Raw genomic sequence first — 72,089 nt, forward strand, 5'->3', positions numbered from 1 at the left:
TCAAATCAAATCATGTGGTGTGTCAGATCATGTCCAAAAATGTGAGTCAATAAAACTGCCTCAAATTGTCATCTGACCGATGTATGAGGTAGTTCATACCCTTTCTGTGGTCTTTGCTCCAGGATGTGAAAATGATAGTTTGAAGGTAGGTAGCAGTAAGGGTCTAAATAACTCTTCTGTCATAGTCAGATGATTTCATAGTGAGGTTTGGCCTTTGGTGACAGTTCTCTATTTCTCCTGGCTGTCAAAAAACATGAGGACAAGTTCAAGTTTTCGGTTTTAACTCATGAGGCCTCAAACGATTTGGAACTAGTATACATGCAGGCATACCTCTCTTCCCTTGCTGTGCTGTTCAAGCATTGCACTCAGCTGTTGATGGTTTCTTGACTGTGCCACAATCACAGTTAGTGGCAACCTGGGAAGGTTGTTATCTGTGGTGACCTGCTTCCAATGGAAGCTCCTCCCCTCCAAGCTCTGAAAAGTGCCAGTGCACATATTTTGATGTTTAAAAACATACCTGTGCACTCACACCGTTTTTGGTGTTAAATGTCAGGAATTAATGGTGCCATTTGGTTTATCAATTGCATTTTCTTCATATTGCTGTAATTTTACTTTTTATTGTTTTAACATTTGCACTTTTATACTGCCCTTGAGATGGATTGCAGAGGAGATATATAAAAACTGTTTATATATTTTAAAAATGTGCATTTTTGTTCACACTTTTTTGTGGGGGTTGGAGAACCGCATCACAACTTCGGAGAACTGCAAATTTCGAAGAATAGCTGGGATTTGGTTCACAAAGTGCAAATAAGGTATGTTCACACTGAAATGAAAATTGAACTGTATTTCTCCCCTCTCCTGTCACCCTATCCTGGTGCCACTTGGTGGTGGTGGAGACAGAGGATGGATGGAGGTGGCGGCATAGTGTAGACTTCATAGCCAGAGTGGCAATAGCAGTGTCCCTGCCCAAAGCCAATGGGCGGGGTGAGGGGCAGGAGAGCCATTTGGCTCAGGGTCTCAGGCTCACAGAGGGGCTCAAATTTGGACACTTTAAAATTCATTGGCATTCAATAAGTTTCAATAAGTTTGTTTTTGTGCACGTCAGATCCAATTGTGATACCCTCTCTTTGCTTAGAGTTGCAAATTTAAACAAATAAATCCAATTTAGTAAAAGACGTAACTTATTCATTAACTAATGAAGATTTCATCAAGGACTTAACATCAACTTGTCTGTGACATTGCATGAAAGCAAGATTTTCCCTAAATAATTTAGTGCATTTGCACAGGAAAAGGATATAAAAGCACTTGTTAATTAAAAAGGAAATCCAACTGCATTCCACTCTCCTCTTTTATATTGCCTTATTTTGTTTTCATATATTATCATTTTTTATGGCTGCACTTAACATGGCTAGAGGCCACAAAAATCAGAAGTGGCCTCTGAGAGAGCCTGCCCATGCCATAGCAGCATTTAGGCTCCCTGTTTCATTGCTGCCTATAAGGGAGTGAATGGCAAATCTAGTCATCATGTGTCCAGGCTTCTCAGAAGAGGATGTGACTTTCAGTTACTTGTGGTTTCCCAGCTTAACTGAAATGGTTTGGCATTGGCTTTGAAGGAGGGCACGTTCCAGCTCTACCTCCTTTAAAAAATGTTTATGATTGCAACATTTTACAGATCCGGAGCAGTTGTGAAAGCCACTTTATGAGCCTGTCATGCAAAATAATGTCAGTATGGAAATCGTTACCATTGGCTAAAGCAATTATGCTTTTTAAAATGTATTCAAAAGGGGAGGGGGGAATGAAAGTAAATAACAAGCTGCAGATGCCTTTGAATAAGAAAAATAAAGGCTTTTGTAGTCAATATTAAAGTGGTCTTTTACAGAAGTACAGGCACTGTGACCTTATGTAAAAGCAATACTGAATGTGCCTGGATGCCTCATTTTGTAAAGCAATTTCATAGCACTGGAATATCTCTATTCGACATAACATTCTCTTTTCTATGTGCCTTCCTATTCTTGTCTTCCTCAGTAATATGTGAACATGGGCTAAATGGTCTCATTTAGACACAAAACCAACTATGGTTTAGTATGCGAATACGCCTCAGGCTGATTTGTTTGCCCTCGTCTCCTCCAATGTGGCCATAAGGAACAATTATGATGTTTTCACTTCTGCTTTTAACAAACTGTACTTGAGGATTATGTCTGTATTGAGGGAAACTGTGGTTAGTCACAACCTGGGCTTTTTTTGCAGCTGGAATTCACTGGAACTCAGTTCTAGCACCTCTCAGGTGGGCACCATTGCCGTTATAAGAGAACAAGAGTTCATGGTGAGTTCTGGAACCTCTTTTTCTAGAAAAATAGCACTGATCATAACTATGGCTTACTGAAACACGCCAACTTCAAAAAGTGGTTTGAGAAGCTGCCTTGTTTCCATGAACCAGTTAAAATTAGCCTCAATTTGGGATTTGGATGTAATGTTGGTTTGTGGTTAACTAAAAGAAGAAGTGAAAGCTTTTGATCTTCTCTGGGCTATGCAAGAGGAGGAGAGGAGAATGCATGAGCCCAATACATGTTATTATCAGTTTAGCATTATATCCAAATATAACCTAAGTATTTCTAGTGCAGAATGGCATAGTCTGTGTTGCACACAACTGTCAGACTCAGGAGTTTATAATGAATTTCCTGTAATGAAACATCTGCAGCCTTGCTCTCCCATTTATGAAGAGGACAGTACAGTGGTACCTCTGGTTATAAACTTAATTTGTTCTGGAGGCCTGTTCTTAACCTGAAACCATTCTTAACCTGAGGTACCACTTCAAGTTATGGGGCCTCCTGCTGCTGCCGCACCGACGGCGCACAATTTCTGTTCTCATCCTGAGGTAAAGTTCTTAACCCGAGGTACTACTTCTGGGTTAGCAGAGTCTGTAACGAAAGTGTTTGTAACCCAAGGTGTTTGTAACCTGAGGTACCACTGTAATCTGTACAGGGATCTGTACAGGCTTAACACACCTGCTGCACAGTACAAATGGAATGAACACAGCAAGATAGCTCTATCTCTGCTTCACTTAGTCACTGTTGGATACAAATTTGCTCTAAGTAGGAAAGAGCTTAAGTCTTTTCACAATGGTTAGGATTGTGGTTAGAACATTCTCTGGATTATGAACATCAGAAAATATTTTCAGTCTACAAAGAATAAGAGACTAAGCTTGCAAACAAATATACAGCAAAAACTAATACCAATCTTAGCAACTTTATTTATGTATAAGAATCTTTCCACAAAGTTTGATTGTGTTATCTATGTTCAAATAAGATGTTGGACTTTTCAACCAGGTAGGAGGTTTGACCCATTTCCTTCTGTTTTCTTTCTGCCTCATCTGCAGAACAACTCATCAGTACAACAAGTTCAACTCTGGCATGTTTTGGATGATTTGCTGGTAGCTTCCCAACAGTGTTAGCTGTTGTTCAGGATATGCAGTTGTTTTGAAACCCTAAGGGAATTACAATGGTATAAATGATGGTGTAGAGAGAGTGAAGAGTTTTGGATTTGCTATCCCACTTTATCACTACCCAAAGGAGTCTCAAAGCAGCTAACATTCTCCTTTCCCTTCCTCCCCCACAACAAACACTCTGTGAGGTGAATGGGGCTGAGAGACTTCAGAGAAGCGTGACTAGCCCAAGGTCACCCAGCAGCTGCATGTGGAGGAGCGGAGATGCGAACCCAGTTCCCCAGATTACGAGTCTACCGCTCTTAACCACTACACCACACTGGCTCTGAAGTTCCAAAGGATGTTGCTTTTGGAAGAGTCATCATTCTAGATCATTTCAGTACTATGTAAACATGAATAGATGGGGCATGATTTCTTTCCCATGCCAGAGCAATGCCTGCACACAGAGGAGTCTCCAAGGGATTTAACAGATATCTAGCCCCCCCCCAACCCTCATCATGCATGCAAAGACAAGCAATTACAAGGGATTTGAGGTCTGTACATGCCACCTCTGCTCAGTGAAGGAACATGATTCAGATTCCTTGACTGAGCTGGGGCGAGAGAGGGAAAAGAGGAATGGATGGAAATACATGAGGCATTCAAGGACCTCCATAATGGTATGGCCATTGTACATGGTACAATGGTACAAAATATGTGATGGCCGTGCCACCAAGAAGACCAGTCAAAGCAGAGCAGCACAAAAGTATCATTAGTTGTGTGTGCACTGGATTTATCCCCATTTGGAATATTTAAATATTATATTTGCTATAAAAGGCCTGTGATAGCTTGATTTCAATCTGACCCAAACTCAAAAGGTTGTAGGTTTACTCGCTGAAAAACTCAAATAATCATGGAACGTGAAGTCTATTGCTTGTTATAAACCAAGCTTTAAATTAGATATTGCATAGAATACCATTATCATTATTAAAATCTTTATACCACCCTTCATCCAAAGATCACAGGGCAGTTCACAACATAAAAATACAGAAAGAGAACAGAAAATAAAAAATAAAACAAAAATAAAAATAAACCAATAACACCACTTTCCTCAGAGGCGGACTTGGGTAAGCGTTCGTAATTAGGCACCCAGTGTGGGGCCAAAATTTAGTGCCAGATGGATCTTCTCAATTTAGTGCCCCTTCATCCTGGCATCTGCACCACATTAAACCCAACATTGCTCCCACAAGCACTTTAAAAAGGCCATAGAATGTTAATCAGGTAAAGGCCTGGTTATAGAGAAACATTTTCACCTGGCACCTAAAGGATGTAATTTCTTGCTAAAGAGACATTGCTTTAGCTGTTTATCAGAGAGACAGAGAAAACAGATATATAGAGACTGTATTTTATGTAAAGTGATTAGATTTAGAAGTTGCTACTGGTAGGATAAATTGGAATTGTTAGGAAAGTTGCTTCTCTCAAATTTTGAAATTATTATAGAAAGGAATTGTTCCTCTTCACCAGGACAGGTCAGTTATCAGGGCCTGATTTGGTCCACAAAACTATTTTTGCTGGCACTCCAGTCCCCAACCAATTTTACTGGCAGAGGCTTTGGTAGCAGCATTGAATCAAGTACAGACCCTCCAAGTATCCCTGTTTTCCAGGGACATCCCTGATTTAGAGAAGCTGTCCTGGTTTCTGATTTGATCCTGGAACGTCCTGCTTTTCCTTAGGACGTCCCTATTTTCATTGGAGAAATATTAGAAGGTATGGTAAAAAGGTAAAGGGACCCCTGACCATTAGGTCCAGTCATGACCGACTCTGGGGTTGCGGCGCTCATCTCGCTTTATTGGCCGAGGGAGCTGGTGTACAGCTTCTGGGTCATGTGGCCAGCATGACTATGCCGCTTCTGGCGAACCAGAGCAGCGCACAGAAACGCCATTTACCTTCCTGCTGGAGCGGTACCTAATTATCTACTTGTACTTTGATGTGCTTTCGAACTGCTAGGTTGGCAGGAGCAGGGACTGAGCAATGGGAGCTCACCCCAACGTGGGGATTCAAACCGCTGACCTTCTGATTGGCAAGTCCTAGGCTCTGTGGTTTAACCCACAGTGCCACCCGCATCCGAAGGTATGGTAGCATGTCCTTATTTTCATTGGAGAAATGTTGGAGGGTATGGAGTTATCCGACCCCCAAGTCTTCTGAAGGCAATCCTGTAGAGGGATTTTTTTAAAAAAATGTTTAATACTTTATTATGTTTTTATATATGTTGGAAGCTGCCCAGAGTGACTGGGACAACCCAGTAAGATGTGTGGGGTATAAATAGTAAAATTATAATTATGGAATGGGATGTTGCTATTTTCATTGGAGAAATATTGGAGAGTATACAAGTACCTCCTCTTTCCTCTAAACTCTGTTAAACTGAGCTGATCGGAGTACTGCAGAAGCACAAAAGAGCTATTCGATCTGCTATGTTTAGCAAACACTATTCATCTTGCTTTGCCAATTCATCTGCAATTTAAAGTTGCTCACAAGACTGGATTTTTTTCTCTCTTGCTTGTGCTGCATTTTGCTTTCTGTCATGCATTGCTTGGTCATGAGGCCTCCCCCACGTATTACTTCTGTGTTCTTGAATTATATGATGATGGAGCATTGGTCCTGTTGTGATTTAGAATCAAGCATACTTTAGAAGACTGGCTGAATGCTTTTATTCTGAGCTTTCGAATAATGGTTGGACTTTAAGCACACGCTCATTACCAAAGTACACCTTGAGGACACCATGTCATACCAGCCATGCAGTTTGTGCAGATGCAAAAAATGAGCCATTAACTAACAATCCTAGGCATCTGGGAATTATGAGGAGGCTTCATCTGTATTATGGATCAGCTAATTACAAGATTCTGCAACAACTCTTTCTCCCCCCCCCCCCCCGTGTGTTTGTGTGTATATATACACACCCAGTTCACTAGGGTGACCACATCCATGTATCTGATGGAAGAGGGTTGTAGTCCATTGTCAGGGGTTCAGGGAGAGAGGCGCAGATGAGGGAGGAGACAGAGAGTGAGGGGGAAGGATTCCAGAGTGACGAGGAAGAGGATGACAATGACCCAAGATTGTCCATGAGTCCGTCCAGTGAATCGGAGGACTCCCAAAAGGGAGCCCCTCTGCTCAAGCCAAGGGGAGCTAGAGGGGGAAGCAGTCAGGAGCAGGGAAACGAAGGGGGAACCCCCAGTGGGAGTTGGAGATCGGGACCGGCTGCTCCGCTGGAACGGAGTGAGGGGGGTGGAGTGACCAGTGTGTCAGAAGGAGCAGAACAGGAAGCAGAGAGGGGAAGGAGATCAGGGCAAAACGTCCTGCCGGAAGGGGAGGAAAGTAGTATCGAGGGCAGTGTAACTGTCGAAGGGAAGGTCAGGAGCAACGTACGCGCGCCAAGTTCAAAATGGGAGGCGCGCGGAAATGAAGAGAGTCCTGGGGAGGAGCCTGGTCCCAAAGCCCGAAGGAGGGGGGAGGAGGCGCCAGAGGATTCAGCCTCTGGGGAGTCCCGAAGGGAGAGAACACAGGGGGGCAGAAAGACCCTGCGGAAAAGGAAAGAGAGGAAGAGGTGGACCAGTACAAGCCTCTTAAACTGGTGTAGAGGCGGGACTGACTCAGAGGGGACTTCAGCGGTCTAAGCGTAACAGACGTAGAGTCACGGAGCTTGGCTGTGAAGCTAAGAATGTTCTTCAATAAAAACTTTTGTACATAAGCCGGACTGGACTTTGGTCTCTTGTGAGCTGGGACCACGGGTGACTCTGACAGTAAGTCCCCTCTCTCAGAACGCAAAATTTTTTTTTGCAGAGCTCACGAACGGTAGCGGCCATGAGTGCGGAGGAGCAGCTAACAACGCTGCGCAACGCAGTGACAGAACTCACCGCTGCAGTCATTGCATCTCAGAAGAAGAGTGATGAAGCGGAGAAGCGCTGCCAGGACCTGCAAATAAGGTGGGAGCGTGCAAGCAAGGAAGGGTTCCCAGGGTCCAGATCGGAGGGAATTGGACTTGGAAGGCGGGGGGGCAGTCTAGTCACCCACTTCGATGGGAACCTAAAGCACTACCCAAGTTTCAGAGCAGACGTCTTGTATGCACTGCATTTGCTTCGTAATGACTTTAAAGATGAAGAGGAGAAAGTGGGGTTTATTGTGTCTCATTTGCATGGGGAGGCAAGAGCTTGGTTGCGCAATTTGTGGCGCGAAGACGGCCCTGCCTGCCGCGATTCTGAGGAATTTATTAAAGTGATGGATGCTTGTTTCCAGTCAACCATGGATCTTGATCTTGCGCGCAGGGAAATGCACGGGCTGCGGCAAGGCAGAGCCACTGTGCGTCAGTATCATTCACGATTTTTCGCCTTACTGACTGTATTAGGCTGGGAGAAGGACTGCAAACCAGTGAGAGATTTGTTCTGGGAGGGTCTCAGCGGCCCCATAAAAGACGAACTTGCCAGGGGAGACAGACCTCAGACCCTGGAGGACGTCGTGCAGAGGGCTCTTGCGATTGGGGTACGGCACGAAGAACGTCCTTGGCACAATGAGGAGGGACGTCAGGCGCGTGCACCGGCAAGGACGCCTCCTTTTCTCCCCAGAGACTTCAGTCAGGCACATCCCTCGCCTCTGGCGCGGCAGGGGGAGGAACCGATGGAAATTGGTGGTGCTAAGGCTCAAGCAACAGCCAGAGTCCCAGCATCCGGTGCAGTAAAGACGAAGCCTCCTAGAGGGAACAGGAAATGTTACATCTGTGACAGTGCACAGCACATGGCGAAAGAGTGCCCCCAAAGGCCCCAGAAGCACACTGCAGCCTTAGCAGCAGTGGCAGCAGAAGTGATGCAAGAAGAGCAACCTCAGGGAAACGACAGTGCCTGGCGGGAAGCAGAGCTGCTGGGGCTCAGCCAGGCGAATCTGTAGAGCAGTCCCCAGTGCCTTTGCAACGTACAGACCCTTTACCACCCAAGCCAACGGTGCAGCTCACTGCAACACTCCAGTTGCCGAACGGAACCACCCTGGAAGTCCCCATCACGATCGATTCTGGGAGCAACGCGGACTTTGTGGGGGTGCATTTCGTCAAGCAGCATCACATAGCGCTTCTGCCCGCGACAACGCCTCTAAACGTAGTCACGGTTGATGGCAGGAAATTGCTGGGAGGACAAGTTGTGCAACAGACGCCTCCCATGGAGATGCGGATTGGACATCATAGAGAAGTCATCAGCTTCAATGTCACCCGCCTATCAGACACGCCTATAGTACTAGGCATGAGTTGGCTGGAGAGACACAGTCCTGCGATAGCGTGGTACCAACGGCAGATCACCTTTTGCTCATCGTACTGTGCTCAACATTGTATCCAGTCCAGCCAGGAGGAGGGGGCGGAGCAGCAGCTGCAACTTGGCATGGCGCAGGCAGTTCCTCGCAAGTACGAGAGTTTCCTGGAGGTTTTCTGCGAGAAGGAAGCTGACCAGCTGCCGCCCCACAGACCTTACGATTGCGCGATCGACCTGTTGCCGGGGGCGCACCTGCCGACTGCGAAGCTGTATTCCATGTCTGAGGACGAGATGCAAGAACTCAGGGAGTTCATAGAGCATAATTTGAAGCGTGGATTCATCTGGGAGTCCAAAGCAGTGGGGGGCAGTCCTGTGTTTTTTGTAAAGAAGAAGGACACGCCCCAGAAAAGACTCATTGTGGATTACAGGGCCGTAAATTCCATGACCAAGCCCAAGGCCTTCCCCATGCCCAAGATTGATGACCTCCTAGCGACCGTGCGGAAGGGGAAGATCTTCACCAAGTTGGATCTGCGTGGAGCGTATAACCTCATCCGTATCCGGGAGGGCGATGAGTGGAAGACGGCCATGTTCACGCCTCTGGGCACGTATGAATACAGAGTTATGCCGTTTGGTCTCCAAAATGGATCTCACGTCTTCCAAGCCTTTATGCATCACGTGCTGGCGGGGCTCCTCTACAAGAAGTGTGTGTGTTTCCTCGACGACATCCTGATCTTTTCGGAATCGCAGGAAGCTCATGAAAGAGACGTGAAGGAGGTCCTGCAGAGACTGCGAGAACACAGGCTCTACGCCAAGTTAGAGAAATGCCAGTTTGATGTGACGGAGGTGGATTTCCTCGGCTACAAGCTGTCTGACAAGGGGCTGGCCATGGACAGCGTCAAGGTCCGCGCCGTGTTGGACTGGAAGAGCCCACGCAATCGGAAGGAGGTCCAGAGATTTGTCGGGTTCGCCAATTTCTACCGCAAATTCATCAGAGGTTTTGCAAAGGAGACGACAGCAATCACGGACACTCTCAGTTCCAAGAAGAAGAAGTTCGCTTGAACGGAACAGGCGGAGCGCTCTTTTAGGAAGCTTAAAAGCCTCTTCGCTTCCGAGGAGCAGCTGCTGCACGTGAATCCGGGCAGACCCATGCGAGTAGAGACCGACGCCTCAGACAGAGCGGTGGGAGCCGTGCTCCTGCAAGAAGATTCGCAAGGAAATTGGAGACCCGGTGCCTTTTACTCCCGAAAGCTCAGCAAGGCGGAGCAAAACTACACCATATGGGACAGGGAGCTGTTGGCCATTCACGCTGCCTTCAAAGCGTGGCGACACTTCCTCATAGGAGCCAAGCACACGGTGCAGGTCCGTACGGATCACAAGAACTTAGAGTATTGGCGCACGGCGAAGCTCCAGAGCCAAAGACACATGCGCTGGGCTGAATTCTTCGCGGATTTCGACTTCAGGATAGAATACATCCCGGGAGATTCCAACGTTATAGCCGACGCGCTCTCCAGGAAACCGCAATATCTCGAGGAAGCAGCGCCAGTGGCAGCCAAGCACATTTTCGCACCGCAGGCGTGGACGTGCGCTACCATCGCAGTCGACCTGGACGCGGTGCGACGTGCGTTGCAAGTGGATCGATTTGCACAATCCAAGATGGAGGCGCTGCGCAGGGGTTCGCAGAGGGACGATGAGTTCCAATTACGCGACGGGCTGTTAACTCACAAAGGTGCCCTCTACGTACCGGGCGAAGAGCTCCGCGCGAGGGTTCTGCAGCAGTTGCACGACGCCCCCAGTGCGGGCCACTTCGGCAAGGAGAAGACAATAGAACTGGTGGCCAGGGACTTTTGGTGGCCCCAGATGCGGGGAGAGATAGCGGATTACGTCGCCAGGTGTGACACTTGTCAGAGGTCCAAGCCAGTGCACCAGAAGCCAGCGGGGTTACTGGAACCGCTGGAGACGCCACAGCAACCGTGGGAGAGGGTGGCGCTGGACTTCGTCACTGACCTGCCCAGCTCCAGAGGCAAGACGGCGGTGCTGGTGGTGGTGGACCTGTTCACCAAGATGGCGCACTTCATTCCTTGTGCGAAGGTGGCGACGGCGGAACAGACCGCCAAACTCTTCATCGATCACGTGTTCAAGGTGCATGGACTGCCACAATCCATCCTGTCCGACAGGGGGCGCCAATTTGTTTCTACTTTTTGGCGGAAGCTTCTAGGTATCCTGCATGTCAAGATCAACCTAACGTCGGCAAGGCATCCGCAGACCAACGGCCAAGCAGAGAGAGTCAACGCGATCATGCAGCAGTACCTGAGATGTTACGCCAATCAGCGCCCGGCGGCGTGGGTGGACTACCTGCCGATGGCGGAGTTTGCCTACAACAACACGAAGCACGCGTCGACGGGGGTGACGCCGTTCTTCGCGAACAATGGTCGTCATCCCAGAACCTTCCCGGGGTTCGTAACACCGGGAGAGGGGGTGACGCAAGAAGCCGACCAGTTCGCAGCAGAACTGCAAGAGGTGCACGAGGAGCTGCGGAGACATTTGGAGCTAGCCAAACAAGCATATAAGGTGCAGGCAGACAAAAACAGGAGAGTGGGAGAGGACATCCAGGTGGGGGACTGGGTATGGTTAGCGGCCCAAGCGATGCCAGCCAGGTCGTTGGCTAAGAAGAAGCTGGGACACAGGTAGCTAGGGCCATACCAGGTGGAGGCTAGGATCAACCCTGTAGCTTTTCGACTGGCCCTCCCCGAAGGTTCCAGAGTGCACCCGGTCTTTCATAGGTCGGTGCTCACTCCCTACAAGACCCCGCACAGGTTTCAGGAGTCTGAAACAGTACTGCACGCACGCACTCAGTCACCCGAGAGGGAGGGAGCGCCCAGGGCCGAACCACTCAACGAGGTCACTGAGATCCTGGACTCGAGATGGGGGGTAGAGGGAGTTGAATACTTTCTAGCCAGAGAGGGTACCCCGGCCAGTGCCAATATTTGGGTGCCGGACTACGCTTTAGACGAACCTCTTCTGAAAGACGAGTTCCATGCACTTTTCCCGCATAGACCCATGCCAGCCGAGTACTTTGATGACTGGCTCTTTACGCCCACACTTTCAGACAGTACTTTCAGGGGCTTTTCTTCCGCCGAGGAGAGAACGCCAGACTCAAGCCCGCCCAGGGGATCGTGTTCGGGGGTAGACACTGAACCCTCTTACTGGTGGGACGAGCAACCAGAGGACGACTGGCGCAAGAAATGGCTGACGGGGCCTTGGCAGGCAGCACCAGACGAAGTAGCAATGGAAGAGGGAGCCGAGAACACCTTGGGTGAAGAACCTGCATTCGAACACACATACACCGAGCTGCTAGCAGAGGACATTGAAGCAAACGAACTGTATCCTGCATCTACCTCCGAGGAGCTGCGGCTCCCACGACCTGCCTCCGAGGGCCGGGAGGGGGGAAGGGGGGGCTTCGAGGGGGGGATGGATGTCAGGGGTTCAGGGAGAGAGGCGCAGATGAGGGAGGAGACAGAGAGTGAGGGGGAAGGATTCCAGAGTGACGAGGAAGAGGATGACAATGACCCAAGATTGTCCATGAGTCCGTCCAGTGAATCGGAGGACTCCCAAAAGGGAGCCCCTCTGGTCAAGCCAAGGGGAGCTAGAGGGGGAAGCAGTCAGGAGCAGGGAAACGAAGGGGGAACCCCCAGTGGGAGTTGGAGATCGGGACCGGCTGCTCCGCTGGAACGGAGTGAGGGGGGTGGAGTGACCAGTGTGTCAGAAGGAGCAGAACAGGAAGCAGAGAGGGGAAGGAGATCAGGGCAAAACGTCCTGCCGGAAGGGGAGGAAAGTAGTATCGAGGGCAGTGTAACTGTCGAAGGGAAGGTCAGGAGCAACGTACGCGCGCCAAGTTCAAAATGGGAGGCGCGCGGAAATGAAGAGAGTCCTGGGGAGGAGCCTGGTCCCAAAGCCCGAAGGAGGGGGGAGGAGGCGCCAGAGGATTCAGCCTCTGGGGAGTCCCGAAGGGAGAGAACACAGGGGGGCAGAAAGACCCTGCGGAAAAGGAAAGAGAGGAAGAGGTGGACCAGTACAAGCCTCTTAAACTGGTGTAGAGGCAGGACTGACTCAGAGGGGACTTCAGCGGTCTAAGCGTAACAGACGTAGAGTCACGGAGCTTGGCTGTGAAGCTAAGAATGTTCTTCAATAAAAACTTTTGTACATAAGCCGGACTGGACTTTGGTCTCTTGTGAGCTGGGACCACGGGTGACTCTGACATCCATGAACACTTACTCTACGTAATAAATTTGTAAGCTGCCATAAGACTCTTTGTCCTTCTTACAATGTATAGCCACCCCTGTAATTTGTCATCAAGATACAGTCCTTTACTAATCTGCTGGAAAAAAGAACCTCTGTTCTGAGAGACTTTACCGCTTCCAGTTTTAGCAAGGTAATCTATTTACTGAAGGTTCCCTGCAAGAAAAGAGAGAGGTAGGTATAGTTATTAAACAGCCTTGAAAAAGAGAACAGGAGAAACAGTCTGAATAACAGAACAAGCCATTTATATATCTGGACTTTCTCATTCTTTTTTTTTTATTAAAGGAGCCCAAACTTGATTTCAAACCACCTAGGAAATTCCCTTAATTTCTTCCTAATTTAAAGAGAAATCCACTTCCACATTAACCAGCTGCAGACAGCATTTGTTTTAAAGAAAACACTGCTCTGAAGCTAGTCTTGTCACCACCAGGAGGAACAATGCAGCCTAGAAGGTGGAAACTGCATAGCTGGTTTTTCAGTCAGTTTTTTCCTTCTCTCCTTCTGCTTTGTTTAATATCTAAGCTCCTGAAATACTCTGGAGCACCCCAGGAAAAGAGGCCTACTGAGGACTTTACTTATTAGTGAGAGTAGCCTGGGACATGTATGGAAACAGGCCTGTGATGCAACAGACGTGAAATAAAATGGTACTTGCAGCAGACCAGACATGTACTGTATCTATGCCTTCTTTGTCCCCTTAGGGGGCATTTGAAAGACGTGGAATGCCCATCTTTTGATGTACCCTGTTGCCATGGATGCAGCATGTTGAAATATGGATACCTGGTTGGGCAACATACACTCGCTCCACATTTGCTTCTGATGCATGGATTTGGGAGGTTTCTGTGTCATTTCAAAAACCTGCCCAAAACATTTTGAATGGAGACACTATGGGGTCAGAACAAACCTTGGTCTTGGTTCTCTTAGAATCTAAGTCGGTGGAGACTGTGGTGTCTTTTTGACATATGGTTTTATTTACATACACACACATGAAGGTTGAGTGTAAGATAGAATAAGCTCTTCAACAGATTCTGGTACTCTGGCGTTCCTTTGCTATAGGACTCTCACAGAGAGCAAAATTAGGCCTGTGTCTCCTAGCTCACAGAGAGCTAGGAGAGAGGTGGGAGCTGAGCCTGGGCTCCTAGATGACTGTCTCCTTCCAAAATCACCTGCCTGTTGAGAGAGATCTCTTTATTGAAGGAAGGTAGGGTTTCTGAGCATTCTACCAGGGCCATCAAGTTACTCTCCAGCAATTCTTCATCTCCCATTAACACTCCTGTCCAAACCTCAAACTTACAACCAAGAATCACAGGGCTGTGAGGGACCCTGCAAATGATACCTAGACTAACCCTCCCAATCCTAAACAAATTCCTTCCAGTAGCACCTTAAAGACCAACTAAGTCAGTTCTTGGTATGAGCTTTCGTGTGCATGCACACTTCTTCAGATACACAGAAGATAGAAAGTTCCTGGTCGCGGTTCTGTTGGTGTGTTAGTGAGGATCTGTTCTTGGATGTGTGGGGGTAGCTCCTTAACAATCTTGTTCAGTTCTTTTTTGTATTCTTGTGTGGGGTCTGAGTCCAATTTTATGTAAAAGGCGGTATTGGAAAGTTGTCTGTGAGCCTCCTGAATGTAGTCAGTTTTGTTCATGATGACGACAGCTCCACCTTTGTCCGCTTCTTTAATTATAATGTCTGGGTTGTTTCTGAGATTATCTATAGCTCTCCTTTCAGCATGGTTTAGATTTTGTTGTAAGCGATGGTGTTTTCTGGTCACATCTGTTTGGATTCTGTGGCGGAAGCAGTCAATGTACAAGTCCAGTGTGGTATTGCGTCCATCAGGAGGGGTCCATGTGGAGTCCCTTTTTGTGTAACACTTTTTCGGTGGTAGTTGGTGGTCAGTGTTCTGTTGGGAGGGTGGTTGTTGTTCTCCAGTGGGTTGGGAGGTGTTGTGTTGTGAAGTTGTTGCTTGTTCTGCTTTGTCTTGTTGTTGTGTGTGTTGAAAATACTCCTTCAGGCGTAAACAGCGGAAAAATGCTTCCAAGTCCCCGCAGAACTGGATCATGTGTGGGGATTTGGCAGGGCAGAATGACAGTCCACGTGAAAGGACTGATTCCTCAGCTGGGCTGAGTGCTTGCTGTGAGAGACTGACAATATTGTTGATCTTGTTTTGATTTGTAGCCTGTAGGATGTATCTGAAGAAGTGTGCATGCACACGAAAGCTCATACCAAGAACTGACTTAGTTGGTCTTCAAGGTGCTACTGGAAGGAATTTGTTTTGTTTTGACTATGGCAGACCAACACGGCTACCTATCTGTAACCTCCCAATCCTTTAACTTAATCATTGCACTGATTGATGTGGTTCTTTAAACAGCGCTAATTGTATAGTACAGGGCATTGGCATCACTTCTCATAATGGCAGGCTGGAAGTATTTTTAATAAAGTAATTCCCATGAGTTATGTTTTAATCAGTTTTGTTTTCAGCTCTCTTTTTTTCACTTTGTTATTTTCTAGATCATAAACCAGCTCCTAGTATTAAATAAATACAGTCAACTTAGTCACCTCTCTGTTCCTTTAAGTTCTCAGTGATGTACTCTCTCAGATGAATAGAGGCTTTCGTTACTGGACACATCAGAAAGGCAAATGTCTCAATTTGAAGTGGGGAATGAGGCCAACTAGTAATTTTACATGTGGTTAGTGCTCCCATTTTGCTCACAAAATAGTTGGATTGGTGGACTTGTGGCAACCCAGTCAGATGGGTGTGGTACAAATAATAAAAGGAGAAAATATGGAACATTGTCATATAGTGTGCTGGATGGATGGGGAAAAGGACAGGAGAAAGAATAGAGAAAATAAAGCAAAGAGCCCTAGAATGTAATGAAGGCTGTAACCCTAAATTTACCTACCAAGGAATACAATAGGACTTACCTAGAGATGCAGCGGGACCTATTTCTGAGTCCACTTGAACGGAATTGCATTGCATAACTGATTGGAGAGGTCCAAATTTAATAAACATTCTGGTGGTGGAATGCAATAGTTCCTGGCAGCCCACCTCTTGTGTTAACATGCTCAGGCTCAGCCATTGGCTTAAATGCTCTTTTATCTACTTCAGAAGGGAAACATCTTGAAAGTTTTCAGTATGCCAGAAGAGTATTTGATAATCTGGAGAAGCTTGTAAATGTTCACTATCCAGAAGGTACTTGGTAGGCATGAGGAAACAGAAACCGATAATTGTATGCCTTGTACAATATAACCTTTAAAAGCAAGTTAGCAGAATGAAATTACTGAGATAAAGTGACCACAGAGTTCAGTGGAAGAGCATTTGCCTCACATGTAGAAGGTCCTGGGTTCAATCCCTGGTGTCTCCAGATAAGTCTGATGAAAGCTCCTGTCTGAAACCTTGGCGCACTGCTGTCAATCAGAATAAGACAGTACTGAGCTAAGTGGACTGATGATCTGACTCTGTATAAGGCAGTTGCATATGTTTCTATTTGGAATTCAAAGCCACATTGCTATATACCAAACCTGCAGAAGGAAGAAAAGCATGCAAAATATAAAAAAACACATCTCCTCTGATAGATGTCTTTCATTATTCTATCTTGATCCAAGAGTCTTCTGTGTACGCCATACCTCACCCTGAAAGAACAACAGTACGCAAAACTTATACAAATACACCAATTTCTTGATAGCATATTTTGACAAATTGTTATTCAAGCGAGGTATAATAATTGGAGGGACTCTGGTAATTAATATGCAAATCAAGTGTGAAAATAGCAGAGATCACATTAACTGCAGGAAGGGTACAGAAATATATTCTGATAATGGTAGTTATGACTATTACTTGATAAGTATTAATTGCAGCAGCAATGCTTTTCATTTCTGTCATCAAGTTGTTATTTTTTCCACATCTGTCTTCAAATTAAGAGAGTATGTTATAGGATTGGGAAGTTAGTTTGTATGCCATATGTGGTCCCATACAAGCCTGTGGTTTTATAACTGCAAGGTGGGATTCTGCAGAAGGAGGAAGTGCTGAAGTGTCAAACCAGTCTCTTTGTTACATTAATGACCCTAAACAAAGCTGTTAAGCACCTCTTTGCTTGACAAGAGATTTGGTCAAGTATAGTTATGCTGCTATATAAATGATTAGCTAGTGATGCTTCCAGAAGAAGGGACCACACCTTCACCCCCCTACCTCCCTACTCTGGCCTCATTGGAGGAAATATCATCCTGGGTGTAGAACAAGGGTAGACTCTGGTCTGCAGGGTGATCTTTGCTTGCTAGGAGGCCAAAGTTGGCTTGTGAGGCAATTTCCCATGTCCCTATCAGTTGACATCACTGGAAACCAGCTGTTGGGCAAGGGCAAGGATCCTTCTGGGTGCTGCTTCACCTGTGTTCTCTGCAGTCAGCAGTACAGTGGTACCTCGGGTTAAGTGCTTAATTCTTTCTGGAGGTCCGTACTTAACCTGAAACGGTTCTTAACCTGAAGTACCACTTTAGCTAATGGGGCCTCCTGCTGCTGCTGCGCTGCTGGAGCACAATTTCTGTTCTCATCCTGAAGCAAAGTTCTTAACCCGAAGCATTATTTCTGGGTTAGCGGAGTCTGTAACCTGAAGCGTATGTAACTTGAAGCGTATGTAACCCGAGGTACCACTGTACTGTACCCTTTGCTCATCAGCTATCCCATTGATTTCAATAAGATACGGGGGGCCACCAGGTGGCGGGTTGGAAGATGGCCGACAATAACATCTCTCTGACCCATACGAGGTAATTAAGAGGCTGCTATGGGAAGTATGCAGTCTTCCTACCCCCCCAGGAGATGGGGGGGCTGCCTTGCCAGCGGTGTCCACAATGCACCCCCTGATCCGAGAGATGGGGGTGCCGGACACTTGGCACGAGCCCTCAATGATGTCAGATCTTCCTGACGCCGATTCCAATCAGCGCGTGCTGGTTAGCTTCAGCTCGGAATTATAATTGGAAACATACGATTGGAATGAAGCTGAAGCACATATATCAAGTAATGTTCGAGAGATAAGACTGCTGATTAATGGATCTCTGTGACCGGGAGTGACGGACGGATAAGTAAATCTTCTGATGAATCACCATTAAGAGACTGTATGTTTGGAATGAAGGGGGGGGGGTGGAGGAAAAAACCTTTTTTATTTGCACGATGTGATATTAATAACCCTCCACCCCAGATAGAAACAAGATCGTTGCGTTTTACTAATCACAAGCTGGAATTCAAGAACTGTGTGGGATGGATTATAGCCGGAGAGAGGATTGGTGAATGGTTAGAATGGAGGAAAATTTTATGACGCAGTTAAAAAATGGCGTCTCGCCAAGACAGGCTTGCTAGAGAAAGAAGGACAAGGGGAGGAGAATCAGGACCATTGGAATGAGAAGGAATGTTGGAATGCAATCTTAACCTGACAGAGCCTCCTGATTTACTTGGCAAGTCTGAGAAAAGTAAAGGACAGACCGAAGATTAATTTTTTTATGGAAGCATTGAACAGTGGCTGTCCCTGAGCGATATGATCTTTGGAGAGTACAAAACCCACACAGAGGATGCCTGTTTTCAATCTGCTTGTGAAAATTATCAGAGATCGTAAAGAAAGGAATATACGATAACAACAAGAAGATGAAGAAAGTAATAAAGGACTATCTGGATTGAACTGGATAGAACTGTTTAATTAAAGCAGCAATATAAGTGATGTTTGGACTCGTTCGGAGCTTTGGACTGGTTCGTAGCTTGATGTATGGGTACCCCCAACAAAATTTAAAATTCGGCTGTATAATTTGGAACTAATGTGATCTGGATAATCCAATGTGATTTGGATAATGTGATGTGATTAATAAAAATTATTATTATTTTTTTAAAAAAGATTTCAATAAGATACATTCATAAGTAACTACATACAGGGTTTCAGTTTTAGGTTGCAATCCTCAATGCTTTGTGGAATTGTGGAATGAATCCTTAGATTGCAGTCCTAGGCACGCTTACCAGGGAATAAATCCCACAGGCTTCTAAGTAAAGCTAGTATAGTTAAACACAAATGTAAATGAGGATTAAATTCAAATGTCATCCATAAAGACAAGTGATATGAAACATTCTTTTCATGTCAGATAATTTGTAATTCCAAAAGCATCTTTTTAATTATTCGGTTACATAGACCTTCCAGAGTGCAAAATTATAGGCACAGTTAAGACCCATTGGTGTCAACAGAAGAATGATTTCCATTGGAGACAAATCAAAGGGAACTGAGAGTGCTTTTGGCTGGAATAGGAGTTGCCATTTCTGCAATTGCCATGGCCAGACCATTGTAATTGTAGGCTGTTTATGATAAATGCAGATAATCATGGTTACAGCCATATAATAAATGACAGATAATTATGTAGTATAGAATTAGTGTTTAATAAAGGGAACTCCATGGTTTACACAAAAGGGTCAGTTAGGTTTATAGCAGAATACAGCTCAATATTCCTTGTGCAGCTGCGCAACTGTTCGGTGTTAGAAATAGGATCAATTATATTGGTTGCTTCCCAGCAGTTTTATAGAGACCAGACAGGCCAGCCACAATTGCAGAGCATGAGAGTTAGTAGCAATAAGGATATTTTTTAACTAACTCTAATAGCAGTACAGAGGGAATTTTCAGGGGTGTGTGGCTAGGACCCTTCCCACAGATTGATAACAATTGCTCCTGCTCCTTTAATTAAGTGTGCACTTCTGCTTGTGCAAGTTGGGCCAGCTGATTTTCTCTGATTGCCCCTATTTACTGCAACCCTCCATGCAACATCATTTTTCTGCTCTGGGTGGCCCTCTAGGTCCTGGGGCAGCTTATTAGCAAGTGAGGGGGCTGAAATGTGTAGGAGAAATAAGCAAAAGTGGATGCCTGACTTGTGTGAGGGAAGTTACAGATAGGTAGCCGTGTTGGTCTGCCATAGTCAAAACAAAACAAATTCCTTCCAGTAGCACCTTAAAGACCAACTAAGTCAGTTCTTGGTATGAGCTTTCGTGTGCATGCACACTTCTTCAGATACACTGAAACAGAAGTTTCCAGACCCTTCTATATAGTGAGAAGGTGGGGAGGGGTATTACTCAGAAGGGTGGTGGGAATGGGTGATTGGCAGATAGCTGTGATGAGCCTGTTGATGACTCTTAACGACTACAATAGGTCTTACAGGAAAAAGCAAGGGGTGAAAAGGTGAAAAATGGCTTTGTCATGTATAATGAGATAAGAATCCAAGGTCTTTGTTCAGACCAGGTTTCTCCATGGTTTTAAGTTTGGTGATAAGTTGTAATTCAGCAGCTTCTCTTTCCAGTCTATTTCTGAAATTCCTTTGTAGTAAAACAGCTACTTTGAGATCTTGTATAGAATGTCCTGGGAGATTGAAGTGTTCTCCTACTGGTTTCTCTGTCTTGTGATTCCTGATGTCCGATTTATGTCCGTTTATTCTTTGGCGTAAGGTCTGGCCTGTTTGTCCAATATAGAGAGCTGAAGGACACTGTTGGCATTTTATGGCATACACAATGTTGGACGATGAGCAATTAAATAGTCCCGAGATGGTATGTGTGATGTTGTTGGGGCCAGTAATGGTGTTGTCCGGGTGTATGTGGCAGCAAAGTTGGCATCTGGGTTTATTGCAGGCTCTGGTGCCAGTGTCCGTGTTAGGTCTGGTTGTAGTATTATTGTGGGTTAGGAGTTGTTTAAGACTGGGTGGCTGTCTGTAGGCAATGAAAGGTCTTCCTCCCAGAGCTTGAGAAAGAGAACTGTCATTGTCCAGGAGAGGTTGCAGATCTCTGATGATGCGTTGTACTGTTTTAACTTGGGAGCTGTATGTGATGACTAGAGGTGTTCTGTTCTTTTCTTTTTTGGGTCTGTCTTGCAGCAAGTTCTCTCTGGGTATCAGTCTGGCTCTGTTGATCTGTTGTCTAACTTCATCTGTTGGGTATTTTAGTTCTAAAAAGGTTTGCTGTAGATCTCTTAGGTGAGAGTCTCTGTCTGTAGAATTGGAACAGATGCGGCTGTAACGTAGTGCCTGGCTATATACAATGGACTGTTTGGTATGTTTGGGATGGTAGCTAGAGGCATGTAGATATGTTTGTCGGTCAGTTGGTTTACGGTATAAGGTGGTGTCTATGTGCCCATCCTGTATTTTTATAGTAGTGTCCAAAAAATGTATTTCTTGCATAGATTGATTCATTGTTAGGTTGATTGTGGGGTGAAAATCATTGAATTTCTGGTGGAAGGTGTTCAGGGTCTGTTGACCATGTGTCCAGATGATAAAAATATCGTCAATGTATCGCAGGTACAAGAGAGGTTTGAGTGGGTAGGAGTTTAGGAAACGTTGTTCTAAATCTGCCATGAAGATGTTGGCATACTGTGGCATACTGTGGGGCCATGCGGGTGCCCATTGCTGTGCCGCTGATCTGAAGGAACAGGTCATCACCGAATTTGAAGTTGTTGTGGGTAAGGACAAATTGGCAGAGTTTGGTGGCAAAGTCCGCTGTGGTTTTATCTGAAATGGTGTTCCTTATAGCTTGTAAACCATCGTTGTGTGGGATGTTGGTATACAGAGATTCCACATCCATAGTAGCTAGTATAGTATTGTTGGGAAGATTATTTAAAGATTGTATTTTCCTCAGAAAATCTGTGGTGTCACGTATTTGTGTGAGGGAAGTGATTTCTGCTATTGAAAAGCCACCATGGGATGAAATTCAGTATGAATATGTGGATAAATTGCAGTGGCCCCTCATTTTTTGAATGCTTTACCATCTGGGGTCCAGCAGACCCCATCACTACAGGCCTTTCAGAAGACTCTGAAGAGGCAGCTGTTTTCCTTGGCATTTTCTTGAGGTGTGCTTTTTGGATGGATGATTTTGGTGATACCTTGGTGTTGGATTTTAACAATTTCAGGCTACTTTTTGCTTTATTACTCATTGCTGGTTTTGTTTCTATGTTTTGTTGTATTCTATTTTATTCTGCAAGCTGCTTATGTGGGCTCCAACTCTTAAGAGTGGCCTAACTTAGAAAGAAAGGTAAAATGGTAAAATGGTAAAATGATTTTTCGTTTAAAGTTTTGTTGTTGTTGTTTGAAGCAACTGAACATAGCAACTCAAGACAAAAACAGCTCATTGAGAAAAGAAGCAGTGGAGCAGGACATTACATAAGTGAACAAAAAGTATGTTTAGCACAGATATAGTACAATCATGATAACCAAATCTCTTTTTACAGGGTAGCCAATGAGTTTTGTGTAAAGTGATTTATTTTACTTTGGGCAATGTAGATGTCTAGAACTTGAAAAGTCTATCTCACAAAGATAGATGTGAGATGCTGTAAAGACAAAGAGTCTGGATGTGACTGCAATTCCATACCCACTTAAGTGAGAATGAGTCCCAATGAACTTATTTTGACTTATTTATTGCATTTCTATCCGACTTTTTCTCCTAGTTGCTTAAGTGGTGCACATGGCTTTCCTCTTCCTTAGTTACCGTATTTTTTGCACCATAACACTCACTTTTTTCCTCCTAGAAAGTAAGGGGAAATGTCTGTGCGTGTTATGGAGCCAATGCCTGCGGGTGGCGGGGGGGATCTGCTGCAGTCGTGAGCAGAGGATCCATGGTTCGCCTTCCTTCCCTCCTCCGTGGTTACAAAGCATGGATCCACATGGATCCTCAGGATTTTTGCATTGGGCTACTCCAAACTCACTGTCAGATCACATGTCTGTGGCCACAGCATGAACCACAAAAATCATATATCAACTATTTCATTTAGAATATTTTTTTTCTTGTTTTCCTCCTCTAAAAACTATGTGCGTGTTATGGTCTGGTGCGTGTTATAGAGCGAAAAATACGGTAATCCCCATAACAGCCCCTGTGAAATATGTTAGGCAGAGAGATTGGCCCAAGGTCACCCAGCGAGCTTCATGCCCAAGTGAGGATTTGAACTCTGGTCTCCAAGATACTAGTCCAACACTCTTGCCATTACCCTGCACTGGTGCACCTACTTCTGAATAGATATGTGAGAAATTGCACAGTTTGTCTGAAAGACTAGGCTGCACATGTAGTTTGAGCCTCAGCTTTGTTCATCTTTAGGCTGTAACCAAAAAGCTCTCTCCACTCAGTGGTTGTTTGGTGTTGTCATGATTTAATAATTCACTGGGTTTTTAAAAATATTAAAGGTAAAGGTACCCCTGCCTGTACGGGCCAGTCGTGTCCGACTCTAGGGTTGCACGCTCATCTCGCTCAAGAGACTGGGAGCCAGCGCTGTCCGAAGACACTTCCGGGTCACGTGGCCAGCGTGACGAAGCTGCATCTGGCGAGCCAGCACCAGCGCAGCACACGGAAACACCGTTTACCTTCCCGCTAGAAAGCGGTCCCTATTTATCTACTTGCACTTAGGGGTGCTTTTGAACTGCTAGGTGGGCAGGAGCTGGGACCGAAGACGGGAGCTCACCCCACCGCGGGGATTCGAACCGCTGACCATACGATCAGCAAGTCCTAGGCACTGAGGTTTTACCCACAGCGCCATCCGTGTTCCTTTTAAAATATTATCTCTGCCCAATTGGGAATTCATCTCTGTGCTCTTTGTTATGTTCCATTTATTGCAAAAGTGTTTATTCTGTCATTGTAAGAGTATTTCAGTGAGGAGCACCATCTGCTTTCATGCTTTTTTCCTCAGTCAGATGCTTTAGCCTGTGTACCTCTCCTTTACAACCACTCCCAAGAACCTGCATGTGGAGATGTTGAATAAATTTACTGCCACAAATGCACCATATTATGCAAGGTATGTTTTATCAACAGTGCGATCATGCTTCTTTCTGTGCTGATCTACTGAAGCCTGGAGAAAAGAAGGCTACTGAGGAACCTACTCTAGATCGATTGATTATACATGGCATACAATGGTATATGTAGAGCCAATCAGGGAAGCTGATGTGACTCTGATGCTCCATTCTAGGGTCTCCACTCCTCATGCACAAGGAGTGAAGCTTCCAGGAGAATTCTTATTGAGGCATTAATTCAGTGGAGGGAAGATGTAGGACACTTTGTACCCCACAGGACAAACTGGCAGGGATTAAGACACTTCTCTAAATCAGAGGTCATCAAATTGGCACCCATGGGTGCAATGATACCCATAATCTTTTCCTCTGGCAGCAAGAAGCCTCAGAGGGCATCCTCTCACTGTCCCTTTGGTTATAAGGTGGTTATGGTGGCTTCCTATTTTTCCCTTGAAAAGCGCATAGGGCAGAAGGAGATAATGGAAGAGTGATACTCTTTCCAACCCCCTCTTCTGCTGTACATGCTTTTCCCAGGTTCAGGTTGATTTTTTGAATCCAGATTTTACAAAGATTCTTCCCATCCAGTGAACCTTATCTGCTAGTTCACTGTTCACTGTTATGGAACTAAAAGACCCTGTATATAACAACAATAGATATAAAGAAAAAGTAAAGCATACAAGATCAATTGTGCTTAAAGCACCCTTGAAGCAACTCAGTCATTTTGCCAGCGGACAAGTTCTGCGAGAAAAGACTAGAGACCCTGGATTTCCAGGGCATTTGATCTGATTCTAAACTAGGTTCAAGTAGGGCCAAAAGGATGGTGATTGCATAAATGTGTGTAAGTTGGTAAATGCATAGTGTTTTGAACCATTCAGCTTAGTTCTGTGCAGTCCAGACAGAAAGGCAGGTTGCTGATTACAGCACCATGGATAGCTCCAAGTGAGCCTTTCGCTCCATCAAGAGCTTTAGAGGAATTGAATTGAACTTTGCATTGGGAAAACATGTGCAAATAGACACATTCCCATCACCATCAAAATTTTATATACTTGTCAAGGGTAGAGATGTGTTGCATTTTCATCTCAGTAGGGACAATCTGCTTTGACCAGTCAAAAACCATTTATACTTCCCCACAAAGGCCCTTTCTACCTTTTAATAGTTTCAGCCTCCATACCCTAAACTGAAGGCTAAAAATGAAGGAAAACACGACTCCCCCTGCTCAGTGCCAGATACCTCCACAAATATTGCCGAATACCAAAATGAAATATCGACACCTTCTTGGGAGCCAAATTCTTTCCCATTCCCTACAATGAAAACCCCCACTCTCACAGTTCCAAAATCACTTTTCCAACAGAGCAGTCACTGCCAGTACAAACAACCACAGCATGCTGCAAATCGGGAACAACCATAATTTGTACTTAATGTCAGTAAGTGTAAAGCAGGGAAACTTATTTCACTAAATGTTCAATGCTACAACAGCATTGGTTTAATATCCAAACCCACAGTCTAATGCATGTCTCCTGGAGAATTCAATAGTTGCATAATGTTAAAGAAGCCTGAAAACTAACAGATATCATGGTGTGTTTGTTAGGATATAGTTCTGTTCCACCTTAAATGGTCAGGCATGATTGTTGTGTGTCACATGCCTGTTTACTTCCTGCTCACTGGGAGTTTCCGTTTTGTATATAGCTTTTGTTCCGGCTGTTTTCTTGGACATGGAGGCAAGCAGTCATGTTTTTCCTTTGTTCTGATCTACGTTGAATAAAGCTGTAAATATGCTCTTCTGTCTGAATCTTCCGTTGTGGAGACTGCTGAAAAGGGTGTGCACGAGTCTTGATATGTCTCTGAGGCTCGTGTTGCTAATTGACTGATACTGTTCCAACGGGAGACTGGGAGATTGTCTGGAGATGACGTGAAGGCCTGCCTGATGGCTTCGTCTCCCTGGCAGTATCCCAACAGTGTTAACTTTGCAGACATAATGGAAACAGCAATCATGTTCAGTACAATGACTGGACGTCATTATACTGTGTACGTTATAGCCATAGTACGGATATGTTATACAATTCCTATTTATAATTAGATTAACTGAGGATCCAGCACCCACTATACTAGACACACAGATAACAAAGATGCAGCTGTTGCCCAGAACAGTTTATAGCAGGGGCCCCCAACTTTTCATACCAAGTGGGCCACAAGAGTACTTTGACACAGAACCCATGGGCCACACACTGCAGAGGTTTGCATGCAGATGTTGGATGGCTACCTGTCATGGTTGATCTAGTTGAGATTCCTGCATTGCAGGGGATTGGACTGGATGATCCTCAGGGTCCTTTCCAACTCTACAATTCTATGGTTTGCTTTTGTTGCTTTTCTTTATTTTGCTTATGTACATTTATTTTACTTATGTACATTGTTTTGAGATTTATTGTTCAAATGTGGAATTAATGATAATAGTAGTAGCAGTAAATGTGGAATCTGTATCATATTTTGTTTTTTACAATGATCTTTGTTAAGAAATGTAAATCACTTAGAGTTTTGCTGAAATATAAAATGGCATGCAAGTTAAATGATTGAAAATAACAATAACTGAGCCTTTAAAAATCTTTTCCTCCAGTCTTCCTTTACCATGCCCATCCCCTTGTCCTGAAAACTGTGGCTGTTCTTAGAGTCAGGCCTCTGGTCTTTGCACCGTTGAGCTGATAGTGAATGTAGTACTTGATTCTTTTAGTACATCAGGCTTACTCCAGCACTAGTGGCCATAGAGGGTAAATAAACTTCTTTCGTCCTTCACTTTGCCTCATATGTAGGAATTGGGAAGTCACACAAAGGCTTTAGGGAGACAGCTGAATTTTATCATAGGCGTCTGGGTTCCTGGTTGGCATCCATCTGCCTCGGGAGACAATGGAGAAGTATCCCTTTGCCTCAGGAGGCAATGGAGGACTGCAACTTTGTGGGTGAAGACACACTGTTGGAAGATGTGGCTGTAGAAACCAATACGGGAGAGGCATGTTTTGTTACAGCTAGGGCAAGTTATCCGTTTTCGCTGTTGTGGATGCACCATGGTGTTTCTTCTGGGCTAATTAAATTCGGATGTTTTATGGCAGTAATAATGCGTAGAATGATATAGTGAGAGATTCAGGCAAGAAAAGAAAGCTTCCCCGTTGCAGAGGCAAACAGCTCTGTCACAGCATGGATTATGAAGTTCATGCAACTAGCAGCTTCCTCATTTTCTTCAACACCAGGAAGACTTCGTGTGATTGCATATCTCTGTTGCTTATGTGAAAATTTCTATGCCATTGACCAAAGGGGCTGGATAATGAACTCCGGAGGGAGGGAGGGAGAGTCAAAGAAAGAATCTGGCAGCGTCAAGACTGCCATCAGCTGCTGCTGCTGCTATAGTATTCACATGTGTGCCTGGAGAGCCCTTGACTCAATCAAGAGCTGGAAGTGCAGGAATTGTGGTGGAGAGAACTTCGTGTCTGCTCTATGAAACCTTTGTAGAGGCCAAGGCTGGGCCTATTGTGTCAAGTATAATTGTGAAGTGCACACTTTGAGAAATGATCAGATAATTCAGGCTGGGGCTGCTGCTAAGTAGCTTGATGAACTGTTATTTACGATTTACTGATTATCTGAGTTCTGCAATGAATTAAAACACTGAGATAACTCATTTGTTAATAGATGAAGAATAGCTGACTAAATTGAATTTAATGAAGCAGAAAAGCTGTATTATGTTTCTGCAGCTGGCTTCTATACTACCTGTTTCAGGCCTGTGTAATCCCAGGATATGCAATTAACTCTGATTTTTCGGCCATTCAATTGATTTTGAATTTGATTGTGTTTGTTTCAATGTGTCTCAGTATGGGCTGCTTCCAACAGAATATAAAAGAAAGGATAAGCTCTAAGAGAGACAAACTGCTGCATCAAAATAGAAAGTGACTGCAGAAAATTGTGATAGTTACATTAACAACCTATAAGCAATCAAATGAAATATAGGCTCCAATTTTATGATCTATACAGATAGCATATGGAATTGTGGATGGAAGTATGTCTTGGATTCATCCTTTGTCACCCTGAGCAGCTCAAAAAATATTGCCATTTTCTAAAGCTGTCTGCCATGGACTACAAAGAGGACTACCCACAATAGTATTTTAATGTTCTTGTTAAACTTGTTTTATATTCAGAATTATTAGTGATATATATTAATAGGATTATTATTACAGAAATGTCCCTGCATCCCTTGTGTTTGTTCCAGCAAGAGTCTAGATTTGCTACCGATTTGTGTTTGTAGGTTCTTGTACTATTTCCATGTTTTGTCATGGCCATTGCGCCACAGGAACATAAAATCAATAGGCTTGAATGTATGTTTATTTTGACAATATGCATACTATTCAGTTACAATCCCTAAGACAGGCACAGGGGTCAGTACAATTAAAATAAGCATGAGTTGTAATACGATGAATCACATTTTTGCAGCTTAAAGCATGAGTCGTAATCCTTGTTTACTTTGTTATATGTAGTAATGTGACACTTAGTACTTAGTAAAAAACAAAAACAAAATAAAACCCAAACTGCCATACATATTAAAGATAATAAAAATCAGTGCTATTTTTCTAGAAAAAGAGGTGCCAGAACTCACTATGAATGCCTCCCTTGTTCTCGTATAATGGCAATGGAGCCTACTTGAGAGGTGCCAGAACTGACTTCCAATGTTTTCCAGCTGAAAAAAAAGCCCTGATAAAAATAAGTACAGTTAATGAAAGCTTGTATCTGAAATCCCATGCAGTCTGGGGGCAACTGTGAAAAGAAAGAAGGCTGACTTAGCCCCTATGTTTTCATTGACATTGATGGCATGCAGATCAGGATTATTTTTTTCTGGATCTTACTGGAAGATGTTGATTTTCTGTGTTGCTTTTAGGCAACATCATAGCTGGGAAACAGACAGCAATGCTTCTCTCTTAGCCTTTCAAAATGCATTGTGGGTGGAGGCTTAGAATTCATGCTTTAATCTCCAAGTGGGAATTGTACCCCCCTGTCTCTCTCTCTCTCTCTCTCTCTCTCTCTCTCTCTCTCTCTGCTCTTTGTTACAAGGAAAGAAAGACCTGTAGTGCAGTCATATTGTACCAAGCACAGTTTTGTGATCTTTCCAACTCATCTGATTCATCGTAGTTTAAAGGCTGTTGTTTTTCAAGGACACAATTCTGTTTCCTTTCCACAATGTAATCATATGAGGAAAATATAATTAAACATTGGCAGGATATGTAGAATCAATTCCATCCCTAATGGCAAACGGATTCCTTCCCTGATGCATACAAACACACGTCTACAAAGAATAAAGTTAAAATTGCCATTATTTGTGCTGGTGCTAATTAGAATGGCACAGCACTACATTATATTTGTAATCTGTTCAAAATGCCACCACCATTACTTCCAGTTTTATTAAAGTTAAGATATGTGAAGGATAATGGCTTGTCTAAGACAATCTGCTGGTCTAAAAGTCAGTAGAAGTGTTATATTGAACCCAGCATACACAATACTATGATTTCCTTGATTTTTTCTATTTGCCTCATTGCACTTTTTAATACAGAATTGCTCATATTATATTACAGGGTAGTAATATAGGACTAGTTGTAAACAGGTGAAAAGATAGTGAATGGGCCAGTTAGCCTCTGGGAGAAAGTGAGTCAATGTGTGGACAACTCTGGTAGGAGTAAAGGATATTCTTTGTATTCAGCACATTTTTTCTGCAGCAGAGAATCTTAAGTATATCATTATATATGAAACACTGTTTGATACGTAAAATGGCAGTAGGAGGGTTAGACCTGGATTAGGCCTTGACTGCACCTGTTGGTCCATGATAATAAAAAGTAAACATGGTGCCCATTATTCTAGGCTGTATACATCTAAAGGTTGTTTTGAGTAAACGCTAAAGGAATGAATGGGAGCGGAGCCACTCAAGGATAATCACTCCAGTGGAACTTATGCACAACTGATTTCAGGTGGGTTGCCTACCCTATTTTGATTGTGCTCAGCCCTCTGGAGACTGTTTTCCCTGCTGCCTGCTAGCTGTGGCAGCAATCTTATTTGTTTCCCATCAAACCTGGATCTTTGACAAGCTCCTGTCTATCTGCCATGGAGCTGCCATACTCATGAGAGTTATTGTGTATTATGTAAACGACACTCTATTTGCCCCTCCTTCCGCAGAATAATAGCTGCCAAAACACAGTAATTTTTGCCATAGTATCTGTAGATCTAGGGTAACAGATTGCCTAACTCAGACACATACAAAGAAGAAAAACACATAGAAACAATTATTCTCATCTTCTCTCCATACCCTCTAAATAACAGATAATGCAAACGTAAATGGTAGGGTGGTTAAAAAGGAATTATGGAATAAGAGGAAGACATATAAACTGACAAGTATGGAAAAAATCCTATTTACATAGAGATATATTTGACTATTTAATAGTCTCCCAGGAGGCCTCCCTATTTGGAATATTTAAAATCAGTGCAGGGAAAACGTTTTCCCAGTAGGAAGGTAGCTTTCAGCCAAGCTAGGAGTAAGTGAAGCAGACTAAGTCATTCTTATTCTTTAGCATATTGATGCTAAGCTGCTTCTGCTTTTAATAGTTCTCATTCTACAGAAACAAATGGTGTTATTAATTTACAAAAAAGTTACCCAGAAGGTATTGTGCAGCAAAATGGTTCAATTTTGCCTTTAAATAGCTCTTTGTTGCCCTGTCAATGACACACATTTTGATTTCTTCTCCTAATCATCATATAGCCTTAGTAGACTTTAGTGGAGGTGGGAACAATTGTGTGAACGCAGGCCTAGTTAACTAGTACCCAATGAGCTCATTCTGACTGCCACAGTCATCTTATTTGTTCCGTAGCCCATCATCCCAGACCACAGCCACTTTGTCTACGTAAAGCAAGCCACGAGATGGAGTATCATCAATGGAACACTGCAATTGTTATCTATAGTGCAGGGATGGAGAACGTGTGGCCCACAATCCCTGCACTATAAGCTCCATAAGCTTATATTTTGATTACCCCAGTGAGGAGTAGATGGAGCTCATCAACCTGGGAATGTAGTCTATCTAGGAGAAGGAAAGCTCTCAACCCAAGCCTCTGCTGCCTTGCAGCTATGCTCATTCAAGAGAAAGACTTCAAGAGTAAACCCTGAGGAAAAGCCTGTACCCACTGCCTTGTGGGACATCTTCGGGAGAAGAAAATACAAAGGAGTAAATTGTACACAAATCTGGAGTGAGGTTCTAAGATGGTTGGATGGTGTCTTGTATGAGGGGGATTTCTGGATAGCTCAGTTGGTGAGAGCGTGGTGCCAATAATGCCCAAATTGCAGGTTTGACAACAACTTTGCCAAAAGAAGCTCAACAACTTTTCTGTCTAGATGTTCACTTTTTGAAATATGGCAACCCTATGGGGCAGCTGCATATTTGTGCATTGCCAAGGGGTTGGACTAGATGATCCTCATGGTTCTTTCCAACTCTACAGTTCTATAATTCTATGCCTCCATCTGGCAGCTCTTGCAGCCAAGCTGGTGCCAAATGTATTGCTCCATTTTCCTTTGGATCACACCAGCAAGGCCGAGAGATGGAGAGTCTTGTCATCTGGGCAGCCCAGGCTTGAGCCCCAGAAAGGTCACTTCAGTGTTGCTAATGCCACAAAAACAACATGGGAGGCAGCAGTTACAAGATACCGGTCTCTGCAGCCATAGCAGGCACTGTGATTCTCCGATGATTTGGCTTTACCCCTGGAGGTGCAGTCCATTATCTCTCAGTACAACAACAGCAACTTGTGCGTATGTGCATTCCATCCATTGTTGCTTTGGAAGTGCTGGATCGTGTGAGCTAAAAAGCTGTGGCTTTCTATATAGCCTGGCAGCAAATGAGTCCCCTTTTTCATGGCTGGTGGCATTGTTCTCATTATGATATTGATATATTTAGTGAGTGTTCCGGGGTGCTAGTTGTTATTCATTGATTTGCACAGACTGACTGACCGCATTTCAGGCAGGAAAGCTATTATGCTTTCCTGTGTGGAATGCATGAGATCGTGTATCTTATTGTGTATCAGCAGGCAATGAAAACTCTTTTTATAGCACAAGGAATCAGGTGGTAGGGAAAAACTGTCCAATGAAAAAAAGAGACTGCAAAATATATGAGACATCAAACTGCTGCAACGAAACACAGAAGGGAGTGGCGCATTTATATTTTCCAACTTACTTCGTGGGTTGTCATTGTTAAGTGGATAAGATCATAAAAGGAGTTCCAAGACATGACCTAGATTAGGTTTAATTAATTCCCCCCCCCCATGTTAAAACAACACTATCTTTTCATGGTTTTGGTGGGAGGTGGGTGGGAAAGAAACTTGCAAAGTATACCATCTTCAAGGGCTTATGTTTGTCATTGGCTTAGAGTGCCCAGGTGAAATAGAGGAAAGGGCTCTTGCACCTTTAATAGCCATGCAAGCTATGCCTTGTGAAATGCTACAGTGCAGGATCCCTGCCATATTTTTCATCTGGCCACACTACATTGGCGCAATACAAAATGATGTATGTGCAGTGCCATTTATTCAGGAAAAAAGTACATCTTTGAGAGTTGTTGCTTCAAAAAGGCAAGTGTTTGTAATGACTAATGTTACTGAAGCTGTACACTCTAACCTGTGAGTAAATGTCATTGAGCTTAACGTGACTTACTTTCCGTACATGTGCAAAGGATTGCATTGTTAAAATGTGAATTATTCAGTTACAACTCATATCCCAGACACTACAAATTCTTGTGGGACTTCAAATCATTGAAGCAGCAGAACTGGAATAGATCTCTGCACCAGTTAATTCACCCCAGGATCATGCAAATCAGACCTAAATTATCTGTTGCCATAGCAGTAGAGAGCTATGCTACCAGTCTAGTCTGACATAAGGGTGAGGGTTTCTTTTCTAGTAAAAGAATTAACACTTGGTAAGCTATAAAGTCTGTATGAAAATTTTTCATTGAGGACTTTAGGAAGGAATAATAGTACTTTGTAAAAATTCGTACGGCCCAGTAAGTGGTTTAAGTAAGTGGCTTTCAAATTTTTCTTCCACCAGGAACCTCCTTTCACATCAAATGACTTGGGGGGGGGGGGAGGACAGTTGCCTGTTAGGAGTCCTATTTTTATGCAATAGTGCTGGCCATTTCAAATTTTATGCATTCAGGCTAGTGACTGATGCACAGACAAACACATTCTTCCTTCTGCTGCAGATTAGACCTAATGCTCACATGTGTGCAAATCATGTATTTGCAAAACAAGTAAAATGTCACAAGAGCAATGCAGCCAACCAATCAGCTGGGGTTGGGGAGCCAGCTGGAGGTAGAAAAACTGACATGCCCCCTTTCACTGGAAGTGGTTGGATGTCCCCAGACTGGCAGTACAGAGGATGTTCAGGTTGGTTAGCAAATTGCTTCTGGACCAGTCTCTACCCAATTCTCCCCATGTTTGCATTTAGGTGGTTCTTTTTCATCAATGGCTAGCTCCCCTCCTCATCCAGAAGATGATTGCATCTTACAACTGGTCTTAGAAAGATACCGATTCTTTAAGTGCAGATTCTAGACTTGTTCTGAGCAATTACTATCTATTGTGCAGGGATGGGGAATCTGTGGCACCTAGATGTTGTTGGACTCCAACTCCCATAAGCCCCAGTCAGCATGGCCAATGGAAAGGGATTGTGGGAGCTGCAGTCCAGCAATATCTATTTGCCGGTGGGCTGGCCTTATGGATGAGCAAATTGGCCATTAGGCTAATGGGGCCATGGAGGTCAGTTCATTTTTTGTTGACTTACATTGTCTGTAGTAAGAAAGGGTGACTTTTCACTGACATTGCTGGGAATGTCAAGGAGCAGTCAGACTCATTAGACTACTAAGATCTGCAATCCTGCACAAGCAGAACAACTTGGAACCACTGCAAAAATAATGATAGGGGGGTCCTGAAGGTCCTGCCACTCATGGCACTATTTATCCTAGGGCAAGCTCTGGTTTCCCACAGCGTAAGTGTTCACTGTCAGTATTTCAAAGGACATTGTTGTGACAGGCACCCTTAGTGAGCAAGATAGCTTTCTAATTTTGGTCATGGGTTTCTCAGTGACAGTTTGCATGATCAAAGTCGTCTTTCCTCCAGGAGTACCTGATAACCTGTTAATGTTATTTATTTCTTCTGGCAAATCCTCAATCCAGAAGCACAAATTAGCTTTAGATAGATAAGACTGCATCACAAAATACAGAAACTGGTTACTTCTGCAGCTAGTACCTTAAAAGATAACCTAATTCCCCCCCCCCCCCCGAAATTATTCTTGCAATACAAAAAAACAAAACGAAAATGAAAAAACCCCATTAAAAGCTCATGGTGGAAGGCAAAAAAGATGCATTAATCTTTTTAGAATTTATGGTTCATATTTATCTATTCACAATGCCTCTTCAAAGCCATTCTCACCACCTGTCCTTTGTGCTTTTAAGCAGCTTAATTTGGATTCTCTACTGCTTCAACTATAATACTGTTGGAATAAGAGACCTCAGTTTGAATGTAAATTTTGAATGGTTATTTTGCAATGAACTGAAACACTGATGTTAACTCTTCACTTATAGCTAACTGTAGATATTGACCAATATTTTATTCTTATCAATGTTTTATTTAAGGCTGCACAATAGATGCAAGGTTATCACAAGTCCTTTTAGTGTTGCATTAAAACAGGTGGGAAGCTGTATTAGTTAAAAAAAACATTGGAGTTGGCCTAATTACTCTCTAAACAAACTGGTAGCCAGAGGCCATGGGTGTGTGGGAATAGAAGCATCAAATTTTAAGACCAAAAGTAAGCGGAACCACAAAAGTAAATGTTCTATTTGCATAGTAAGCTAGTTTACATGCACGCGCGCGCGTGCACACACACACACACACACACACACACACACACCAGTAAGGTATAGGTTAGAAATCTTTTCTCTGCAACTATTAGACAGTAATAGTGATGATGACAATGATAATGACGTGAAAACATTCCACATTTGACTTTTGTTTCTACATTATGAGGCACCGCTGGTCGCAAGGTTGCCTCATAATGTAGAAACAAAAGTGATCCCTGCACACTTATACAAGACCTTCATCCAGAGAAATCCACACTGTTCTTTTCAACTGCAAACTTTATTATTTCCCCTCAGTTTAGAGTATTTTCTAATTAACCTTCAAACATTTGCTGGAAAACTTCCCATGAGGTTAGGCTTATGCAGACAATTAAGAAAACATCTTTTTTAATAGTTAGCAGATGATCTGTGGTTTTAATTTTATGTGGTTTTTAATATATAGGTTGCAAACCACTTTAATAACTTTTCTAAAATGAAATTGTGATATGTAATAAGGTAGCATTTGCTTCTAGCCAGAGCTGGAGTTCTTTAGAGTTCCAGGTGTAACCCTGTTCTGAACATACAGAACCAAAACCATCTCGCAGTTCAGATGAACCACCTACCCGCAAAAGCAACTCAGCCAATAGTTTTGCATTTGGTTGGTGGCCCTGTTCCCCCAAGTAGAAGTACCTGGGTGGATGCTTTTAGATTCTAGTTCCTATCAGCCCCAATCAGCCTGTCCAGTGGCATGATGGAAGTTACAGAACAGCAACATCTGAAGGACCACATTCACCTGCAGAATTGTTGAGCTTTTTTGTTTAGGAAGACCCTAAATTGAAACCAACCAAGTTTTGAGCTTTTTTGGGACAACAATCATACACTGTTGAACATTTCTGGGAAAACCTCTTCCTAAAATATTGATTTTAAGCTTTTGGAGTTGTTTCTGCTGCTTTTTCCATCATGTTCCCCTGACATTTTGAAGGTTCAGCAAAAATCCCCCCTGACGCCATTTTATTACCTGAAAACCAGGGCATGTCAATAATTTTCCTGGCGTATGGCACACCTAGAAGGGTTAAACCTACGTGCTGCAGTCCTGATAAGAACATGATTGCCAGAGGCTGCAGTGTGAGATCTTGGAGGTGACTTTAGGATACTACCACAGCATACAAACTGTGACGTAGCTGCTCCTGCAGCGCCTTTACTAATCTGCCCTATTATGCCATTTTCTTTTGTGAAAACAGTGGTTAGTTGTTATGGCGAGTTATAACATTGCCACTATTGTATTTTTCTCATTCCTATTTTTGTTGTCAATGAGACATTTTGTGTAAACACTTCAAAATCTGACACAAAGCAAGGAAATAAAGGGATTGCAAATGCCTCAGTGCTTTAAGGCATCCATCGATTTCACCCAAACATTCATTATCTGTAGCATTTCTTGTTTGGCAGGGAAGGCAGAAATCAAGAAAAGCTAAGCTCTTGTTCCTACCTGAACCAAATTTCGTGGAAGTCAGGCTGCGAACGGTACATGAGGTGACCTGGCAACTAAAACCCTATTGAATTCCAACAGGAACAACAAGTCTAAGACGATTGGAAATCTCAGTGGTGGCAGCAGCGGGAAAGTCATATTTAGTCTCAATTGTGTTTTCAACAACTAAAGACACAGGGTAAAATAGATCTGCTTTAACAGAGGCGCAGCCATTGAAATCATATTTGAAAGGAATTTGACAGCATGTGTGCAGGAGAAAGGTTTGAGAGTTCTGAAACTAGGGCTTTGTGGTGGTAGACCTGAACACAAGATGTACATAGCTTTATGTATTGTAACCTGTTCATGTGTTAAAAAAGCTTTTTTAGATGTTCTAAATTGTTGTTGACTAATATATATGTTTTTGTTTTATCTGAATTTTATTGCCTTTATTACTTTGCTGTTTGCCACCCTGGGCTCCTTCAGATAGGGAAAATGTGTAAAGATAACAACATTCCCTATTTTAGCAGTGCCAGAGAGGCAGAAAAACAGGTTTATTGAGCCCCCAATGCAGGGGCGCAGGAAGGGGGGTGGGGGCAGACTGCCCTGGGTGCCCTCACTGAGGGGGGTGACATTCGGTGCGCCACCCACCCACGACTCCCAAGCCTACTCCGAGTCATCTGGGTAAGGGGGAGAGCTGCACCGCCTTCCCTCTTTGTTTTCACAGGTTGGGGGAGGCTTGGGAGTCACAGGCAGGTGGCACGCTGAATGTCTGCCATGGGCAGTTCACTCCGTCCCTGTGAGCAGCTCGCTCCGCTCCCGTGGGCGGCTGGCTCTGCTCTCGGCTGCAGGGCATGCGTGCTGCTCCAGGCACCCGAGCAGCTATCCCATGCCTGGGAGGGCACCCTCTATGCCACGCCCCCCTCGGGAGCACACCCACCCTGGGCAGTGCAGGCATATGGCCCCCAATGGGCCAGTGTAGACGGCCAGTGTGTAGGGTGACCATGGGCCCTACATTACAGGGGTGAGTCCTCCTTTTGAAGACATGGATTGTCTGGTCCAAGTCTAGTTCGGATGAAGACAGCGTAACAGAGGTCTTGAAGTTACCTATCCACTTACCCATCAAGATTTAGGACCTGGACAGCAGCCTGCACACGGTTTAACTGGTTACAGTCTTCCTTGAGATGTATTGTATTTCAATTTAAATGATATAAATTTCAAAATTTGCATCTATAGTTAAAAAATTAGCATATGCATTTTTTTAAAAAAAACAAAGAAGTGCCCACGGTTTTGTTTCTTACTGGTGCAAAAGTGGCCACTCGAGGTGGATCAATTTTTCAATTTCAATTTTGCTGTTTCTCATTTTTTCTGGTCTTAAATTCAGTTCTCCACATTTCTGCATCACTCTGCTTTTTAAAAGAAATCCACATGTAAATCTGTCAGAATTTTAGTGCAAATTTCTCCCTGCATTTTTGTAAGCAGTTTTCCCCATATCCAATGCATGTTATGCTATTTTCATAAATATATGCATTTTTATGCACACGTTTCCCTAATACACACATTTTTGAAGACATTTTTTGAGGAGTTGGTGAACTGAATCACAAAATTTGAAGAAGTGTGAATTTCAAAGGATAGGTACCATATGTTTCAGTTCATCCAATGTTTTGGAAAGTGTGAACAAAGTAGTAATGAAATAAGACCCCCCCCCATTTTCTAGAATGTCCACCGTATAATCGACCTCTGGCTGGTTTGGGACAAGCAATTCAGGCCTGATTTAAGGACCACTTTGCATCTCCTATACAGCAGTACTCAATCATGGAACTGAGAGAGAGCATTATTCAAAGCTCTCCTCCCTCTGGAACAAAACTTCAGTTTGAGGAAGATTATTCACAATCTTGAAACACTTAAACCATCTTTCTTTCTGTGTTCTTAATCACACCACTTTGCAAATGAACATAATTTAATTTATGTTTACGGACCAACAAAAGCTTTTTACAAATGCCTGCTTAGTTTGGGTACAGCAATTTTCATCCCCAGCGATTTACAAATTCATGGCATGTTTTTGAATACAATGGCAAAATGTGTGACAATTAAGGTACAAAGGACTGGAGGGATTTGATCAATTTCTCAGTTCTGGTTGAAAGCCAATGATAGTATGCCAACTATGCTCTAGGTCTAGGGAGATGCTTGAACAGCAAAGTAGACATGTGGAACCAATCCCACCTAACCACCACTTAGTCTCATGTCAACTGAGCCATATGCACAAAAATCTGACCATGCCCTATTTGCATGATTTTTCTCACACTTTTTTTTTAAAGTGACACATGTGAAGTAGGCCTCTTTGTAATTCATAAAAAGATACATAGCTTTTTTTAAAGTTGTCATGCGATCATAACTCACAGGCTGTGCCAAACATTCTCCCATTTCAATTTCTGGATTAGTAAGAATGTCAGGGTGGTAATAAATCTTTCCCGAAAATCACTTTCAACTTAACCCCCACCCACCCCACTTGACTTGCTTGGTATCATGGTTTGATATTGCTTCAGTATCACTTTCCCCAGTTATAGTTTCTTCCTTCCCCTTGATGTAATCACATGGACAGTCTCAGGCAATCAGGGATCACATGGTGAACTAAATAAAAACATAACGCTATGTAGCCAGTCATATTTGGGTATGTAGTGTCATCACTGTGGGCAAACCAAACCAAGTGAGAGCAAGGACAATGCTTTCCAAATTAGTTACATAGATAATTCCAGCCAATCAGGGTTCATGAAGTGAACTGTTGCTGTGTGACACAGCCAATCTCATTTGGCTATGTGATGAGTAATTGATCAATATATGGTAATGTAAAAAGTCAGAAGATGAGATTTTTTGTTACTGCTGCTGAAAATGTTCCCCAAACACAGTGTGGTTTGGGCTTAGTCCTAGAAAACGGAACTCTGATGCTACCAGTGCCACTCATTAGAAAAAGAATAATATATTACAGATAGCACATGGATTTAAGTTTCCCACATCTTTCTTTGGAGTCTCAGAGAAGGAAGCAGATTTATTTACACCAATGGGCAGCACTGCCAGAGGGGGCTAGAGAGACTTGCAGAGATGAAGAATATTAGCCAAGACAACCTGTTCATAACTATCAATAATATGTTCCCTTGCTGTACTAATACATGCAGTTGTACAGCTTTAAAACCTGCTAATTTAATCCACAATTCAGTCAAGTCCTGTTTAGTCTAGTCATGAGAGATTCCTCATAATAAACATATAGTTGTGTTTTAGAACAATGACCCTATCTTTTGTGATATTTGTCTTTATGTATAAAAGAGCTGGCCCAGTTATAAACATGTTTATTTGAAAGTAAGTCCCACTGAAACCAATGTTCTCTCAGTATCTTTGTTTAGAATTTGAATCCTCAAAGAGAAATTGCCAAAAGAAGTTGATGGTTCATTTTGATTTGGCTAGAAGCCCTTACTGAAGGTGATCATGAACTTTGTAACAATGTTGTGCACGCTGATAATTGAAATCACTAAAAATGTTCATACTACAGAAGGACCATCTCTATGAAAACCCGCAGGCTTCTTAATTGCTCTGCACACAAATATGAATGCAAAGGTAATTACTACAGCTGCAGGCAGCTCAATTGCTGGGTGCACAGCAGGGCAGTTAAATTCCGTAAGAAAGATTTTATGAGAGATATAATTTCCTTCTTTCTTCTGAAGTAGTTGTTTTGTTCTTGTTGGTGAGAATTTACAGCAACAAATTCTAATTACATTTATAATTACAGGATTTGGGCACCCAACAGAAAACTACATTGTTCCTGTTCCGTCCTTCAACTTCTTGATTTAAATGATGCTGCACTGACCACATTGAACAAGGCAGTTGGACACCCTTGAAGCCCCGGGTTTCAGAAGGTCTAAGCAACTTCAGCACCTTAGTTCTTGGAGGGAACTCCCAAAATACAGATCTGTAGCCTGTAAACATTGGTTCCTGATGTGAAGCTTGCATGACTTTGGGTTGGATCACTAGACATAGAATTCTAAAACCCTGAAGGGAAGAAAGCTGCTGGGATGTGAGTGGTTTCAAGCTGGAAACAGCTGGTAGGTAAAGGACCAAGAACCTTCTCGGACCATCATTATCAATTGCCATCTCCTGAAGTTGGGTTTCCACTCATCCTGAGAAAAGTGCTATTGTCGTTTTTTTGAAGAAAATGTCCACTGTCCTGTTTGGACTTCAAACGGGATGCCCTTTTTCACATATTTAAGCTCCTCCCCCCACGTAGGACGTGGGCAGAGGGTGGGGTGGGGCTGGGAGGAGGAGTTTGAGAGAGAATTTTTGTGCAGGCAGAGGGTGGGTTGCAAAGAGCGGGTTGTCATGTACGATGGAGTCTTGGGTTTTGTGTGGGCAGGGTAGTGGCAGCTGTGCCATGACTAACACCAGTAATGTCCCAAGCCAGAGTTGTCTCTTACTGGTTTAGAGGTAGTATTACTGGAGCTATTTTCCTACAGTTCTTGTTGCTTTAGAGTCTTTTGTTGTTAATGCCATTTTTATTGCACTTCTATTCCCTGAAGTTGGTGGGGTTGGGGTTTTTTTGAGTTGGTTTAATTAAAAACACTCAGTGACATAACACTGAATATATGCAAAGATAATTATGTGCTGCATAAGGCAATAGAAGCACAAAACAACATTAAAAAGAGGAGTTTTAAGAGTATTTTGTGGGTTACTGCAGCAGCTTAAATTCTGGGATTTCAGACACACACCTATGCCCTCCCCTCAAGTATTTCTTTAAAACAAGTGTTTTTGGAGGACAGCCAAGCAGGAGATTCGAAAAATAGCAGGAAAGTGGCTGGGATTGTAGGCATTATGGCTATTTCAGACAACCCAAAGTTGAGTGATAACAGTGATTCTTTAATGGATCCAACTTTCATGTGGACCCAGAATGAAAAGTTGACTACAACAGTTTTTGGGCTATATTTTCTATCATTTTAATATAGGTTTTGGTGTGAGAAGGGACAAAAAAGTACAGATGTGTACAGTGTGCTAATAAGTGGTCAAGAGCTCAGTGATCCTGTTGCCAATGAAACCTCACAACGTTATTTACTTCAGTGTCATAGAAATGTAGAGTTGGAAAGGATTTTGAAGGTCACATGCTCCAGTTAAATGCAATGCAGGTTGTAACGACAGCATCCCTGACAGATGGTCATCCAATTTTTGCAGACAGTATGCCATAGAGCATGGATTGGCATGTTCTTCTTTGGCATGCCGTCAGATGGCAAATTGCTATGAAGTGGAGAATTGTTGGCTATAGAGCAGAGTTGGGTTAGCACAGACAGTAACTCTTATCTGAGGTTATCTGAGGCATCTGACATCAGGATGTTCCTTCTGAGATCACTTCAGGAGTGTAGGCAATTCTGCCGTCTGTTCTGTAACCTTCATTGCTCCAGTAGCATCAGATGTTAATGGTTCTGGGAGCTGGGACAGCACTGGCCTGGGAAGAAGCCATATCACAAGTTCTTCTAATGTGCCCTTGGCTTTATGATGTGGGAAAGTGGCATGCCAAATGTATTCCCATAACACTGAGTCAGCAATGGAAGGGCAACAGTAGCACCAATTTCCTTGCTGAACTCAGTCTGGCAAAGCATATTGCATATACATTTCAAAGTTTTGGGCTCCTCTTCCTTCAATATTCAGTAACAGAAAACATGGATGGAAGAAATGGTTCTGAAGAATTTTTCTGCTGTGAGGGACGAACGACCCTGTTTGATCATTATTCCATCCCTGAAAAGAAAACTCTTTTCAGGGAAACCCTTACATGTTATTGAGGTCCCAAAGGAAAGGAAATGTAATCGCAGACAGATGGCACATCGTCAGAATTCTAATACCTCCATCTTCTAATTAGGCCCAATAAGCTTCATTATATAGCCGTCCACAGCTGCTTTATTAGCGTCTATAGCTCTGAAGTGTCCAGACTGCCACAGTATCTCTTATCTTATGCAAAATACTGTGGTTGAAATAATAACCCGCCCCCTGTAGTTTATAGTGACAGATACAAGGTTTTATTATAGCTTCCAGCAGAGCTGACTATTCTGGTTGAATACTAAGTTCTGGATCTTTGAAATGTTCCCATTTATACCAATGTTCTCCATTAGCTTCAATAATCTAAGAGGAAAATTTGATATAAAGGGTTATGAGCCCTTTCACGACAGCCTCCTGTCCAATGAGGGCAATGAAACGATAACAGAAAGGCGAGGATTTGTTGTCATTGGATAAGATGGTGAGAAAGTTTGTTATCAACTGTACTGATACCTGCCCACAACACAACGGGCTGATATTAGCCAGTGGCTTAAAGGTCAGAAATAAAATGTCATCTCTCAGGCTTCAGGGTGAGAGACAGCCATGAATGCATTTGTTACAGGAAAGCTAGAGTGCAAGACGCTATAAATCTGTTTTCATCTTGAAATCCTCTTTCTTCATTAGCCAAGACACAACATTCGCCCTGTTCAGATGACAGGGATAAGCCCTTATGCACATGAGTGCATGGTGGAAGGCAGGAGGCTGTACTCACTCTGTGGGCACCTCTGCAATTTGCCTATACTCATGCAAGTGCTCATGCTTAGGTAACATTCCACCCAACTGAAAACCCTGCTTTTGTGGGGTTTCCAATTGCACGGAGTCTTTCCAATGAGTCTTTTACTTTAAAGCTGCTACATTTTATAAAGATGTTGCTGTGTCATTTGTTCCTTTTTGCATAGCCAGAATTTACACTGGATATGACATTTGATTTTTGTGCTGGAGAAAATTTATTTCTACACAAATGGTCAGATCAGAGAGAGATCTTCCGCTCGCAACATATATCCCTCATGAACCCCTGATTTACCCCCCTGGGAAATTTAAAGAACCAAATACAAGCAAACATTTCACTTTTTTACATGGACAAGAAAATTTTGAAGGCAGTAAGCAGCTTTCACAATCCAGACCCTTGGATTTTTCAAGTCGGCAATACACCATAGTTTTGCATAATAAGATCCATATGCTAACTATCTCCATACTGCAATCTACTGTAATGTTTTTTTCCCTAGTAACTTCCACAGTTGAGTAACTCCAAACACATCTTGCATTACGGCCTAGATCTGACAGTTTGTTAGTGCGGTATAATTTTCAAAAAAATCATTATGCATTCATGAGATACAGTGAGGCTTTGCACAGCCAAATGAGGTATAGCAGATTAGCATTAAAGACTCTTTAAATGGTTAGCTAATTTATTGACCTAATAATGATAGACATAAGAACATTGGCTTTGTTTTCCAGATCAAAACATTCACAAGGAATCTATGGAATTAATAAAATGGCTTTTGGCTAACATCTAGTTGACATGGTCTCTTGGCAATAGTAACAGTTTAAAAATCTATACTCATACTGAAAAGCTTCACAAATAAGTGTTCTCAATTATCTTGAATTATCAGCAGGGAGGTGAAAATTTGAGCAAAATCTCATAAGTACTATCATCTCTAGCAGAGGGAAGGGTGTACATAAAATATGTTGTTCATGGACAGCTTTAAACAATACAGTCAAGTCCAGCCATTCTCTCTCTGTTAGCAGCAGTCCAAATCATACAATGTTGCATTGTAATGGCTTATTTTGCACAATTGTGCAATTGCTAGGAGCAATGAGCTACTCAATCACGAAAGCACCACCTCAACTGACTTCTGCTCTTCCCAGCTTCAGAGATTTCACTGGGTGATGCATGCAGACAGGTTTAAACTAAGCAAAGGAACTAGAAACTTGTTTGAAAAACCCATATATTCAAGCTTTTGTATTCAGTGCAAATACCAATAATAGAAGCATGGGACCCAAACAACTCTGAAGGTAATCAGCACACTGAGTTCTTGAGTAAGTTGAAATATAATTGTTGTTATGTTGTTAACAAAATGCTACAGAAACCAACACCTTTCAGCATGTGGGTTCCTTTTACATTGATTTTTGCTGGACTTGTGCTGGAATAAAATACAAAATGATTTCCACATAAGGCACAGGACTGAAATCAGATGAGCTGTGGATCAAGGGTAGTAAACAGACACCTTCACCTACATGGGAAATACTTTACAGAATAGATGAAAAAGACATATCGTGCTGTGGTAATAAAACTCACACCATTATTTTTCTCTAGGTGCTGGCTCTTCTGCTGTGACACCTGCCATGAAGCATCCAAATCTTATGTGATTGGTATCATGTCAAATCCACTTTAGAATTTTACCAGCCAGAATAAGCAAAGTCAAGCCAAGATTCCAAATAGCAGGATTAATTGGAGCAGAAAGGATTTTAATATTGCCTCTTGCTCTGAAATGCATCTTGAGCCCTGAAGGGGGATTGCATAGTCAAAAAAAGAGACATGTATTTGGAAAATGATATGGATCAGTGATCTGATTAGTTTGGATCTTCATTCATTTGGGTATTTTTGTTTAATTGCAGCCACATACATCTTAATCACTGGAGGGGATGGGGAGTTGGAAACATTACTTACTGAATAAAAGCAACAAAGAGTATTGTGGCATTTTAAAGACCGACAAATTTAATTTGTCCAGCCCAGAGTCCATGATCTCATCAAATGTATGAAGTGGTCACCTAGCTAGTTTGGTATGTACTAGGAGAAATAGTGACTGGTAGATGTGTCTTGCACTAACAACACATCAACTTTAGGGACTTGCTTACTCATAGCTTAAACTCTGCGGTTCTTGGCTCACTCTCTGAAAACTGACAGGAAATTGGGCTTCATCTGCTCACAACATGCCCTGCTTCTTTTCATATCTGAGCAGAAGAAAATATAGGGTTGTAATATTTTATGTTGGTGGGATTCCACTAAACAGTTCCACTAGTGGAAGGCCTTTTAGCTGCACAACAGAACTTCCAGCCTCCCCGCATGTCCCCTCTGCCCTATAATTTGCTCCGAGTTCCCCCAACCCACTGGAGTGGATTTAGAGATCATGTGCAGAAATTCTATCACACAGCTAAAAGTCCTTGCACTAGCAGAACTGTTTAGTTAGATGCTGCCCTGAATCAATACACTTGACTAGGTTTTCTTCAGGTTTTCTTGAGAGATTACCAGGAAAGGCTGGAGAATGCACTCTAGAATAATGAGAGTCTACATTTGAAATACTTATGGTTAAATGGAAATGCATTGTTTGCAGAGAGGTAGACAAAGCACTTTTGTTATCAGTGACATTGCATGTTGAGAAAACAGAGAAAGAAAGGTGTACTATTAGTATCATTTTCCTGTACTGTGTATGAGATGGCATGACAGTCTAGCATTCTATTTCCTTTTCAGTGAAAATATCAGATTGTTATTTGAAGTATTGAGGATCACCAAAGGTTTGTTTTCATTCAGTGTCTGACTTGAACTTTTGTTCAACCACACATCTCATGAAAATTTACCCACAGAATAGAATCTTGTGGCCACAACTCAAACTTTGGTGCTATTGGAACCAGCTGCAACGCGTGTATGTGTTTGTATATGTGTGTATATATCTATATAACCAGCACAATTTTTGTTTCTGTTGCTTACCAGCCAACACTGCATTTGAAAAAGGACCTCAGAAGGTCCTTTTGTTGCATTTTAGTGCATGGACACATTTGCCTAATATGAAGGTAAAAAAGGTAAAGGACCCCTGGATGATTAAGTCCAGTCATAGGCGACTATGGGGTTGTGGTGCTCATCTTGCTTCAGGCTGAGGAAGCAGGGGTTTGTGGGGGTCATGTGGCCAGCATGACTAAACTGCTTCTGGTGTAATGGGACACTGTGACAGAAGCCAGAGCACGGAAACGTCATTTACCTTCCCGCCACAGCGCTACCTATTTATCTACTTGCACTGGTATGCTTTCAAACTGCTAGGTTGGCAGAAGCTGGAACAAAGCAACAGGAACTCACCCCATCATGCGGATTCAAATTGCTGACCTTCTGATCAGCAAACCCAAGAGGCTCAGTGATTTAGACCAGAACACCACACGCTCCCCTTTTGCCTACTATACAATGTTTGCAATTTACCCTAATACAATGCATTTGCATATGCTGTTTTCACTGACATCTGCATTTTTATGCACACATTATTTGTCTGAAGAACTGAATGGCAAAATTCGCAAAAATGCACATTTTGAAGGATACCAGGGTTTTGTTTTGCAGATTGTTTCAAGAAGGATGAATGAGTTATTTTCATGTTACAATGTAAACCAAAGCTAACGGCAATGACAATTCACTTAGCCCTATCCTTCATGGGTTAAAAAAAAAGAAATCTATCAATGACTATATTCTGAAAGTGCATGTTGAGACGCACCCCACTTTGAGTACCAGGTTCTGGGGAGAAACAGCAGATAATGGACATCACTTTCATGACCTACTTATGGGCTTCCAGAGGCATCTGCCCAGTCATAGTTGGAAACAGAATGCTAGGCTAGATAAAGCAAGCCTGTTCTGGTGTTCTTTCTTTCCAATAAAGCATTTCTGTAATGTATTCAGAAATGGTGACAGTTAATTATATATTGCTCCAAATGAAAGGCAGTTTGCGTCTGCTGAATGAATTCTTTTGATCTAGTAAGTGCATCACCAAAATTTGTCCAAATTATTCAGCTTCAAGGGATTAACTAAACAGACAGCCATATGCATGCAGTGTATCTGAGCTACCTGGCAGGACCGAGCACCTATGGTTACCTGCAGCTGAATAGTAGACACCATTTTAATCATTTTAAAGCAGAGAATGCTAGGCTGGCACAATTTGCAACAAACCACCACATTTTAATAGAACTGTAATATATACATACTCCTTTATTATGTGATACATTTACAGAACATGCTTGCAAAATATCTCACTATATAATACAAATGATGTTTTCCCACCCATGATCCTATTCCTTCCCAGCAGTGCAGTGAGTGTTCTGGGGCTTAATAGCCCACCCTTTCCCACAAATCATCAGCCAGTAATGGGGCAGTAGAAAATATGTCCTGCATGTGCACTTGCAGTTTTAGAGGCATGTCAGGGTCCACCAGGTCTAATGCTGGATGTCACAGCTTCCGTCTCTCGCTCTCTCCTTCTTTCCTCCTTCTCCTCCTTAAAAAAAGGTGTTGCCAGCCAGACATGTACCTATTCAAAGGTCTTTGCTTCATTGTTTCTACTTGAAAATATCCTTTTCTATAACAAAATGGTGCCTGTTGTTGTTGTTTAGTCATTTAGTCGTGTCCGACTCTTCGTGACCCCATGGACCAGAGCACGCCAGGCACTTCTGTCTTCCACTGCCTCCCGCAGTTTAGTCAAACTCATGCTGGTAACCTCGAGAACACTATCCAACCATCTCATCCTCTGTCGTCTCCTTCTCCTTGTGCCCTCCATCTTTCCCAACATCAGGGTCTTTTCCAGGGAGTCTTCTCTTCTCATGAGGTGGCCAAAGTATTGGATCCTCAGCTTCATGATCTGTCCTTCCAGTGAGCACTCAGGGCTGATTTCCTTAAGAATAGAGAGGTTTAATCTTCTTGCAGTCCATGGGACTCTTGAGTCTCCTCCAGCACCATAATGCAAAAGCATCAATTCTTCGGCGATCAGCCTTCTTTATGGTCCAGCTCTCACTTCCATACATTACTACTGGGAAAACCATAGCTTTAACTATACGGACCTTTGTTGGCAAGGTGATGTCTCTACTTTTTAAGATGCTGTCTAGGTTTGTCATTGCTTTTCTCCCAAGAAGCAGGCGTCTTTTAATTTCATGGCTGCTGTCACCATCTGCCATGATCATGGAGCCCAAGAAAGTAAAATCTCTCACTGCCTCCATTTCTTCCCCTTCTGTTTGCCAGGAGGTGATGGGACCAGTGGCCATGATCTTCGTGCCTATTCTCAGGTAAATGTGCCTATTCCCAGGTAAATGTGCCTATTCTCAGGTAAATTCCCAGCTAAATGGTGCCTATTCCCAGGTAAATGTATTGGACACCAGAGGAGCAGCAGAAAACTCAGTTTTATCCCTTCCATCATGATGGTGCCATGATCTGTGAATTTAAAATGGGAAACTGCACACACTCAAGAGTATTATTTTTTTATCAGCATTTGTAAACTGTAATTGTTTGTTTGCCACTGTAATATATTAGAGCATAGTGCACACAGAACACCAACCCAGTCAGATGGCTATTACTACTACTAGTAATAATAATAATAATTGTAAGGCATGGGATGGTGGTTGGGGCAAGAAGAGCATGGTAACTGTGTGTTATAAGTTATATACATGAATGTCTAAAGGACCCCACATACATCCATACCTACCTTTGCAAGAGTTTTCTTTTTAAAGGCAGAGTCTTTATTGTTTCAAGCAGCAGAACAGTAATCTGTTCTGTTTGCTGCCATCTGTTAATTTTCTCCCTAAGAGAATGTAACTGAATATATGCTTTGAGGATGAGTCACCAATGTGAGTGTTTATGTGAACCTGGCACAGCATATAAAACTATTTTAAGACACGATAACTTTTTTATATTAAATTTTATCCTGCATTCCCTGAAAAGTTGAATGCTTGCCACCTCCGCCACTGTTACAGAATTGTATGTGGAGCAGTGAGGCATTTTGGACTTATAATCTTGTGTTTCCAAAACCTGCACCAGGTTGATAGATCCTCGAGGGTATCCATTTCAGTCCTAGGCCACAGTCTTTTTTATTATTATTTTTATTTTTTTAAAAAAATATTTTTTATTAAGGATTTTCTTGTTTTACAGAAGTGTAGTGCCTCGTTTTTTTTCTTTTCTTCTTCTTCTTCCATGTAACGTTTTTACAAATCCGTTTCATTTGTTGAGGCATTAGGGGGAGAAGAAAACAGAAAGAAAAAAGAAAGGGGTGGGGGTGGGGAGAGGGAGGATGGATGGGGGTGGGGTCGGGTGGTGGTGTTTCTATTATGTTTAATGTATGTAGAGTTTGGTGTCAGCGTTGCTTGTGTTGTTCACTTGTGTTCCTTTGGTGGTGAGAGAGGTTGGGGTTGGCTTAGGGTGTGATTGTTTGCTTGTGATTGGCTGTGGTGATCTTTGTCTTGACACTCCATGCACAGTGTGCAAAAAGGCTTCTAATAGCATTGATGCACATCCCATACCCCAAGTCCCATGTCATGACTGTGCTGAGGGTACAGGAAAGCACTGGAGATTGCCAGTGGTTGCTTACTCATCCCATGTCTGGAATGAAAATCAATTTATTGAATAACATTGGTATTTGCTGTGGTTGCTGTTTCAGTCTGCAAACAATACGTAAATGATTATGTTTTTGCAGTGTGTTCCTTTCACATTCAAATGGATGGGGGTAGAATACTGTAATGACAATGTCATTTATGTAATGGATTACATAATTTATGTGTGTTATGTAATTTCACCACAGCAAAATGGATCATTTGGTTTTTGACTGGAGACAAACTGCAGCAGAATGGAAACAGGACTGTATGTGACAAATTCAAGGAGGAACAGTAAACGATGCCTTAGGGAGAAGACCAGCCTGAAATATTGTTCTTAATGAGCTGGTGTTCTTATGCACAGGAAATTTTTATAATAACATCAAAATATGCAATCCTTCATCTGCTGTCTGAAATGGTGCAACAGAAGAAAACCATGCCATGCAATCCTGTTCTAAGGGGATGCCACACAGCTTGTTAGGCACACCACGATTCAGAATACTGCCAAGGAGAGAGATGTTTTAATTGCTCCTGGTTTGCCAGTGAAGAACCTTCTGATCATGTCCAGTCTCTTCACCCTGATTCTATTACATTAAGTGGGTCTTGGCATCAACATAATGACTCATTACATTGGGCAACAATTTTTTACTTTTTGAATGTTGTCTAGAGCTCTACAACTGATTTAGGGTATTTTTGCACTGCTGAATCAGGAAATGGCATCCGTTTCTCTCCATCAGGTCAGGTTTACTGTAAACTGAATGGTGGGCATTGATAAAGGTAAGTACACGTAAATTGCATGTTGCTTCACCATTTTTCAAACTTCAAACCTTTCAAAAGATTGAAGGTTTTTTTCCTTCAATCTGGATGCCAACAGTTCGGCAGAGTCCTTTGACAACCTGAGGTCGTGAAATAGATCATTCAACTACTTTTGGGGAAATGGATGTGGAGCATCATCTTCAAGAACCACTTCTTCTTCTTCATGTCCTTCAACACTGGAGGCATCTTCTTCACTAATGTCAGGAAGTTCTCTGAAGATAGGCACTGGAATTTCATCACAATGAGCTACAGGACGACGTGCTGATTGAAGATCAGGATACTTGAGGCTGCTCCGGTTCTTTCTGTTGATCCCAGTCACATCAACAGCGCAGAAGTAGCAGTCAGTAACATGGTTTGTCGGCTCCCTCCAAACCATGGGAATTCCAAAGTTCAGACTCTTCTTGCCATTGGTCCACCCACATAGAGTCTCGGTGCATGCCTTGCACACCATGTGTGGCACCCAAGGTTTACACTTTGTGGTCATACCTCAAAAACTTGACCTGATTGAGCAAAACCAATGTGATTTTTGGATTCAGCACATCAGATTCGTCCTAAATCAGCTGAAAAAATGCAGACAACAAATTTGTTGTTGACCAGTGTATCTTCCTGTAGCAGGCTTTAAGTCTGACAAGAAATATGTTCCCACACCGAATAGTCTTTCTCAAGTCCTTTTGTTAACTTTACAGCCTTCCCCAAGAATGCACTGCTGTTGGCACCACTGTATCAAATGCTACTGTATCTTAAATTACTCATAGGGCTGCCTAGCTTTACTGGCAGTTCTGCTAATTGTTCTGACTAGCTGTGAGTCACATAATGTTTACTGTCAAGTTCCTTCTTTCCCTCCTCCCTGTAGAATATAAGCTGCTAGCAGCTTTTAATAAAATGCTGCTGGATTTTCTAGCTATCAAATGCAAGAGTAAAATGAGAAGCACGGTCAGATTCTTCCTCCTGGCAGCATCTAAAATATACAGGGCTTTAGGGGTGCACGGAACATACTTAATAGAACACAAGGTTGGAAAGGAATTGTTTGGCAAAATCTCTATTTTAATAAGGAGGTAGAAGGCCTACAGCCACCTTAATATTTTGCAGCAACAATAACACCACCACCATAACTTCTCTTTCCCCCTAGTTTAGCTTGTAGGAGTGAGTTCATTTTGGATTTATGTCTGTTTATAGGAGTAGGTGTTCTATCGTGGGCAGGAAGGAATTATTTAAGGAAAATGGCAATGGCATTCAGGTGGGGAAAAAACTGGTGACTTTAGGCACTCTGTATCTGGTAGAGGGATCCAATTTATTTCACAGCCTGCTTTTTAAACAGTGTTTGGAACTGGAGATAAAATTGAAGTCATTATTTCTAAGCCATGAGGCTCCCAGCAATATACAGTTTGCTTGCTTTTGAAGGACCAGGGCCAAATTACCTTTTTAATCATTAAGGTGTACAGCCATTTCTAGTTTTCCTGTAATTGAAAAAGAAAGGAGAACTATACACAGGAAGCCAGTGGGTATTGGTAGAAAGGGAAAGCTTTAGATTGTGCTAATTGTTGTGGGTAATGAGTGGCATTCAGAAAGTGTATTGGGTTCTTCTGGGGAGGAAAGATCACTTTTAATGATGAACAAGTGCTGAAATTCTGAGCAACTGCCTTGGGCCAGCCCTGACCATATTTAAAAAGAGGTATGGGCCATTAATTTCAACTGGACTTTTCAAATAAATGTGCTTGGAAATCTGACCTTATAATATTTGAACCATTGATTCATACAGGGTTTGGGATACCCCCAAAATTAATTATCTATTACTTACATAAAAAGTGAATGTTCATAAATAATAGTCCAGAAGGCAACCACTAAATGCTGATCTCATAATTTTAGTTTTCACAGAATCATAGGTGCCATATGGTACAATTCGCTAGCTTATTAGTTTTGTAAGTATTATATCCCTTTTTATAAAGCAGATATAAGCTGTAAGTTAAATTGGAAGTTCCATAATTTCATAATGGGCTGCTAGCTGTTCCAATGAATGCTCACACCAGGAATAAAATGAATAACATCTCAATGCCATCATTTCATTTGTTTTTTTAATGGTAATTATTATATTTTTGAAAATTCTTTCTTTAACATCAGAGTTTGCTTCTCTCCTGCTATGATTGATGTCCTTCAGGTCAGCATACGTAAGACATTTCTAGATTACTGTAGCTACTATTTGCAATCAAATAAAACTGTGTGAAAATGGACCTAAAAAACAAACAAACTGGTGGGTGTTTAAAATTTGCTCTACCACAATTAAAAGTATTACATTCAGTTAAACCCAGGGCACTACTCATTAGCTTTTGATGTTCCATAAAAGCATTTTGGGGGAATTAAACTGGACAAAAGAAATTGGGAGTTACAGAGCTTCAATATTTTCTTGTCCATTTTCCTCCCACCCAGCATAATAATGCAGCAAAAGCTTCTCAGAAAGAAGCAGTGCTTTTTTTCTGGGGTGACGTAGAGGGACACATACCCCTAAACATTTTGTGAATCTAAGTTTGGCCTCATTGAGGGGCAGTATTTCAATATGAGTAGGAAAATAAGAGTACTCCTAAACATTTTTTTATAGAAAGAAAGCACTGGAAATAAACATCATTGAGCTGAATGAGATGTACTCCCAAATAAGTCATTTAGTCTGGGACTACTGCTTTCCATAAGGTTGCTTCCAAATAGAAGTGGCTTGTTGGAGAAATGCTGTGACTTTAAATTGTTTGCTGAGAAATAACCCTGCATATTTAATTTTTTAACTGGAATGACCATATGCTGTCAAGAAATCGAAAACATGGCATAACAAACTGAAAGTCTGGTACTTTATGTAACAATTAATTGTCTAAGGCAGAAGGATGTTATGAAGTTTCTACTAGGAAGACAGAAAGTATTGCAGAGTGACATTATTTACTGTTTTCATTAGTGATTTCTAGTAGAGAACATATGAATAAGGAACATCACTGCAGTTCTGGTCTTCAGATACTTGAAAAAACAAAACAGATGCGTGTAGATGTTTTCCCCTCATAACTTTATGCTTGATTTAAGGCAACAATCAATCCAAAGATCTGCTTTCAAATATCATGCTTATGATCTAGCAATTAAATTTCATAGAATTGTAGAGTTGGAAAAGACAGCTGTGTTTCTATACTTTCTTTGTATTAGATGTTTGATTGTTGTTTCATTATAGTGATATGGCTGGTTTAGCCCATGAATGAATTTTTACACTTTCTGATTTCCCAGAATGCAGTGAAAATCAGTTATGAGGAAGGAATGGGCTGCAAGCTCCTCCTTTATCATGAAATGCAAATATATTCAAATACAAATATATTCCTATATTAATATATCTGGCCCAATCTAGTAATACTTTTCTTATGTTTTTACATAAGGGTTTGCTCTGTACACTTGCTAAATTCCTTACTGATATCATAAAATATTTTTGCTGTCTCTTCTTAAGGAAGCTGGCAGTTTCACTTAGCTAAAAGATAGATGGCAAAATAGCTCAGAAATTCCAGTGCCCAATCTAGAAATATACTTGAAAATACTCTTTCCCTATGAATGACATTCCTAGTTTCACAGTTCACTTCACTGAGATAAAGATTTGGTTCAAGGGTTTTCTACTTCACAGAGAACAAAACACTTTTCATATTTTACAACTTAAATTAAAGCTGTCTGCTTTTAGTGCTCCCAGTTCAATTTTCTTTCTTAATTTTCCATTTACATGACACAAGCTCCCAGTGCTCAGAAACAGAGTGTGCATTTTAAGAAGTTACAGAACAAGAATGAATTTAATAAGTCATTAGTTCAGGTTAAAATCCAAACAGCACTCAGTTTGCTGAAATATCTTCTATACAAAGAACCTAGAAGCCACATGCATTTATTCCCCATAGGTGAGCTTTCTGGGGGAATAATGATTGAAGTTTCACTATAAATGCTTCGTAATTGAAATATTTTCACAAGGAATATGAATTAGATGGAACAGAGTTCTACTACTCTCATCAGTGTCAATTAATATGACGAAAAAAGCAGGCAGTAGCCCTATTCAGAGGTTTTCCTCATATGTTGAATAAAGGTGTCGGGGAGAAGCCGAGCTGCACCAACTAGGACCACCCCATACTGCCCTGGTATTCATGTGTACAGGGTGAATGTCTTTAGGAAAGGACACTTTGCATATACAGTGGTACCTCGGGTTACAGACACTTTAGGTTACAAATGCTTCAGGTTACAGACTCCGCTAACCCAGAAATAGTACCTTGGGTTAAGAACTTTACCTCAGGATGAAAACAGAAATCGCGCGGCAGCATGATGGCAGCGGGAGGCCCCATTAGCTAAAGTGGTACCTCAGGTTAAGAACAGTTTCAGGTTAAGAACGGACCTCCGGAATGAATTAAGTTCTGAACCTGAGGTACCACTGTACATCTGAATGTTGTGAAGGTTACCTCCCTGCAAAATGTTCATGTTGTATGCATAGAAGTGATGGAGTGGGGCATGTCTACATGACCCCACTCCCTACACTCCCTCACCAAGTGCATGAATAGACTCCTCAATAAAGCCACATTGCCATCTATCTAATGACACAAGCTTGTGGCAACAGACTTCTGTGTGCATGTACTTAACCCGAAAAGAAATCATACATGTAGGAAGTGGATGATACATGGCTGTTTCTACACTGAATAGCCATACTTGTTTGCTCACTTTTTACAGGGCATCTGCATGATGTTGTGGAAGATATAGATGTACATTCCCTTCATTACCCCTCTAGTTTATTTTCCATTCTTTCTCTCTCTATAGCCCAGAAAACCCAACTTTTAAAATAGAAATGCTGAAATTTCCCCGGGTGTAGATGATATATGACCTTGTTGTTCCCAGTGGGTTATGCCCTGCATAGACAGCTCAGTCATTGTCTAGGTTGCACTATATTTTATATCTCTCCTCTCTAGGATTCAATTCTGTCACTTTACCCTTACCTTTCCAAACGTAATCTTATTTATACCAATCCCCACCACACCTCTAAATTGTGCCTTAGGTGCAGGGAATTGTCACTGGGAATGAAGTGAGGGAGCTGAAGCATTTACTCCACAATCCACACACACACACACTGCAACATGTGTGTGGCTACTGAAAGGGAGGTTACTAACTTGGCCATACCATGTTTGAAATTTGGAAGCAGGGTTGCTATTCCACTTCCGGCTTAAAGCAGAACAGCAATTATTTGGTGTGCTTGAATTGCTAAAGAAGCACCTTGTGTGTAGTTATTGGCATGACAGCTGCCAGAGTACTGTGCCCATATCCTTGTTATTTATTAAACTAATTGGTGCCTTGCTACCTAGAAGACCTCCATGCAACTTACACACCATATTGTGGAATTAGATTGGCTCCTTCTTCCTTATACTTTCACAGGCAGGCTAAGATTTTCCTGCTCAGACAGGCCTTTGAAAACTTATGTGAAAATGACCACTGAGCTGCTGTCAGGGCAAACTATATTTTAATGCTGTTTCTAAATGTGTGTTGATGCACTGTTGTTGATTGCTGGTTACTAGGTTTTTAATTTTTTTTTAAAAAAAATAAAAATAAAATAAAAACGTGCTTGTATTTTATAACGATGTTTTCTAATGTTGTAAGCTGCCTTGAATCCCAACGTGAGAGAGAAATAGGATATAAATATGCTAAATAGAAATAATGATGTAAAAACAAATGTAGCAACATTGTATCACAGGGAATAAAATAATATAAAATGTGAGCATTTTCACACAACATACCAAATGCAGCTTCCCATAACATCCATAGGAAGATTGGGCAGTGCACAACCATCAGCATCATCATTATTCTTGCCACCATTGCTATTACATTCATTACCTGAGAGCCAGTGTGGTGTAGTGGTTAAGAGCGGTAGTCTCGTAATCTGGGGAACCAGGTTCGCGTCTCCGTTCCTCCACATGCAGCTGCTGGGTGACCTTGGGCCAGTCACACTTCTTTGAAGTGTCTCAGCCCCACTCACCTCACAGAGTGTTTGTTGAGGGGGAGGAAGGGAAAGGAGAATGTTAGCCGCTTTGAGACTCCTTCGGGTAGTGATAAAGCGGGATATCAAATCCAAACTCCTCCTCCTCCTCCTCCTCCTCTTCTTCTTCTTCTTCTTCTTCTTCTTCTTCTTCTTCTTCTTCTTCTTCTTCTTCTTCTTCTTCCCTGTCCTTTACCAGCAGGTCTCAGGGCAGGTTACAACAATTTAAAATTCAGAATTAAAAATGGTTAAAGCAAATGACACAAACTGGGCAACAGACAAAAAACAGAATTAGCTCAGTCAAATCAAATCAAATACCTTTAATTGCATCACAATATAAAACGTTTAAAATCACTGGGATAATTAAAACAACAAGGGTGAAACTGTCAAGGGTTATGTGCACTTAGATATTCTGCTACGCTCAGTCTATTTCCCGAAGGGATGGTTCGTTGGGAACCCTTTTGGGTAAAATTGTGGCTAAAAAGGAAGCTACTAGAGCAGTGGTATCTTTGTCCCGAATTAGCTCAGTCCATCAGAGGCCTGGTTGGGGTGAGGGGGGTAAATCTTTACCTGGTGCTGAAAAGATGTCAGTGAAGGTGCCAGATGGACCTCACTCACTGGGGAGGGCATTCCACAGATGGGGAACCACAACTGAAAAGGCCCTGTCTCTTGTTACCATCCTCCAAGCCTCCTTCAGAGTGGGGACTTAAAGAAGGGCCTAACATGAAGACCTAAGGATCCAGGTAGGTTCATATCTCTTGTCCAATAATTGCACCGCCATCACCCAGTGGTGATTTAGTCCCCTGCCCTTAAAAATATGCCTGGTTTTGTCTACACATGTGCGGTTTTGTGCCATATTGCCTATTGTACATGATTGTACCCATTATCACTAATAAGAAATGAGTGCAGCAGAATGTACATGAAAAGAAAATTATTTTTCTGTGAATGTGCTGGGGGCAAGGTTAGAATATATTTATAATGTGTAGGTTGTTTCACATTGCATGGCAATTTATTGTGCCATAATCGTTTAAGTTGCTTGAATAGCAATTGCTATCAATTCAGGAGTAAGCTCAGGCGTGCACACAGTTTTATTGCTTCAGCTTCAGCAGCAATTTGTCTAGTTTGATTTAAGCAACAATCTGTTAGCAAATGCGAATCACTTAGAACTACCTGTTATAATACATTTCTGACCATGTATAAGTGTTTCTTCCCCACCCACCTGAATATCCAATGAAGTAAGTAAAGCATGAGATTTTTGTTTCACTATAATTCAGTGTTCAGAGCTGCACGAATAAATTTATTTTACTCAGAATGCTTAGGGGCAAGATTTTATGACCATAATAAAGAAATAAAAACCAATCAGGACAATCATTTTTTGATAGCTAAAATTGAAGCTGTATATAAAATTGGGTACCTTTCAAAAATGTATTATACATACCAGTGTGAAATAAATACAGTTTTTGAATAATCTGTTTGGATGTGACTTTAAAAAAATAAATCTTGCCATATGTCAATCAGGTTAAGAAATTTATATTCCAAATACAAGCTTATTAACTGTGATGGTCTTGGACAGTACCAGTGCAAAGGAATACATATCTTTGCCATTGTCAAGAAACAAAAATAAATAAATTGCAAATCCTCATCTATGAAGAACTCAAGCTATGGGTAATTAGCATACTGATGGTGCCTTGGCCCCAATATCCTAATGGCCACTCCAAATAGCTTCATGTAGATGTTAAATAACATAGGGAATAATATAGTTCCCCGAGACAGTACACAACATCATTTTCAGGGGCCCCAAAACACTCCCAATGTTGCTTTCTGGACTTGGCCCTTCATGTAGGATCGCAACCATTGCAATACAGTGCCATCAGTACCCATCCCATGGAACCAGTCCAACAATGTACCATGGTCAATGTCCTTAAATGCCACAGAGAGACCTAGAAGAGGGAAATTCTTTGCTGCAGATCTGAGGTTGGTGTTAGGTTGTGTCCTCCAAAGGAACATGGTCATGGTCCAAAGCAGAAAAGATATGACATAGTTGTGCTCCTTCCCTGTGCTGTCCATGGCTCTTCCCTCTTTTAGCCATTCTGATGATGACATATCTGTCATGGCAGCACCGTATCTATTTGCATAGTGGGGCTTTCGTATAGCCGCTCTGCTGGTAGAACCTGAACATAAGATTGCACCCTAAGAGCCATCCACAATAGAGCACACTCACTTTGAACTTTGAGAAGATTCCAAAAATGGTACAAATTTACTGTTGCTTGTTGCTGAATAGTTAAATTATGGAACAGAGCACCAACGGATGCTGAGCTAGCATAAATAGTTTAAAATAATACGTTAATAGATCATCATTCAGCAAAAATACAGCTTTGGATCTGGACTTAGTCATGCTTCGAGTAGACCCACTGAAATCAGTGTGACTTCAGTTAGTCAAAACTAATTCTGGATCCCATGCATTATAATACTTCTTTAAATTGTTCAGCTAACATTTGCTGCCTTTAGTGATCCCTCCAAATCTGATACCTGCTTTGGCTGCCTTGCTGTGCCTAATGAAGCAAGGCTGGACTTGACAGGAAGATAAATCTGTCTGTTACTTCTAATAGTGAGAATAGCCAAAAGTTCAGGGTTCATGTTCAGAAGCAGCTAATTTGGAGCAAGTAGTTTGAGAATCACTGCCCAAACTTCTGTGTTTGGATCCTAGGTTATATTAAATGCACCTTATTTTGTTTAAAATAGTTATTATTAACATTGGTGGATGTTTTTGCATGAAAAATATTGGTAGGAGAAATTAACAAGATCCTTAAAATAGAACATAGCAAGGCAAGTAGACAGATTACAGGAAGAGCTATTCCATCAAAGCATATTTGTCCTGCTGTATGTGCTACAGTTTGAAGGGTTGTTATTGTACAGGGCACTGAAAGATTCCCCTGTTGCATTGTCATGATATTTGCTGACCCTGTTGAAGCTGTTCAAAGATGTTTTTGGACTCCAGTCCTCATCAGCGCCAGCCAGCATGGCCAATGGCCAATGATTAGGGAACTTCTAGTTCAATGAAATCTGGATGGCAACAAGTTCTGCACCCCTGTTCTACTGTGTAACTGATACATACAGAGTATATTGAGCAAACAAGTCTTTCTATTGAGCAAATAATAAATAAATAAATAAATCTACCATCTCATAACATTAACATGACAAAAAATAGACTCAATTCAGACTAACCATGGCTAGCAGAAAGCCAGAAAAATGTAACAGTATACAATAATAATGTCTGTGGGGGTGCTGCTTTTTGCTTGCATTATTAACTGGAAGCATACTGTTAAAAATAGATGTTCTCGACTTTCCAGGTTCCCTTCTATGTGAATGAATGAAATATGAATACATATATATGAATATATGAATGAAGGAAAGAGCCCAAAATGTCTGGTAAATGAATATACAAAGTTCCCCATGTGGCCAGGTAATAATAGAAATTCTTTTATTTGGGAAATTTCAGTTCCCTAGGATTGTATCCAAATAATGCAACCACAGAGTAAATCCATTAGTCATGACCATTGATCTCTGAATATGATTTATTTGGCTATAACCCCTTCCCGTATTTCATTGTTATCATTAAGGCATTGCATTGCATCATTTGGCTGATTTATCAAGACTTTGAACTACTTTCCCCCTAAAGTTTGCAACTCTAAAGAGGCTCTGTGGTTTATTTTATTTTAAACTGAAGCAGTGAACCGCAAATGTATTTAGGCATACAATCTTAGTACAGCGGACTGTCAGATGAATTCTATCCCACTCCAGCAATGCAACAATGGATATAAAGCTGGCATTCTTGTGTTAAATTTTGCTGATAACCAGCTGTGTGCAGGAGGCGTACCTGCACAGTCAGAGGCAGTTATGCTACTGAATGCCAGTTGCTGGAAACAGGCAGAGAATATTGTTGCACTCAAGACCTGCTTTTGGGCTTTCCATGGGCATTTGGTTGGCTATTCTGAAAATAAGATGGACTAGACCATTAGCCTGACCCAGCAAGGCTCGTCTAAATATCCTAATGAGACTATCCTTCAAAAGTTTTCTGAAGGTGGAGAAATGAGATACAGCAGGATTGCAAATGACTGTGTGAGGAACAGCTTTTAAACTATGATGAATCTTTCATAATACGGTGAACCTCCTTTTTCCTCTTGCAGATACTGTTCTGAGAGGAACATGAAGTGTTGGCTTAGTTGCCAGATCCTTGAATAAAAAGAAAACAACAAAGTTTTCACAGAGGTATGTTACTTTAGTTTGACATTTGGGCAGGGACAAAGCTTGGGAGCAACAGGTTTCCATCCCATTAGTAAGACTCAATTGGTTGAAGCAATCAATCGTGCTGCTCTGCATTTCTTCCCTGGGCCCATTCTAGCAACCTCTGTAGGTGGCTATGCACCCAGCATACACACACTTCTGTCTCTTCCAATTAGGCTTGTATGTGATGCCAGTCCTTGGGTAAAGTGTTTGCACTTCCCTTCTAGATTGGAGACAGGAGGAAAAAAAATTGTTTTGAAATGCCAGTCAAGTCTTCTAGCCTTCGCAGGTGAAAATGCCTTTTCCATCATTTTAGACAAGACACCTGGCTTGTTTCCTGTTGTGATTCTCATTATTATAGTGAATCAAAACAGGATGAAAATTCCACCCCATTAAACCTGCAATTTGGCAACAGGCTGCATTATCCTCTTCTGTTTCCTTTTGGACAATGATATTTCAAGAGCCTTTTATGCTTCCGTATGTATGGCTGGGAAAAAGGAGACAGCATGATTTTTCTCTTTCTCTTTCTCTCTTTCCGTGCATAATTCATCAGCTGAATGTTGAAAATGTACCATCTAAACCCAATATTTCCATTGGCAATTACTTCAACATCTATTATTTTTCATGTGCCTCCGAGCATGATGGCAGAATCAATAGCCTCAGGGTCTATTGCCAAAGCAGATTTGATTCTTGAGGTTGTACTTCATTTCCACAAAACAGACAATGGCAAGAGTGGGGGGAGGCAGGGGGGGGGGGACACACACACCCAGGAACCAAAAGATACAGCGCACTGCCTACATTGACTTCTGCAATGTCTGCGGTAACAAGGCATTTGATATTTTCTTGGAAATGTAGTCCAAAAGTCCCATTACCAAGAAGTTGCATGAGCTTTCCACATCACATAAATTAGCTTCAATTCAGAATCTAGCAGAATATGCAGAATAGTGGAGACAGAAACATATATGTACCAAGATGCACCAATGTGTTGGTGGTTTGCAGCACAAAACAAACAATTCATAGCATTCTTTTGGGGTTTGCATTTATTTCCTCTTAAAAAGACATGTTCTATGTACAGAGAAGTTATGGTCCATGCTTCCTTTGCCAAGAGTTTGCCAGAAGAGGAAGAGCAGTTGTGCTGGACATCATGTAGCAAATTACCTCCGGTGATGTGGCCGCAACTAGAGCTTCACAGCAGCTTTCTGCAGTTTAGTACCTTCCAGATGTTGTTAGACACAAACTCCCATCAGTCTCAGCTAGCATAGCCAATAGTCAGGGATTATAGGAGTAGTAGTCCAAAACATCTGGAAGGCACCACACTGGGGAACCCTGCTTTAGAGAAAATAATCAGAGCATAATCTTCCTGTAGGGACGCAGGTGGTGCTGTGGGTTAAACCACAGAGCCTAGGATTTGCCGATCAGAAGGTTGGCAGTTCGAATCCCCATGATGGGGTGAGCTCCCGTTGCTCGGTCCCTGCTCCTGCCAACCTAGCAGTTCAAAAGCACGTCAAAGTACAAGTAGATAAATAGGTACCGCTCCGGCAGGAAGGTAAATGGCGTTTCCATGAGCTGCTCTGGTTCGCCAGAAGTGGCTTAGTCATGCTGGCCACATGACCTGGAAGCTGTATGCTGGCTCCCTCGGCCAATAAAGCAAGATGAGCGCTGCAACCCCAGAGTCGGCCATGACTGGACCTAATGTTCAGGGGTCCCTTTACCTAATCTTCCTGTTATCTGTGCTGCAGTCATAATGTTATATATGGTTAATAATGAGGGCCTTCCAAGTGACCTAGACATGTTCTTTCCTCTATTATTGGTTTCTTCTAGAAGTTGGAGGGCAGAGGGCAGAGAGAAGGAACTACTGAATTTGTGCAATAATTATTCCATCTTCCTTATGGTTTTTGAGGGATAAGCATCAGCTGAAATTGTATACCTGTGAGAAACCACCACTGTCCTCAGTGGGACTTAGTTCTAATAGGCATGTATAGGAGTGTGCTGAAAAATAAAGTCTGGAGATATGGGGTTGTTTCTAACTGTGCCCATCTCCCCTCAAAGTACTATTTGCCTTCTCTCAAATTTATATCTGCAAAGGCAAGCAGTGCAGCCATCATGCATGAATCACCTCTTCAGCTCCAGAGTGATATTTACCTTCCAGGAAATGGCCTTAGCTCTGTTGTCAAAGAAAAGAAGACCAATGTTCCCCAGTCAGCATAGGAAATGAGCTCAGTCATCATTAAATTCAGGTGAAAAGAAAGAAAGAAAGAAAGAAAGAAAGAAAGAAAGAAAGAAAGAAAGAAAGAAAGGCTTCAACTGTCTCAAGGTCAGATTAAGAAATGGTATTCTAGAACATATTAGTTCTGTTTTGTGTTAACCACAAGAACAACTGGATCCATTTAAATTCCTCCCCCTTTATGTATTTATTTATTTATTATCCTTGGACAATAGACATTTCATCTTAAATGAAGTGTAAGAACTGCATCTGTATAAAAGGAATGAATACACACACAACATTATATGTATACGATTCTATCAATATGTGCACGTATACATATAATATATATGTTACTGAGATTCACAAAAGAGACTTTTTTAATGTGGCAAGACATTTTGGATTCTGCCTTCCAGGTGCTCTCATAAAAATGAATCATGTACACCATGATGCCAGCAAACAGAGTTCTTGTTCATTTTTGTGTAGATAAACACCTGACTAGGGGATCAAGGGTCTCAGTAGCTCCTGTGCAAATGGCCCTGCGAAGGCATGCAGGTTAAAGATGGAAAAAGTGGGAATGACCCCAATTCTTTCGCCACACATTCATATCTGCAAAGAAATGACTGAACATGACTTATGTCTTCTGCTGCAGAGGAAAGTGTATATATTCTGTTCTCATTTCTGCTAGAGAAAAGTATTTCACTTTTCAGCTACTGAAGTTTGATTGGCAGATTGTTTCATTTCTTCTTTTTCCTTTTGGAGTGATCAGAACTGGTCTAGTCCCAGGAACATTGAAGTAGATTTTTTTTTTTTAAACATTGTATTAAGACAGGAATTAATGAAAACATTATCAAGAATTGCTGGTAATTTATGATACCCCCCTGGGCTTTTCCCTGATTTAATTAGAATACTGATGAAGGTACAGTTGTGCACTTTCTAAAACATATTCCTGTTTTTCTTGTTCAAAGAAACTGTCTTGTAGTAGCATAATAGGATGGATTCTTTCAAAACAATAAATGAATGCATGTCAACGATAGAGAGATGCTACATTTGATATAAAAAATCTGTCTGATTTGTTTTTCATTGGATTTGTTTGTCCATCTTGGCTTGTAATTCTCCATATGCTGTTGCCACTCACTTTAAATTAAAATGCAGCAAAATGTCAAACTGGGTTTCTTAAGCATTCTGGTGGGATTCTGTTGAAAAACTCCCTTCACTTCATTACTATTCCCTTTCTTTTGCATATTGGCTGATGTGCCCTGCTATTTCTCTGAAGCCATATAGGATAGATATACAGTCAGACTTTCATAATCCCATGGAATTCTTTGTTTGGCAACCTTTGTTCCATTCCATTACAGTGGTACCTCAGTTTACAAACTTAATCCATTCCAGAAGTCCGTTCTTAAATCGAAACTGTTCTCAAACCAAGACGCACTTTCCCTAATGAGGCCTCCCGCCGCCAGTGCCCTTCCACCATTTGGATTCTGTTCTTAGACTGAGGTAAAGTTCGCAAACCGGGACACTACTTCAAGTTTTGCGGAGTTCATAAACCGAATCAGTCGTAAACAGGACTGTTCTTAAACCAAGGTATCACTGTACTGTATAGAATTTGGGGCAGTCAATGTTCAACTATTTGTAAGTCACTACAAAGCCTGCATTGTACTCCACTAAGTTATACTCAGTGTAGACCCACTGAAATCAATGGATCTAATTAGTCATGTCTAATGATCTCAATGGATCTACTCTGAGTAGGACTAACACTGGATACAACCCTCCATGTTGAAGTGTTTAATTAAACATTGAAGGAGAAGCCACTCTGTGCACACAGCTAGGCAACAGTGGGTGGTAGAAGGGGGACAGCGAGTAAGCTGGGAGAAACGTCTGAAACTGAAGACATTGTTCTCTTTTCTGCCTCAAGGATGTTAGCCCTTTAGGTCAGTATGAAGACTCCAGGTACCCAGGGGGCAAGGTGGCCCTGTAATCCTATATTTGCTCTTCCTGCCTTCTGCTCTATCAGTCCCAATGGGCACCAACTGTTGATGGATAAGATGTGTGTGTGTGTGTGTGTGTGTGTGTGTGTGTGTATGTGTGGCTATCACGGCAATTATTTGCAAGGCTGTCTCAAAGAATAAATAACCTTCTGAAAATAATGTTTGATAAAGCTGTAGAATTGAAGGGTGAAGACATTTGAAGTAAGGTGAATATGGTTTCAATGTGTTGCTTTTTTCTTATACTTATATATTTAAAACTTTTAAAAAGAATTCTTTGAAGATGCATACTTGAAGACAGAAGGATGTAGTTCAAAGTAGGGATGATTGAGGGAGAGATTCTTTGTGAATTCTGAGATGAACTGCTCTGATCTGCACCTGTTGGACTAACATGGAGAAACATATATCACTATTGTTTTGATTTTCACACTTCTTTGAATTTTACAATGTCATTCTCTCTTCAGAAAATGCATTGAAAATGTTGTTTTTAGAATACATTTAAAAATGCACAATCTGAGAGAGAGAAATATTGAGGAAATGTGTGTTTTGTGGCAGAGTAAATTCAAAAACAAAAAATATTAAAATTTATGTGTGCTTAACAATGCAAATTTGCATAGAAATGGGATGGGATGGGTTTAGGAATGAATACTTCTGAAATGGACTGATCTCTTCATGCCAAATTCAAACCACTTGAATGGTACTTTAGGATGTCATAATCCTATGTTACTGTCACCTAATTTGACTTCCTGACCTCCCTCCATGGCAAACTGGCCTGAATTGGTCGAGCTTCATCAAATCTATTTCTTTCTGTTAGGTTCACTCTTCTACTTTTAATTTGACTGCCATCATCAATTATAAAGCAAGCATATCATTAGGCGATTTGCCTGAATTTTGCTGGCAACTCTCAACTAATTATAATAAACAAAAAATTGTGCAATGCAGGGGTACGTATTCAGGCAAAGTTGGGCAACTAATGGACTGGGTAAAGAAATAAGCATTCATTTCATGTTTTACAAAACCATCTGACCTGACACAATGTAAGTAGGGTTCTCACACACACAGGAAGTTGGCCATGATTTGAAGTGTTGTCATGATCCAGAGGTCAGACACACTCTCTTTGTGGAATGAGGCTGGGGATTCTGAATGAATTTTGCTGCTGTCCACAGAGCCAGCCCAGTTGTCAGTGCTAACCTAGAAGCACACGTGGAAGAGGAGTTCATTGTGTCCCTTCTGCTGCCCTCCTCTGACTTTAAGCACACCAGCTCAAAACTATAGTGAAACCACAGTCCATGCTGTTCTGTTAGAGCTGACAGCTGCTTAAAGGAGACAGGGCCCCTTTCTCACAGAAAGTGGACCTAGATACTCAAATAGAGCTGTGGCTCCAATTTAAAGCTCAGAGGTGCTGCTGAAGCAAAAATTGAGCTTTGTTCTTATGGAGCTTTCTGCCTTACCCCTTCATGGAGCTGTCCAAGGTACTGCTGAAGGCAGGCCTAGATGTAGACGTACACTGGTACCTCAGGCTACATACGCTTCAGGTTACATACACTTCAGGTTACAGACTCCGCTAACCCAGAAATAGTACCTCGGGTTAAGAAGTTTGCTTCAGGATGAGAACAGAAATCGTGCTCCGGTGGTGCGGTGGCAGCTGTGGCAGCGGGAGGCCCCATTAGTTAAAGTGGTGCTTCAGGTTAAGAACAGTTTCAGGTTAAGAACAGACCTCCGGAACAAATTAAGTTCTTAACCCGAGGTACCACTGTACTTTGCTTTGCTTTGCTCTGCTTACCCCATAGTGAGCACTTACTTTGGATAAGAATCCCTATACTTCTGGTATTGTTGCCAAAGCAGAACACATTCAGTGCTTTGACAGCTTTTGGGTTCTTCTTTAAACTGAAGTACCCAGGTATGAGCTACTAAAAGCTGTGAACTACCTTGAGACCTGTGGGTATAGGGTGGTGTGCAAATAACAACAACAACAACAACAACAACGAAACTCTGGCACTTTGAAATCCTCTTTTCGATTATACTTTCTCAAAGTAGAGAATAATAAAACAATATAAGTAATAATAATAAGAAGAAACATTCTTCCATTCACTGCCTAACTGAAACGTGGCGTCACAAATGAGCAAGCACTTTCAGCCAGCTTAATAAAAGAAGTCTTGATCACAATGCCTAAATCTAGACTAAGATCTCAGATTTGGTGAATCTCAGGTGAAAAAGAATTCTACAACTGTAGAGAAAGCACTTAAAATAAGCTGATATGCCTGCATTATGGCCAGGTTTGCGTCTCTCCCTCCTTGGAAGGAGGGGAGGGAACTCTGTTGCCACAGAAAAGTAAATATCTGCCTTGCTTTCCACTGGATCCAGTCTCCATCCATTTTTTTCCTGACCAATCGTGGACTTAAGGGATTCAGAGTCCCAATTTTTACATCAAGTGAGGCATCGCTTATTTTTATTTTTGGACTGTTCTTTTATTATTGCCTATGTCCCAGCAGGTGGTGCTGTGGTCTAAACCACAGAGCCTAGGGCTTGCCAAGCAGAAGGTCGGCAGTTCGAATCCCCACGATGGGGTGACTTCCCATTGTTCAGTCCTGCTCCTGCCCACCTAGCAGTTCGAAAGCACGTCAAAATGCAAGTAGATAAATAGGTACCACTCTGGCGGGAAGGTAAATGGCGTTTCCGTGCGCTGCTCTGGTTCACCAGAAGTGGCTTAGTCATGCTGGCCACATGACCCAGAAGCTGTCTGTGGACAAACTTTGGCTCCCTCGGCCTATAGAGCGAGATGAGCGCTGCAACCCCAGAGTCATCCATGACTGGACCTAACGGTCAGGGGTACCTTTACCTTTACCTTTATGTCCTGGCCAGGCATGCGTCTTTACCCCAATCTCCTGTAGATAAAGGAGGCATCTAGCTCCCAATTTTCTTTGGCTGGGGTACTGATAGGACTGTTTAATCTGAAAAAAGTATACCCAGCTCTGTGAATACTTTAATGATTTACAACTGATTTATTTACAGTGCAATCCTATACCTGTAGACTTTGAACAAGGTGTCATTATGTTTACTCCCAGGTAAATTCACACAGGATTTCAGCCTTGTTTTTCCCCCAAGCTCATCTACTAAACAACCTTTACAGATGAAGAGACCAAAGTATTCTTCATTAAATAATACATCAGCAAAAATCATCTTTGCACACAGACATCTCAGCTGCTACCTGATCATCAGTGCTCCCAGAGGAAACAAGACTCTCTGCTCCATTTGCTTTTTCAGTAGTTCGTGAAGCTCATGAAGGACAACATTCAAACTATCTCTCTTTCCCCAACAAATTTCTGTCAAATGAATGCCTTCAATCTCAATTTAAAAGAGCCGAACAGTTGTTCGTTTTATTCATCCCAAGCTCTCAACACACACTGAGAATACTGAAGAGGCTGGGACAAACTTTTAGCAGATATATTTCCTTGTGCTTTGTGCAATACTTTTGAACAGTGATGTGTCTCAGCTGTTGAGACTTGTATTCATATCCTGGTAAATCACTTTGAAATGCAGCCATTTTAATAAACTCTTTGCTACTTTGGCAGCTGATCTAATATTGAACAGAGATAACTTTGCCACATCCCAGGATTACAAGGCACTGCTTGGGATTGCTGCAAGTACACTTTATGAGGGGAATTCAATTTAAAATAATGGTTGGTGAAGTTCCTTCTGCTGAATTTGGAATCAGCTCGGCATTTATGAGCTTTCTTGAAAAAAAAATCTAAGAGGGGGGAAAAACAAAACACCTTTGCCATATTCCTAAGAGTTTTCTTTTAGCTTCTAAAAAACGTCAGCCTGTGTCAAGTGCATGCAACATTTATTGCCTTGGAAACTGTCAGATTCAATAGTCCCCCTCTTCGAAAACAACCCACCCAAGAGAGGAGATCTGGACAACAAAACACAATGGAGAGAACTGAACCAAATAGAGAAGACATTCATCAAATATAAGGCTCCTTGGTTGGATAGGGAAGATATTTATGAGTGTTTTCCCCAACACCCAAGTAGAGGAACACAGAACTAGCTGGGCATTTCTCACTACTGCAGTAACACAGAGCTGCAAGGAAACCAGATAGTTGGTGTTGAGGCCTGGGGCAGGGATATCTGAATCCAACAGTTCCTCAGAGTTGCCTGCTGCCCTGTTCCTCCTCCAGTGAGCCTTAGATCCCAGGTCTGGGCAGAGTTGCACCTTGAGAGCAATGCATCTACGTATTGTGAGCTGCAGTGATGTCCAGTGTTCACTGGACTTGACAGGGCTGTTAAGAAGTCATGGGTCACAGGGGTGTGGCCAGTTCTGGTTATCTCCTCCTCTTTTCCCCTTACACAAAAGGCAGTGGAAGAAAAAGAAACAAATAGCAAGAGTGCTTACAGAACAGGGGCACTCATAAGGCCTGGCTGGGTAGATGTGCCTTCCAGTTCTGAGCATGCTTAGAACAAAGATATGATTATGAAATAGTCCAATAATATCATGTGAGGCTGTTATTGAAACAGTCCTGACTCCTCACTAATAGTGGCTGTGCAGGATAGGCATCATAACAACAAATGGAGTGTAGCTGGGTTGACTTTTAGACAGTCCAATCAGCCACATGTTTTTTTGTGCTTAAAGACACATTAGAGGGACTCTGCCATAGCTGTACTTTTGGACTGGGGTTGGCTGGGTTTCTGCAGAAGCCTGATTGGCCAGAGAACAGGAGATTGGCAGAAATGTTTACAGAGTTTCTCTGTGTTCAAACAGAAGCTGAAAATGTGTGTGGAACAGGAAAGACTGTGTGTGGCTTTGAGATTTAAAGGGCAGGTTTTTTATTTAAAAACTGCTTAGCATTTACCTGTACATTGGAAGGGTTGTACCCCAGTTGCCTTCGTGACCAGTCTGCACTGGTGAGCTTGTCAAATTCATATTCTGAACCAGGTAATTGTGGACTTTGGCAATATCATTAATTTAAAGTTCTGCTTTAAATATTAAAATTTCTAACAGACTAAGCATGGCTTATCTGGTGGACATTCTTAATTAGTACTCTGTGAATATATTATGCTTGCTGTAGTATCTTCCTGTCTTCTCATTTTTTCTACACTTACTATTTTAATCAATATTTTGAGTCTCACTGATAAAACATCTTTCCTCAATGCTCTTCTTCACCCAGACTTGAATTTTAATGAGCAACATTTCAAGTCTTTATCACCTTACACCCCAAATACACTGCAGAATGTCAGTCTGGTCAGAAACAAACCCACAAAATGAAAAAGAAGCCATTTATTTATTACAAATATTTTTATCACTCTGACAATTTTGAGAGCAGCTTAGAATTTTTAAATAGTTGCAAAACAAATTAAAATACAAATAATTAATAGCAGCAATGCAATCAAGAGAAAATTTCACAAGTTCAATAATTGAAAGACCTGCTTAAAAATTATACTCAAAAACCTGCCCTGAGGTTCTGAATAAGGTCATCACTGAGGTACAGACAAAATAGTGGCTACACAAACTACAGCACAGGCTATGTGTAAAACTCTAGTAAAATTGCAATTCAGCCCTTCTGTGAGTTGAACATATTTTCTTCATGTAGAAAAAGCAACATACCACCGATGGAGAATAAAATGAAACAAAATTTATTTTGAATACCAGAGTTAACCTGAGCATATTAAAATGGACATATTTATTTCATTTTTCTTTTATTTACTTGTAGAGTTTCTTACCCTCCCTTCACATAAGGTCTCAGGGTGGATTACAGAAATATAAACTCAAAGTTAAAAACATGCACAGTATAAACATGCACACAAAAATACCTTAACTGTCAAAGGCCTGGTTCATTCTTCAGCATATGACAAAAGCTATACAGTGAAGATGCTTGATGCATCAAGAATTGCATTCAGAAACAGCTACATTTTTAAAAAAGAGATCAGACTTCATGGATCCTCAGATGATTATCTTGTTGTTGTCTTTTTGTTGTATGCAATCATCAGAATGACTCTCTGAATGATGAGTATGAAATCTTAGTTCCTTCCCCTTCCCAAATAATAATAATCAAGCTTTGATCTTGCACTTTCCTGATCATTAATCATTTCTAAGATAACACTGAACATAATTGAATGATCTTTGCTGACAGAGCCAGTGGCATGTTGAATTATCATCTCTAATATAACAGGAGGATAAACAACACGTTCCACGGAAGCCATTATGTCTCACCAGGGTGCAGATCCCTTTCCAGTCAGTTGGCAGAAGAAGAAGAAAGGTAAATTGGTCGTTTTATTTTCTGACAATTTAATATATCATAAGGTTTCAGAGCCATCACCTCAGAACAAAGCACTAGAATAGTATTACCTTTTTCTTGCATTATCTTTCTGCCACAGACATAGTTCATTTTCTCATTCTTACTAAACACTTTACATGTTACACTGAACATTGGTACAAGCTGTTTTTACATGGACAAAAGTGTTTATGTGAAATTTTACGGCTCAACTATGGTGGTCACAGGTACACAGACAATACATTCATTGCATAACGAGTGAGTGACTACATGGAACTCCCTTATACACAAAGCCCATTCGAACCCAGTTAAGGCCCCAAACCCTAGAAATTAGGGTTTATGTCTTGAGATATTTGTAACTTTGAACAAATGAAAATCAATCTCTCTCTCTCTCTCTCTCTCTCACAAAAAAAAACAAAAACACACACACACCCATGTGGCTAATCTGCCTCAATTTAATCACATTATTATGAATGTCCCAGCACAATGGTATCTGGGCAGCAGAATGTGGCATCTTCTGAAACATCTCGTGATGATCTGATATAAAACTTAAGGGGGCAAACAATATTCTTTGAAATAGTTTCAGTGACTAATTGATTTATGGCTAAACCATTTGTAAGTGCTATTTTTTCCCCTGTGAAAATTCCTTCTGTTATTACCAAAAGTGCTTATTTTTAAACAAGTTTCCGAAAATGTCTTAGACCATGGTGGATAAGGTTCCAATGTCAAGAAGCAATATACCTCAGAATACCAGTTGTTAAGTTGTGTTACTCTTTTATGTATATAGTGACTTTCAGCCAAAAAGGCTCCCAAGAATGGACAGATACATACAAATACAATATTGCAAATACAAACCATATACATTCAAAACATTTCAACAGTATTAAAAACTAGCTGCTGGGATTCAGAGGACGGAAGATGCTGTTTTGTCCATTCCTTATGGGCTTCCCATAGGCATCTGACTGGTCACTATGAGAACAGAATGCTAGACTAGATGAGGCTTTGACTTGATCCAGCAGGATCCCTGTAATGTTCATTGATATTTCTGCTTCCTAGAAACAACAGCTTTTTTATTTTTCTGTTGTATTTTGGAGTTTCAATCTGGAGTTGGTTGAAACTTTGCAATGACTGAGTGATCTCTGTGGAGGAAGCATGTAAATTGTTTTGGTGGTTTTCTGGATGAAACACTGGGTAGGCATGAATTATTGATACCATTAACATTTAATGTTCCTCTTTCTTCTTATTGA

The sequence above is a fragment of the Podarcis erhardii genome (genome assembly GCF_964252035.2).
Source record: "Podarcis erhardii genome assembly, chromosome: 9".
NCBI lineage: Eukaryota > Metazoa > Chordata > Lepidosauria > Squamata > Lacertidae > Podarcis > Podarcis erhardii.